The sequence below is a fragment of the Temnothorax longispinosus genome, unplaced genomic scaffold (genome assembly GCF_030848805.1).
Source record: "Temnothorax longispinosus isolate EJ_2023e unplaced genomic scaffold, Tlon_JGU_v1 HiC_scaffold_24, whole genome shotgun sequence".
Taxonomy (NCBI): Eukaryota; Metazoa; Arthropoda; class Insecta; order Hymenoptera; family Formicidae; genus Temnothorax; species Temnothorax longispinosus.
Window position 1 is genome coordinate 343,339 of NW_027270058.1, and position 72,089 is coordinate 415,427.

Consider the following 72,089-nt stretch of genomic DNA (forward strand, 5'->3'; position numbering starts at 1 on the left):
AAAAATTTAGAAACATTACCAGTAACAGCGAAAGAGATTTATAAAGAAACGCGTAACGATAAACACTAGCAAAAATAGTAAATGCGTTAGAACAAGAAAAAAGCCTCGTACCGTTAGGTTACCAGGATAACGAATTTTCCTTACAAGAAGGAATACGTTTTAGAAAAGAAAGAGTAGTACGTCCAAAATCCTTATCAAGTAGAGTTTTAAGAGACGTACACGCAGGGCATTTCGGCTGCATTAAAATGAAAAATTTAAGTAGAACGTTTTTGCTGGTGGTTAGGTATAGATAAGGATATTGAAATGTTAGCAAAAAATTGTAGCGCATGCAATACATTTAGTAATAATCCTAAAAGCGTTAAAATTAAACATAGTTGGGAACCGGCAACAGAACCTTTTCAACACATACATGTAGATTTTGCGGGATCCTTCCTGGGGTATAACTTTTTGGTTCTGGTTGATGCATATACCCGATGGCCCGAGGTACATATCGTGAAAAATATTAACGCAGAAACAACTATAGAAAAGTGTCGAGAAATATTTACCACGTTTGGATTGCCACAAGTATTAGTATCGGATAATGGCCGAACTTTTATTTCTAAAAAATTTCAATTTTTTTTAAAGCAAAATGGTATTTTTCATAAATGCACCGTACCATACAACCCAGCTACAAATGGGTTAGCAGAACGTTTTGTTCAAACATTGAAACAAGGCCTACGGAAATTAGGGACTACCGATAAAAATGTTAAATGGAATTTGCAAAAGATCTTATTCCACTACCGACTGTTACCACATCAGGAGTCCAAAAAATCGCCAGCAGAACTAATGTTTGGTAGAAATTTAAATAGCAGATTAAATCTGATCTTTCCTAGAACGGAACAGAAGATCGAAAGCGATATGACTATTAAACAATTTAAGATAGGAGAGAGAGTAGCTGTACGGAAGTACATAGATAAAAACATTAAATGGCGTTTCGAGACAGTACGTGAAAAGTTAGGTAGATTACATTATAGAGTGCAGTTGCAAAATAATAAAATTTGGAAATGACACGTGAATCAAATGCGAGCGGTAGGTTGGGCAACGGCCGACAACACTCCACGGCAAATGTTGGATTATGGAAGTCAGGATGTACATTTAGATTCTAAGAATCTGAACGAATCTCGTGAATCACCGCACGTGTTATCAGAGAGAAAGAGACTGTCGAAAGCACCTTCTGAACAACAAGATGCTCAGGATACGCTTTCGGATGTCGAGGAGGAGGAGACGCCAGATCAAACCGTCCACCCCCAGCTATCATCTGTGTCTAAAACACCACCTGCGTTAGCGGCGAACCATGCACAACCAGCGCGACAGCGAAAACCACCGGACCGTTTCGGCACGTATTTATCGCATAAATATTTACGGGGAGAAGAGATGTTATGTATCGGCGTAAGTAGCGCGCGTTAACTATCCCGAATAGCGCGCGTCTTCTAAGAGACGTGCGTCCGCAAGGCTACCGACACAGGTAGATCCGCGTCTCTCCGATAGGGGAACCGAACGTGTGTGCGGAGCCCACGGGGATCGGAGTCTTGCTCCAACCGGCGATCTCGCAAGTTACTCAGACAGTTATTGTATTACGGAAATACATATAAATATATGTATCGAACCCGAGTGGTACATTAAAAGTCATCCTTGAAATATACAACCAATCTACTTTAAGTGTTTTCTGTATTTTATTTTCACCTATCTTATTTTTTGTATTTAAATGTAATATATAAAAAATCTGTTGTAACAGAGTAAGCATAGATAGAGAAAAAAATGATAGAGACTTTGGACTCTTCGAAGGTAACTACGTCATCTCAGAATGCATCAAAAAGGTACAGAATACTTCTTTCGAACTAAGTATAGATTGTATTTTCAATAGGAAATATTTTAATATATTTTATTTTAATGTGCTTAGGAAGAAAAAATTTGCTGCAAGGTACACAGATGCTCGAACAAGAAAAGTAAAAAAATAGCCATTAGAAATCCTACAAGGTGAAGAAAAATTAAAAAAAACTCGTAACGTAACTTTATAAAAGTGTGCAAAATGTATTATTTTATATGTAGTTTTTGTATAGAGGTTGACAAAATATATTTTGTAAAACTGTACATATGTCTTATATTATATGTAGTTTTTGCATAGAGGTTGACAAAATATACGACCTACAAGCTACGTAGTACGTGAACATTGATTATTATTGCTAAAATTATACGCAGGACACGTTAAGTAACTGTAACGTCTCGAAATACCGAAACGTGGGCCCGTTGGTGCCATAAAGTGCGGCAGAGCACTTCGATAGTGCCAAAAACGCCGGCAGTAACAAGCATTATAAAAATAATTATTTATTTATTAGAACTGAATGATTTAACTAAAAATATAGGTGAATCTTACTCAGAAAGCTTTACGGCACGTGTTAAAATAGTTTGTTTGGGATTTAACAATATATCGCGTTCGTAAATAATAGAAAATCAGGGCCACTGCTATAAAGATGCCTATAACTAAGCCGTTTACCTTATATCATATTTAAAAAAATATATGGCAAGATATCGCGACAAAAAAGAGAGCTTAACGTATGATAGGTACGCGCAAGGTCCCTCTATTACACGTGAATGTAACGTCGCCGAAGTTACTATACCGCCCCGTTTACGCGAAAGACGTCGCGTACATTTATATAGAACGAACGCTTGCTTCGAACGAATATTTGAACTGTTTGTTTTCGTCATCCAAAAAAAAAAAAACGATCGCGACGAGCGTCTTCCAGGAATCGGGCACCGACGGACAATATGGCGGCGGTCGCGCGCACTGGCACGGAAACGCACGCAAGCTTCTCGACAACACGACGTCGACCGGGCGCGTGCCGTCGCGAGCACACGTACTCGTGTTGAACAATGCGGAAACTTTATGTACTTACAGGAGAAGCGAGATACGCAGGTCCGTGGTCTCCGCGGGACTTCGATGTAAGACTGTCTCGAACTTGACGACCAGCCTCGCGCGAGACGCGCGCATCCGGAGCGTCCATTGTCCGATATGAAACACAACGACGAGAAAACGCAAACTTCGCAAGCGTCGCAAATACCCGACCGAACGACGCGTAACTCACTGTTTTCGCGCAAAACGGAAAAATCCACGCCACTGCGCGACGTCACAGCCGTCGCGCGTACGATCCTGCGGGGAACTCGTCCCCACCCCTCCTTGCCCCTCGCGCGAACACTGGCCTCGCGCACGGGTCGTGCGTCCAGGGTGTCCACTGTCCGGCGCGAAACACGGCGACGAGAAAACGCAAACTCCGCAAGCGTCGCATACACCTAGCTAGACGACGCGTAACCCACCGATTTTCGCACGAAGTTGCCACGTCGGCTCGTCTGCGTGCGAGATCGTCGAACGTACTCGCGAACACCGTGTTCCCCCCGTACCTTTATTTACGAAAAACGACGCGTTACCACCGCACACCACGTTCTTACACACCGCACGTTCGCTCACGACCGACAACCGACGACTGCTCGTACGCGCGAAACTACTCGAAGATCGGAAAACGTTACGCTACCGCGCGACGTCACGGCCCGCGCACGCGGCATCCTGCGAAGAACTGTTTCCCACCCCACCCCACCCCTTACCGTCCTACGCATGGTTGGCCGCGAGGCGGCGTGCGCGACAGCCCCGGTGCGCGTACGCGCCACGAAACTGACGGCAGACACGTAGCGCGCAGCCTCGCGGCCCGCGACTTATATTGAGCGTACTCGCGTCGATTCTTAAGGCCATGGCACATAAAAATACATAAGCAGTAGACGTAAGCAGTAAACAAATTGACCAATCACAGTTGAGAATTAGGCAGCTATATTAAAACGTAGAACTTACGACGAAAAATTCCACAAGGATAAATTCTTATGTTTTACGTTTTAAGATAATTCTAAAGCCGTGCGTCTAGTTAACTTTTTTCGGTTTTTTTCTTAACACTACGCTTTTATGTAGTTTTATAGAATGGCAAACGTCTTGTCTAGACGTAAAGTACGCCGCAAAATCTAGGTCATGGTGGTCGACGTTATATGTAGTGGTTGTTACGTATAACAAAAAATATTAATTTTTGTTCGTTTTCGATATAACGTCGACCACCATGACCTAACGTGTGCGGCGTACTTTACGTGTAGACAAGACGTTTGCCGTTCTATGAAGCCATTTAAAAGCGTAGTGCTAAGAAAAAAACTGAAAAAAACCAGCTAGATATACAGCTTTAGACGTACCTTAACAATCCGTAACCGTGACGATCGTATACGTGACGAAAATATTTAAACGCCGCGTACGGTGTTTAAACGTTCTTTACACAAAAGATCGTAAAAATATACGTGACAAACTTATGTTTCCAACGTCGTTCGACAACGACGTTATATACATTTCGTTAAGTTTTACACTGTTATATATATTTATGCAGTGGCGGATTGATAGGGAAGCCTACGAAGCTTAAGCTTCGGGCCTCCAACAAAAGGGGGGCCCCCAGAGGACCCCCAAACGAGCGCACTATCTTCCGGCTTTCAACCCGTAACTTTTCACGAGTTCACGCTAGAGAAAAACATACCCTAGAGACACGGGGTGCGTTCCAAACGTTACTGCTAGCGCCGAAACGCTATAGTATACGTGACGTGAACTGTAGCGTTTCAGTACTGGCAGTGAATATCGGAACGCCGATCTAAAAATGTTGCTAGCTAGTAACCCTAAAAAGTGAAGTCTCGAGTCCTCGTGAATATCAGATCGTTGTGTGTCAGATATCAGACGTCTCCATAACCTTGAGACCGCAGAATGTCGCAGCGCGCGCAGCGGTAGAAAGGGTGTCACGGGTCGTGCTGCGCCGTCTCTCCGAGGACGCGATGCGGCAATTCGCACCGCCGGCCGAGCAAAGCGGCGAGTCGGCACGTAAGGAGGCCGAGAAATGGGCGGTAGAGGTGGACCCGTCCGACGCGATCGTGGATCCGCTACCGGTGATACAAGCGCCGGTAGAAGGGGGTCAGGCCGCGGGGCTTCCGATCCCGATGGATCTGGAAGCGGTGCAGGTCATCGTCGCCATGCTGGAGTCGGAGCAGGCCGCCCGGCCTGACGAGCAGGCGATAGGTGCAGTAGAAGGAGGAACGGACGCGGAGCCGCCAGCAGAGGCCGCGAACCGGGACGACGCGTCCAGTGTCAGCTTCCGAAGCCCGGAGAGCAACGACGAGGACGAGAACGAGGACGAGGGACAAAAGGTCCCTACATAGATTTAAGTAGCGTTACCAGCGTTCCGAGGATGGGGACGCACTTAGACGAACGTCCGTTAAGTTATTTTGTTTTGGTGACCCGCAGGGTCGAGATTTTGTCTGCGACAACACGACCCCATCCGGCGCCATAGTATATAGTTTAAGACAAGTTGCGCAATTGTTTAGTTTCGTTAGTACCGGCTCAAGCCATATTTAGTTAATTTTTTGTTTTTACCGTTGAGCGCGCGAACGGTTGAGAGCGCGTAAAACCGCATGGCGAGGCTTGAGCCACACACACTTTCCAGGAAAGGAGAGGCGCCCGAATGGGCGTTCTCCCATATCAAGACGAAGGACCAGCGGAGGTCAACAACCGACCACGGCGTACCGACAGACTGTCGGAAATACTCAGGGCGCAGCGGCGCTGAAAACCGGCTCCGGGGAGCCAAGATGGCGGACCGTCCGAAAGTTCGTTTAATTAAAGATTCTCGCGTTAATGAACGGTCCCTGATCGAATCGGGAAGCCCGGGAAGCAACCGTAGCTAGAAAAGATCGCATTTCGACCGCGAGAGGAGAAAATGGCGGACCGGCCGTAATCTCCGAGAAAACGATCGGGGCATGATATCGCGCGGTGCCTGATGAAACTACGAGGCACGGGAAGGCCACATAGCCGAAAATCGGGGCGATCCGATAACGGATACACGAGTTAGGGAACCGTCCGCGAGGTTCCACTGGGTGCGTCATCTCCGGGAACTGAGTAGCCCTGACGAGAGGGGAGGGCCAGATTAGGCTCCATACCGCGCGCCGTCGAACTCCGACGACCGGGAGACAAGTTAGCGTACCGTCCGCGAACTCGCACCAGGTGCGTTATCTCCGAGAACTGAGTTGCTCTGACGAACGGAGAAGGCCAAGATAAGCGCCGTACCGCGTGCCGTCGAAATCCGAAGATCGGGTCGCGAGATAGAGTACCGTCCGGTAGATCGCGACGCGGACGTCATCGCCGAGGAAAGACCTCGGAAAGCGGGATACCAGGTCCCAAAAACACGTCAGGATAGGTCGGCGACGTCGGCAGACGTGGTGCTCGTCACCCAGACGTCTTCCCCGGGGAAGTCGCCCGGAATCATAAAAGGCGTGCAAATTAAGCATAGGCGCACAGGTCGGCGTCAACGGCGGACGCATATTCGAAAGAGTGGAAAACCACTACCCTGGCGTCAGGACGGCAGGGCATCGCGAGCGCAACGCCCATGGAAATTTCCATGTAGACCCGCGTAAACACCGGAGTGGAAAATTACCGAGACAAACATGCGCAGTTAGGAAGCTTCTCGAAGGAGAAAGTCGTAGGGAGCGCCGGAGTGGGGGCTAAATAGCCGATGGTAGGGAGGCCGAGCGAGACGGGCCACTCGAGGCAGTCTCTCGGGGATAGTTCACGGAGCAACACGTAATTTCGCATACACTCTCGTTGTCGCGCTAAGTCCCGCGATCGTAATCCGAGTGCGCAAATCGTAATCTCGTAACTTCCATAACAACCGGGAACGCCCGCGAAACGCGTTAATTATCGCTTTTACATAAGCGAACGGCGAATTAGTGCCGAAAAATCTTGTGCGTCGTAACGAAAAAGGCCGTGTCAGCCCGAACGTGCGATCGTCCGACAGGATTGTGTAACTTCGATATTTGTGAACAACTGTGAATGAAAATCAGTCAAATTGAATAAATTATACAATCTTTTGTCAAAAAATTCTTGAAAATTATTCGATTGGACTTACCTTCTGTACCATACCTGATCCATTGGCGTCGATCACTCGAAGTCCCTCGTTGATCCTGGAAGACGGTGGCAGCGGCGATCCTGGACGGCGACGGCGATGACCCTCATGTGGCAGGAACCTGAAAAGAGAATAATTAGTTTGATTGAAAATTCGATAAATACTTACCTTCTCGGTATATCAGAGGTCAAACCGAGTGGCGACCGTTGAATTCAAGGACACCCCGCGTTGATTCGTGTCTCCCCACGTACCGTCCGGTTACAACCTAACCTAAGATTGGCAAAAGTACGTCTTAGATCTTGTTACATGGACGTCCCCTTTTGGTTACCTTCTCACACCTCAAAGTATACCTTGAAAGGTCCGTGTTCCTCTACGTACCTCACACGTTATACATGCAGAAAAAACGAAAATCTTTGCAACGTCGTGAATATTTGATGGAGTATGATGTATGTTGTAAATAAAATTTTGTACGTAAATATTATTTTGTAAGTTACGTTCATATTTTACTTTCTTTCTATCTTGTTTCTTACACGTGTTTACTTTAGTGACGTATTATTATTTTAGGGAAGATTTATTGAAAATGTCTGAACACAAACGTAAATATCTGAGCGGAAGTCATAAGAGGAACGTAAAAGAACAGAAAGAAGTAGAACTAGCAAAATGTCAAAAACTGTCAAGTTTCTTTTTATATATACCTTCTACTTCGGCTTCTCAGAATGATTTTGGAAGTCATACAAATAATGATGAACAAAACGTCGAGGAAAATTTAGAAACAGGTATAGAAAAATATAAAAAAGGAGAAGAACGTATTTAGTATGCCGATCCACGTATCCAAGAGAAGAGTACGGAAGACAAAACTAATAATAGTATACGTAGAGCACGAGAAGACTTTGTTCAGTATAGAGACTTAGCATTATGGCCTGATTCATTTAATACGGACGTTGTCACGACGTGTCTTTCAAAAGAAGCATCGTTTTTTTCAAAATAGAAAGCAAGATAACCTTTATATTACGTCAAATAAATATTATAAAGATCAAAGCAAACACGTTAGTAAGAAGTATTTCGAAAAATGTTTAAAAAATGGACAGAACGTGCGTAGATTATAGTTATGTTATTCTAATAGTAAGGGATGCGTTTCGTGTTTAATGTGTAACGTATTCTCAGTGTCACGGACTTCTCTTAGAACAACCGGTTATTCTACGTGGATTAATATACTCCGTACTCTAGACGAACATGAAGAATCCCCAGATCATAAAAAGTCACGGCTACGATGGTTAACACGAAAGGAAAACAAAATTGTTCGTGCGAAGCACACGTTGAAAAATAGATTAAAAATGAATCGGAACATTCGTACAATACCCTAACGCGTGTTGTTGCCATTATTAACGTTCTAAAAGAAAGAGGATTGTCCGTGAGAAGTCGCGATGAAAAGTGGGGATCTCCACATAACGGTAATTTTATGGGGCTTGTCGACGTGATTGCAGACGTTGATCCTTTTTAACGAGAGCACATTGTAAAATGTCAATCTCAACAAAATAAAATGCTAAGTTATCTATCAAAAACTGTTTATGAAAAGATACGTGAAATAATGGGAAAACGAGTTTTACGACAGCGTGTTACGAACATTACGGGAAAAGACACAAAATATTACTCAGTCCGTGCTGATTCAACGCCGGATTTAGCACATACAGACTACGTTGCACGACGTGTACGATACTGTACAAAAAGGAAAATTTACGAAAGATTTTTATCGTTTTTATCTATTTATAGTCACGCGGGTTTTTCTTTCGTCAACACTTTAAAAAGTTTTTTAGAAAAAATAGAACTTACCCGTGAGAACTGTCGTGGCCAGTCTTATGATAACGCTGCAAATATGAGCGGAAAATATAACGGATTGCAAGCACATTTAAAAAAGGCAACGAAGTTTGCTGCGTATGTACCTTGTGCGGCCCATTCTTTAAATTTAGTTGGGACAGAGGCAGTAAATATTGTACCTTCTCGCACAAGTTCGTTTGGTCGTGTTCAGCACGTATATGTATTTTTCTCGGCATCTACGCCGAGGTGGGATATGTTAAACCAACATACAACGTTACCCCTTTCCATAAAAAATCTTAGTCAGACAAGATGATCTAGTCCGTATGAAGCTATACATGCCTTAAGACGGAGTTACGACAAAATTTTAGATACTTTAAAAAGTATTTTTCAAAATAATTTAGAAAAGAGAGATTGTCAAATGGAAGCCAAAAATTTATATAACAAACTTTTGAGACTAGAAGTTGCTGTCGTAACAGTACTTTGGGAAGAACGTCTTGAGAGATTTAATAAAACCAGTAAAAAATTACAAACTCCTGGTTTAGATTTATGTGAAGGTTATGCTCTTATTTCATCTCTTGAATCATTTGTAAAAGCCATCAGACAGGATTGTAATAAAAAATTAATCGAGTATGACGTAAAAACAACGGAAATGAGTTCAAACATTGAAAAAAATTATAGCGACCTGAATCAAAGACGTAAAACAAAAAAATACTCAGACGGTACAAAAGGTAAAGATACATTCACAGGGAGAGATAACGTCCGTGTTGAGGTAGTTAATATGTTGTTGGATTCCGTAATGCCAGAACTAAATAAAAGAAAAGAAATATACGAAAAGTTGGAGAAAAAATTTAAATTTTAATAGATATAGGAACGACAACTCGTTCAAATATTGACGATTCAAGTATTAACTTCCGTACAGCATATTATAATATTGACATAAACCAAAATTTAAAAAGTGACGGCATACAGTTTAAAGAATACATCAACGTATCTAAAAATTTATCTGAAGAAAAATTTTTAGGATATCCAAATATATTAAATTTAATTTATGAAAAAAGTCTTATAGATATTTTTCCAAATCTCTATACACGTTTGAAAATTTATTTGACACTGCCGATAACGAGTTGTGAAGCAGAAAGAGGCTTTTCTAACGTATCTTTTATAAAGAATAACGACAGATCTCTAAAATGAGAGATGAAAGACTAACGTACTTATCACGTCTTTCAATAGAGACGGACCATACAAGAACACGAACTTCTGAAGAAGCCTTAAAAGAATACGCGAACGCCAACAGTAGAAAAAAATTAAGAGTTTAAATACTTTTTAAACGTCATATCTTTAGTATATATAGCTAGAGACCCTCTAGTAAGAGTTTGGACACACGCCCCAAACATGGCGTTTTTTGTACAAAGCCACGCAGTGAACACCAGGTTCCAGGTTCCAGGTTTGTGTGTCCAGACTCTGACTTGAGGAGGTCTCTATATATAGTCACGTATTTTAAAAAATGTACGTTGTTTTTGTTTAACCGTTAAATGTTTATAGTATTGATAAATACTATTATTATAAATGTTCTACTAATAAATGTATTCCATTCAACGTGTATATTTATTAATATTTTAATTTTTTATGAGCTGTTATCTATAGAAGAGAAAATTATGATAATGTCAAAATAACGAGAAAACGATCGACGCATAATAGAAAAGTTAGTTTTTTCGTTATATTTTAATGTTATTATAATTTTCTCTTGATTCTGACCGAATAAAGGGCCCCGAAATAAAATGAGCTTCGGGCCCGAAAAGTCACCATCCGCCTCTGTATTTATGTTACGAGTTTTTATACTTTAACGACGTAACGCGTAGCATTTTACGTAAAAATGTTAACGATCTATGGATCGTTCTTAAAAAATATATTTTTAATGTGTTTCAGCTGCAAGTCCCAAAAAAATAAAATGTAAATGGTCTTAAACAAAAAAAAACACGAGAACTGCGCTTATTTATATTATGTTCGACGTTTAAGTTCAGATAAAGGTAAAGGTACGCAAACGACAAGCCCCAAAAACTCTTATTTTTGTTGCAAAAAAAAATAAAAATAGAGTACAAAACATTTCGACGGCAAATAAAAAATACAACAGTCTAACGATATCTAATAGAATACGTTAGTCAGAGATGAAGAAGACAAACTCCTTCGATACCGGCTGCGTCGCAGGGCCGGTAGCGTCGAACGGTACGGTTACGACGTCGCGCGTCGGACGTCGTACGTTAACGAAAGCGCGTTACGTATACACTGAAAAAGAACGACTTAAATCCAAGAAAATATTTTTTATATAGTATCACGGGCTTCGTTACTTACGATACGCACCGCGTACGTTAGATTTAAATATTTTTACTTACGTTAAGTAAAGATATCTACGTCTAACAAACGCGGTGTGTATCGTAAATAACAAAGCCCATGATATTATGTAAAAAATATTTTCTTGACGCTAAGTATTTTTTTTCAGTGTATAAAAAAAAGATAACGATGCATGTTCCGTAAGAAACGCGTACGTAACGTGAACGTTACGTTACGTTTGCCGTTACGTTCTCGACACGGTGCGTACGTAACTTTTTCGCGTAAGAATGGTCGCGAACGTATAAAAAGCAAGGAAAGACGTATATCAAAGACGACAAAGAATATATTAACCGCGTTTTACGCGTACGCATCGAACGTCGATCTCGCGCGCGACGATCTGACATTAACGAGCGTACGGTACACGAAACAAGCGAACGTAAAAAATCACGTGAGAACGAACGCACGAACGAACGCACGAATGGAAAAAAAAATAGTACACGCCGACGTGCGACGGGCGAACCACGAACCGAACCGCAAACGACGGCACGAACCGTCGTTGACCATACTTCAACGATAAAGTGAAATATACAGACGAACGGACGTGAGATCCAAAAGAAATAAACAATGTTCCAAAGCACGATCGTCACAAACGTAAATAACACACGCACGATACAGTTTTTATCATCGTCTTGTGCCGAACCGTTGACTTTCGAACGTTTCACATATTTCATGTATCGTCATCGACGTATCTTGTATTTTTTTTTATTCCAAAGTGTTCGTAAAAATATACAACGTACGATGAAACGTATCAACTTTAAGATATTCCCATATAAAAATGTATTCTGTCCCGCGACAAAGTATTCACTGAATCTCACATCCGTTTTATTTGTTTTATTTCATGATACAAAGCCACAACGAATACTAGATGGATAGACTATAAGAGCGTAGGATAAACGCGGCATGTTATATATAACATGTATATATATACGTTGTATCGAAAAAATATTCGTTTATTTCTTGCAAACGTTTATTTTACGTCTTTTTCTCTTTCTGTGTCTATATTTTACGACGTATTTTTAAAACAAATATAAAAGTGTACGTATGTTACGAACGTTCGTTAAATGATATTAATATCAAGACAACGGATAACTAATATAAATACTAATATAAAATACATATTTAAACACGTTCACGAACGCGCCTATTTTCAGGCGACTGGTATACTTGATGGTCGACGCGTACGAATCTGTGCACGAAAAACATTAGACATATCAACGAACGGATGCGTCGACCGAACGAGTTCTCGTATAAACTCGTTGCGTGTTAACGCGAGAGCCGTCTCCCATAAGTACACGAAGTTACGAAATGCGAGAAGGTTCGAAGCGTACGTCGTTTATAACTTAGTCTGCGTTAGTCTATCCATTTTAAGGCAACGAATCTGTGACAAGTCGCCGTTATCTGCCGTATATATATTACAAAAAAATAATACATAAATATACACGCTACGATCGTCACAGCGTCGTTACCCTCGTATGAAAAATTTATTCGCACTCACCAACCAGCGGCGCACGGGGCGGAGTTAATCAACTATGTAGCTCCGATGATTCTGTAACACAAAAATGAAAGATTCAACGTAAAGAGATGCTCAAAATGATTACGGTTTCAAAAAATAAATTTTGCACACGTTTATATCGTTTTTTACGTAGGTTTACTAATATACGTTACTTCTTTCCCAAGAAAAAGCTTCACAAGAAAAACCTTTATAAGAATAAACTTTTATAAAATTTTAGACAAACGTTCGGTTTCTTAAGTTATTTTTTATTTATCGGAGATAACGAGGCCCGACGAAATAAAAAAGAATTCATACGTTTTAAACAAAGAATGAACACTTACCCCAAGGTTGCTCCGTTAGTGCCCGATGCCTTTACCAGACCTCCTCCTCCTCTCAGACCGTCACAGATTGTCCAATATTTCGCGATCGAATACGAAGTAACTGTAATAATATTATACGATGGCGATCATGTATTACGTACGTATTAGTTACGTATTTAGTATTAAATAACCACGCGTAGATTTTTATTAATATAGACGATATACATATGACGTTCATTAAAGTAACGTTGCGAGTTTTTAATACTTTTAATACATCATAGAGAAACTTTAAAACTGTCACGACGTAGTAACGTTCCACGCCAGTTTCATACACACGAGATCAACGGGGTTTTATACGTATAACGTCGTTTCTACGGAGTTTACGCGTCAGAACTCGTGACAGACGGGTATCTAGACTGGAGAACTCTATGAAATCTTACTCCTTCGTGCGCATGTATTCAAAATACGATGAACGTGTGACAGAAATATTACTCCAATATTACAAGCTGAACCACGAAGAAATGAACTTCTACGTTTATCTGCTTCAGAAATAATTTTACACTAAATCACAGCGGTACGGAGCACGGGCGCGATAGAGCCGCGTTCACACGGTACGGCGCGGTACGACAAAATGGCCGCGAGCGAAATCGATATCAGGATCAAACTCCCGGCGTTGATTTTATGAGAAATGATCGACAACTCTCACACTCGGTGATCGCAACGCTCGAGATACGAGGCACTCGCGAAAACTGGCGTCGCGTCGTGGGACGGTTTCGCCGTCGACACGGGTCTTTCACCAAGGATCACGCTACCGCACGCGGTGATCACGTGATCCGTCTGTGTGCGTCGTCCCCGCCGTTGTATGGATGACGAAAACTCGGAAAAAGAGATGTTTCGCGCAACGCGCACGCAAGCGGGTGCAGATCACGACGAACGTTGGGCGCACGATGCAACCCTTTGCACGGATGCATTGAGCGCACTCAACTTTCCGAACGTCGCGCGCGGACCACGCAACCAGGTACGCGCACGACGAAAACCGGCTCACTCTCCGTTCACATGAACGGAAAAGCTATCTGAGATGTTTCACGCGGCGACCACTCGAACGGATACGGCTCGCGATGAAACTCATACGGACTTCGCGCACGTACTTTCGGCACTCCCGATAATATACGTGCCACGAACGGCCGGCTCGACTTTCTTTTTAGCACGATAGAAATGGAAGAGAGCGTGGTCCACGGATCGCGATCGATCATCCCTCGTCCCGATAGGAAACCCTCGGCGGGAGTTGTTGCCTCACGATTCACAAAGGACGACGCACGTCGATCCACAAAGTTAGGTGACGACGCACATCGATCCGCGATGTAACGCGTTGCGCGGTATACGCGAATTAGGAAACGTGTGCGCGTTTTACCTCTTTGCATGTCGGAACAGTAACGCGACAATCGGGTGATCTCGAATGACGTCGGGTCAAGCCCGAGGGTTGTTTGTGCTCGCGCCAGGGGCGTTAGCTGTCGCGACAACGTCCCACCGTAACAACTTTACCTTAAGATAATAAAATAAACGTACTACTCGTGAGAAATATTTCTTTTGTTTCAAGAAATATAAATATTCCCCATAGATAACACGTTCTTATTTTGATGTACGTTTCATTTCTTTTCATAACATATACGTTTTATTTAAAAAGATACGTCTTTCAATCCAAAAAATATTTACTAGCAACAAGAAAGTTTTTTATATAAAAAAGTAACATCCTGCTAGAGACTATTGAAATACGTTTTTTCTTTAAAGTACGGAACGTTTACTTAAAACAAGTACATTTTTTTCCGTGTATCATATGTATCATTTGTAACGTAAACGCGGAAAGACAAAAAAAATATATTGACGGCGTTCTCACAGAATGAGATCCGTACGAGAAAATGGAAATCATTTTATATTCTTAACATTCAAACGTACATATATTTGATTTTGTAATATTGTTTTTGTACACTTGAGAAAAAATGTACTGTAAATATATTTCGTACTTTATATTAAAAATACATGTACAAACAATATATATATGGAGAGGTAAAAACTATAATGGTGTAAGTCAACGTTTTTAAAATATTTTCTCGTGTACCGAGATGTACGTTATATATTGTACAGCATGCATCTCGGTACACCGAAAAATATTTTAAAAATTTTAACTTACACCACTGTGTAGTTTTTATTCCTCCATATGTAAATATGTATATTTTATATTATAAATATCACGAGTACATATAGGTATCGATATAGTAAGTTTGTACGTTTTATTCGTCACTTTCGATCAAATGAAAATATCACGAACACCGAGAACATATGTTCATATACATATACGGCACGTGAACATATGTTCATATACAAAGTATGTCCTTACAAAGACACTCTGTTCTGTTTCGCCAATTTAAACGAAAGTTTATCGCATATGGCGTGATCCATTTCAAATATCCTAAAAAACGTAAACGTACGTTTTGCTCAAAATATCTGAACATATCGTCGATGCAAAACATTTCTACTCCGTCTGCGCGCGCTACTGTGTTACTTATTTAACTGTAACCAGTTCGTCCACCATATGGCAACGTCGACGGATTGCAAAGCACGTAAAAATAAAAAACGATGAAGCGTAGAAGCGCGGATCGACGGTACGTTTTTTTCTTCATCTTTTTATTTTATCTGAATAAACGTTTAACAAAATGTATTTTACAGCTATCTTTGGTACGTTCTGTGCACGAAACCAAAGTACTCCAAAAAATTTGAAAAAGCACTAAATTTTGCACTTACGGGGGGACAAAGTCTTCCAGTCGACCAACCGTCCACGCGACCTCTTTAAAGAAGGTAAAGAGGGTCTGGAGGGTGTCGGGCCGACGAATGCGAAAGTTTACATCGCGTCACTAACCACTACATGGGTAAGATGACGCGCTTTAAAAATATTTTACCGTTTTAAGCGCGTCACTACGTTCCACCGTTCCACCGTACAAAAATAAAATTTATTTTGTATGACAACGATCGAGTGTATATACGTTGTACGAGATTTATGAACTTATGTGTGATTTCAAGAGGCTTACGGACTGCCCAGCAACGTATGCTTATGCAATATTTGAAATGTCAAATGCATGGGAGAAGAAGCGCTCTACAGCGATAAAAAAATACAAAAAGAGCAAAGAAAAGATGCTGGATAATATTTTCAGATATCTTTGGTTCGTACTACGCATCAAAATAAAGTATTCAAAAAAATTTAGTCAAGCCGTGACGTTTGCACGTACAGACTCATCACCAACGTATGCCTCGGCACGCGTCGAAACGTTTAACTCATGGGAGGAACGACATTCAGCAGCACGCAAAGAGCATAAAAACTTGCACGGCACAATCTTTTGGAAAGTTCTTAGGGCGTACGGCTCAACGCAACGGCTACAACCAGCATAACACAGCTTCAACAACAACCGAACGTTTTATTTACGTAGCAACGTTGTACGTACACACACAAAAAATACTACGTACGTAAAACGTACAATTTAAGCAAAAGTGACAAACTCCGTGTTAAAAAACGTAGTACGTTGTCAGAAAAAAATGTCTACGTCGGTGAACGTTAATATTTAAATTTTAGATCTCTCTCCTCCGCGTAACGAACTATAAGCAAAAAAAACCGTACGTTTAACGGTTTCGGTTTTTTTACTAAGAAACCGAAACTGAAACTGGAACACCTACGTACAGTTTTATTAAAGCATATACGCGGAACCGAACTGAACGTCGAGTCTCTGCGTGACATATTATGCGAAGCATCAACACTCAACGCGTAAGTTTTGTCACGGTAGTTGACAAAGAAAACTTCGTTCCCGCTACACAAAGTTAGTAACGTTTGTCGTTGACCGTGGCATAGGCCTACAGGGGAATATTCGTGATGGATCTCGACGATGTAACGCGAAATGCAAATATTCACGATGGAGAACAGTACGGCACTTGTTGTAAACTATTTAATGTTTATTTTGACATATGTGTCTAACGTGTTTATGTGTACATGAGAAACGACGCTATATCGACGAACAAAGCTAAATAATCTCTAACGTGGTTTTTCCCAACACGTACGGGATTCGCTCGAATGTAACGTTCGTAACGTGACCTGCGGAAGTTGTTAGCACGCACGCTCGTTACCGTACGCCCGTAAGTAAATATAAAAACGTGCCTATATTAACGTTGGGAGCCGTTTCCACTCTTGTTTATATTATTCTTGACATTTCCAAAGAAGTAAAAAGAAAATATGCTGACGTGACAACACGTTATACTAGAACGCCGGCATCAACTTTTAGAATTCTTGTTTTTGTCGCAAAAGAAAAAAAAATATTACGTAGTTTAATATTTATATCATAACGAATACGGAATATATATAACCGTATATAATATATAATGTTAGAAAAAGAGTTTATATTCCTATAAAAAAAAATATTAAAAAATTTCTTAGAAATCCCAATGTAGGTATTTGATGAAATACTACACGCAGACAAAACGTTTACCAAATACGTCCTTAACCACTATACTTTAAGATGACGTATGTAAAGAAACTGTTTAAAAATACGTAACGAAAATAGTACGGCTTTTAATATTACTTCGAACGCACGTAAAGCAGCGTTCAAGAAATACGCACGTTATATTCTCAATATTTAAACGTACCGACGTTTGATTTTGTAATATTGTTTTTGTACACTTGAGAAAAAATGTACTGTAAATATATTTCGTACTTTATATTAGAAATATATGTACAAACAGTACATATATGAAAGAGTAAAAACCACAATGGTGTAAGGCAACGTTTTTAAAATATTTTTTCACGTGTGTACAACGGTACGTTATCGTGTACTGCGTGTATCTATGAAAATCTTGCGTCATCTGTTGTCTGCCGCAAACGCGCGACGGAAATCTTGCAAGAGCCGCGACTCGATGCCCTTGCGACAAAGATCTTATCCACGAGATAAACAACGCGCGCGAACGCGACGCAACACGAGTGCGCGGAAGCGAACTCACCTGGTGAGAAGGAAGATCACCCTTGAAGATAGCAGTTGACCGCTCTTGGCAACTCATATGGAATCGTACTTTTCCCGCGTGAGTAGATGGGTACGTGTTAAAAAACGTCTCGGCGTCCTTGACACGCACACCGTTTTAATACGTTCATGAGCGGCACAACCGCGCATAACGCGGTGGAAAAACTACACACACAGAATATTTGCCGTTTTGCCAAAATCCGTACGTGCGTTCCTCGTCGTGCAAACGACTTGTCGTGTAGTCAGTTGAACTAAGTTGCAAACTACAGGTGTTCCACAGTCAAGCGTTCTATAACAGAAAAACAACCGTATATAGTGACACACGCACGACGCGTACAACGACGTAAAAAAAATATAAATATCAGCAACGACGCAACGTAGTAGAGACGAAACGAGCGTACTCAACGAGCGTACTCCGAAAAATAACGTGCACGAAAACGTTAACACTCGTTACGTTAAAACGTACATCAACTGACCAAAACCCATAGTCGAACGTACGACGGTCTCGCGGCGTACGCCGAAAAAGTGCTGTGTGACGCTAACAAAACAAGTTGACTCACAGTTTTTCACGGTTCACATCGAAAAGACGTTATATCGTGCCAGTCATAGTTGATTTAACGTACTTTACGTATTATCAATGATATTGTAAATACGTTAAATGTTCTATACTAACCCGTATGAGCTAACGTCTCTCGAGAATCCGAAGTCTCGTAAATAAAAGTACAGCATAATCACAACGAACAAGCCGCCGGCCGTCCCGGCACGACTCCATTTTGATCATCAACTCTCGTCAGAGGACTTCACGCCGACTTGCACTCGCAACGTGATATTTAGAGCCGGTCTACACATAGTCGTATGTCGGAACGTAACCACAGGTCCACGGAAGAAACGTTGTTTCTGAAAAGCTTTTTTTCGTGTTGAAGAAAAATGTTTTTTTTTTCATAAGCTAGGGTAAACCAGCCAGTGAATGAACGGGGTCCAGTAAATGAACAAAATCACTTATATTTTAAATATAAAAACACGTATGGGTCAAAGATAAAATGATTTTGTGATGAAAATTAAGAGAAAACGTAACAGGTGGCGTTAAGATCACGATCACAGTTATAAACAAAGTATCGACTTAAGGAGAAATATTTTTATACTTATGACGTGCAAGCTACGAAAAGGTTACGTTTGGAGAGGTTGCGATTTTACGTTTGATTAACGGTTATACGTACGTTTCAAAGGTAAATATTGCATCATATAAGTAAAACGAAAATCAATATTTTATTTTGTCAAACATTTTTCTGTACCGTCGTAAAAATACGCTAAATATAATGATGTCTCGTCACTGATGTGATTTTCTAACCTTTTCCCAGTGAATGAACATGTGGGCTCTATTTTGATACATAGGTAGTATCTAAATAGTACGGGAAAACGTGACCTGACATATTTAATTTTCGACATTGTTAATTAAAAAAAAAACGTCTCTATTATACTTATGATTCAATAACTACAGAAGATCCTGCTGTAAATATGTTGATCAAATTATTCCAAGAAATAAAAAAAAAAGTAACTAGTAAATCTACGTCAAAGAAAAAGAACGTTCGTACGTCTGAGACTGAAAAGAAATAAAGTTACTTTAATCTCCGATTCGAGATAAAACTCGTGTCAAGAGTCAACAAGCCAAAAAAGCTTTATGTAAGGTTAGATTAGATTAGCTTTATAATACATAGGTTTATATGCTTTATAATCGTATTCCAGTGCAAAAAAAACATTCTGCGATTGTTAAAATATAATATTTAACTTTAATTATTAAGATCTATATATATTAATAGGTATGTATCTACATAAAATACATATGTTCCGTCACTGGTAAGCAGCCGTTCATTTACTGGCACGTCTGTTCATTTACTGGTATATCGGTCCTTTTGTTACTTTTCCATTTATTTTCTAAATATTTTATTTTGAAAGCACCTTTAATATTTTTTTTAATAATCAATATAATATATTGAATCAACTACGTCGATGCTGAAAGTGATACGGATAATACGTTTATTTCATGTCTCTAATGACGAGAAGACACCGCTTCGTTGTTCATTCACTAGCTGATTTACCCTACGTATCGTGTCATCTTCCGGTGACACGTATATTCATGAACAAAGCGTGTACGCGTGTTAAACGTTAATATTATTAACGTCTGAAAGAATTTTTTTATACACTTCTAAAATAATTTTTTTATACACTTTAAGATACGTGCAACTACCGCAGTCGAACCAAACGTCGATATTTTTTCTATAAAAAAAATAAAAAATGTTATCCTTTCGTTCAGGCTCACAAAGTACGCGTACCCTTTAAGTGTCTTACGTCACGTCGTAAAAGCACAAAGTCCTTCATACGATACTATCACTGTCGTAAAACGCATGGTTACGACGATATATTCTTTGAAGCGCGAACGCATATATATCATATTTGAAAAAATATATGGTAAAAGATATCACGACAAAAAAAAGACGTTAACGTATGATAGGTACGCGACATGTTCCTCCCGTACGTGGACGTGACGTCGCTGAAGTTCGTATACCGTCCCGTTTACGCGAAAGACGTCGCGTACGTTTATATAGAACGAACGTTCGCTTCGAACAAATATTTCAACTGTTTGTTTTCGTCACCCAAAAAAAACGACCGCGACGAACGTCTTCTAGGAAACGGGCACCGACAGGCAACATGGCGGCGGTCGCGCGCGCTCGCACGGAAACGCACGCAAGATTCTCGACGGCACGACGTCGACCGAGCGCGTGCCGTCGCAAGCACACGTACTCGCGTTGAACAACGCAGAAACGTTATGTACTTACAGGAGAGACGAGGCACGCACGTCCGTAGTCTTCGCGGGACTTCGATGTAAAACTGTCTCGAACTTGACGGCCAGCCTCGCGCGCGACGCGCGCGTCCGGGACATCCATCGTCCGATACGAAAGACGACGACGAGAAAACGCAAGCTTTGCAAGCGCCGCGAATACCCGACCGAACGACGCGCAACTCACTGTTTTCGCACAAAATGGAAAAATCCACGCCACCGCGCGACGTTACGGCCGTCGCGCCGAATATCCTGCGGAGAACTCATCCCCACCCCTCTTTACCCCTCGCGCGAACACTGGCCTCGCGCGCGAGTCGTGCGTCCAGGGCGTTCACTGTCCGGCGCGAAACACGGCGACGAGAAAACGCAGACTTCACAAACATCGCGTACACCCAGCTGGACAGCTGTTCCCCCCCTACTTTCATTTACGAAAGACGACGCGTTACCACCGCACACCACGTTCTTACACACCGCACGTTCGCTCGCGATCGACAACCGACGACTATTCGTACACGCGAAACTACTCGAAGGTCAGAAAACGTCGCGCGGCAGCGATGGCGTTACGGCCCGCGCGCCCGGTATCCTGCAAAGAACTGTTCCCCACCCCACCCCTCCCCTTACCGTCTTACGCGCGGCCGACCGCAGAGCGCGCGGCGCGACAACCCCGGTGCGCGTACGCACCACGAAACTGATGGCAGGCACGTAGCGCGCAGCCTCGTAACCCGCGGCATAGTATAAATATTACTAGTAGCGTCACTTCGATTTATAAGATTTTTAATTGTATGGATTTGCCAAATATAAATGACCAACTTTTCAAGAAACATGAAAGAATAATCGGACCAATTGTTGAATTTGTAGCTAAGGAAAGTTGTTCAGAAGCAGCAATAGCAGAACGCACGCTCACATTAGAAAATATTATAGAATTGAAAAAGTTATTGTAAGTTTAATGTATATGCTCATTGAAATTATAAGAAAGTAAAATGGGATTACAGTACAATCACATAATCATTAGCAAATGATTACTGTTTGAAAGTATTTGAGTTCACATTCTTTTACAAATTAAATTCTATTAAAATTTTAATTGTGTATTAGGTTATTGCTTTACCTTGCATTTAATTATTACAGAAATAAACTCAACACTAAATTCACTAATAGCGACGTCGGTTGGACACACCAGTGCGCACTCAGTGCACATTAAAGCTTGTGACGTGACATTTGTCACGTCCACCGCCCAGGCGATAGCTCGGCCGAGGGGAAGGTCAGGGATGGCGCCTCGACTCGGGTCGAGGAAGGGCTACCCGCGTTAACTAACCTTTTTTGAGAAACATTCCGTAGGGATGACAGGTGGTGCCGGAGCGTGGGATCACGACGAGATGTAACGACGATAGTCGCGAGGAGGGAGAAACGGGCGCTCGGAGGACGCACGACGGAGTGGTCGGCCGACGGGCGGGCCACCGGGACCTGCCGCTGGAAAAGCGCCGGGAATGCCTCGCACAGCGTAACACGGCCCCGCCGCAGCATGAACACGGGTGCGCCACCGCGACTGCAGCGCGGGTGGACGACCCCCGACACACTCACCCGACGGCGCCCCAAGGGCCGAGCGGCGCCGCCACGGCCTGGCCAGCCGGGCGAAAAACCGCGAGGGGCCCGCGCGCAACCAGCAGCCAAGTCAAACGGGCCGCGGGAAAATGGCGGAAATCGTCTGCAACGTCGCGAACAGGGCGACACACACAACCAATCGGCGGGGCGGAAGAACCGCGAGCTTGAGGGCGCAAGTGCGGGGGTCCGGCGTGGTCCCGCCGAACCGACCGCTCCTCACTGTCGATCTAGCCGCGGACGAGGAGCCACCCCTGGAGGAGCGCCCCGACGCCGCCGAGCAACAGCGAGCAGCCAAATTGTAAGATCTCCACTCCGGTGCCGCCTATTCATTGAGGGCTCGATCTCGGTCGCGACACGGTGCCGGAAAGGCATATATCGAGTAGATTACCGGGTGAATCGGCCTGATTACGTGTCGTACTTAGCTACCGGCTCCCGCCGTTGTGGATGCCAGAAAGATTATCGCGGCTGTTTGTCGGGATCGCGGGCACGTGGCCGGCCGAGATCGTAGCCAGAAACAGTAAAAGCCCTACTCGAAAGCTTGCGTGTGATCGGCAGTCAATTCGCGTATAGCGGCGTGTGCGTCTTGTGAATCGTGGACGGAGGTGTGCCGCGGGCGGCACGCTCCGGTGTATATTGTGTTTAGTGTTGCGTATTACGGTATATTGTCGCGTGTCGCGTACGGAAGTCCCGTGTGCGTGTCGGGAGGGACCGCGCCGGGCTCCTTTTGCGTATGATTGTCGCGTTATTGTCGCGTTTTGCGTACGGAAGTCCCGTGTGCGTGTCGGAAGGGACCGCGCCGGGCACCTTGGGGTGCGTTGAGGTGCACCGCGAGCCTCGCGGATATTTTGCGCCGTGTGTGCGGGCAACTATCGTCGCGTTTGCTCACATAGGAATCTCGCGAGCGCGCCATCTCGGGCGTTGCATACATTGTGTCGTGCGGGTGAGAATTGTTATGTCGAGTGTATGAGAATCGTTTGCGTCGGGCGTGTGAGAATCGCCGAGCGTTCGGGATCCGGAAATCAAGACGTGGGCAGATTGACGTTATCGCGGGGTCGCGCTTAGGATAGAAAGCTTCGCTCGCGAAGGGAGCCTCGCGAGCGTGAACATCACGCACTTCGCGCGTGCGGTAACGGCCGCCCCGAGTACCGCGGTAATATCGGCCATTTGAGCGAGATCCGGCCTTGGTTTCCCGAAACGATTTGCTCGTTTGTGTTTATTGAATGAAATATATCTATTTACTATTGTTTATTGCCGGGCTTTATTTCTGTGTTGCTTGCGTTACGCTCCTTCTCCACCTTCATCCCTTTCACGCGGAGCTACGCCCTGAGCTTGTGGCGAGATTAGGGAGGAGAACGTTATCGAGACGTGGTGCGCGTCTATAATCGCACCTGGCGCCCAATCAAATGGTATCGCCCAAGATCTAAGATACGGGAATTTCGGTAAGAGAAGTGACTTCGTTATCCCCTTCGAGCTATCGTCCGGTGGTCCGCGGATTAATTTGCAGCCGCGCCCCCTCGGCCAGCGAGACCGAGGGAAATCGGTTTGCAAGCTGTTGTTTAATTTCTAATATTTGAAGTAAAATGCAAATATTTCGATAAAATGCCTAATACATATTTTAGCAAATAGTACACGAAAGAATATTAAGGATTTCGTGACTTAATCCATTTATAGTAAACACACTTTACGTGAATTTGTGTACGATGGCGTTAATGTGCACTGACAATGAGTGCGCACTGGTGTATCCACGCAAATTTGCTATAAATATTGTTCTGATTTATGTTAATAATTTTATGATCATAGACAACGTAATTAATAAAAATTTTTAGTATCTATTTTTATAAGAGTAATTTTATATGGTAAAGTCAAGCGTTTATCGTGTTTAATCTAATCAATTGCAAATTATATATAATTTATACATCTCTAAAATGATTTATAAATAAATAAGTTACAATTAAGTTATCGGTAATCAAATAATTAACTATTTTTAAAATTATTTTTATACGATTAATTGAATAGTGCTTAACTTCTATACTTGTATAAATTATTAATAAACTGAATATTAAATAGAAAAAACCTATAAATATTTGTGTAATCAATAATTTTTATATATTACATATTTTTTACTTCTACATATTTTATAGCCTATGTACTTCTGTACGTATCTATACAAGAATGAATAAATTTATTACTTTTAAAATTCGAACATTGCACATATATTGCAATTATATATTTTATTACAGACCTGAAAAACTGCAAAACGGTTTTTTAATTTTGAACATAGAACCATCGGAAAGTAATCCAGAAGGAAAAATTGTTAGAATTTTCGCCTCATATGACATGGGATGGAGTCAACGAAGCAACGGATATTCATATGATAGCTTAAATGGATACTGTGCACGTATAGGATTAAAAACAGGAAAAATTCTTGATTTTTGCACTAGAAACAGAAAATGCAGAATTTGCGATTTAGGACTTGTTAATGGAAAAATAAAAGAACATGATTGTAGGTTCAATTGTTATAGTAGTTCGAAAGCTATGGAAGCTAATGGTGCAGTACAATTAGTTACAAATAGCAATATTCTAAAAGCCGCTAATATTGAAGTTGGTGTTTTTATAGGAGATAATGATAGTTGCTGTATAGCTTCTATTCAAAATGCAATAAATTACGAAATAGTCAAGCAATCTGATATGAATCACACTACAAAAGATGTGGGTAATACTTTGCATGAAATCCATAACAGTAAAGTTTCAGATCCTGATCGTGAGTTATCTAATGATACTATAAAACACCTTCAGCGATGTTTCACATACGCAGTCAAACAGAATCAAGGTAATATATCGAAAGTTCAAGCTGCTTTAAAGAACATCCCATATCATTTTTGGTTATCACGAAAATTGTAGCCAATGGTGTCAAAATAATGCTGATAAAGAAAATTATACTGGTATTAGAGTGAAAAATGCGACTCTTTTCGAGGTCTTGAAAAATACATTTACAAAACTGGCAAATAATGCAGAAAAATTTGCTGCAACAGCTAGCAGCCAAGCAAATAAAAGTCTGAATAATTCAATGTGTAGTAAGGCACCAAAACGGATTTCATACAGCACCTCTGAATCCGCTGACTATCGATTTGCTTGCACTGTTGCTGAAAAAAATTATGGCACAGACTACCTGCGGCGTTCAATGGATGCGATTAATTTTCCCTGGAATAGTCAACTGAATAAATATGTTGAACGCTCAACCGAAATATCATTAAGAAAAAAAGAAAATGCAAGTAAGCCAGAGTTTAAAAAAAGACGATTAGAATTGAAATCTAAAAGGTCCCAGTTACGGCATAGAAAAGAGCAAATAGAAGGTGATACGTACAAGAGTAATATGGGATTGTTTAACGAAACATAGGTATAGAAAATTGCATAAAGAAGGTGACTGGTGACAACTTTAATTACAATACGCATGATATTGTTGTAGTCTTCTTTGATTTAGAGACCGGAGGCTTCGACTTATCTCGTGAAATTTTACAAATATGTATAAAATGCGAAGAGCTACAATTCGATTCGTTTATTACTCCTACAAAAGCACGTGACAATCAAGCAACAAAAATTAATGGTTTGAGTAGAGTCAATAAACAATTATTCCATAATGGAGAAGAAGTTGTTACTTTCCCTCGGCGAATGGTATTTCTTAAATTATTGGAATATTTTAAAAATATAGAAAAAAAATGTATCCTGGTAGCTCATACGTGTTCATTTGATTCTATTCGTTTTATTTTAGCAATTAAAGAGTTGTCTCTCTTATATGAATATAAAAATTATATTCTAGGATTTTCTGATACGTTATCTCTGTTTCGAAAAAAATATCCTAATAGAAAAAATGGTTATAAATTAACCACTCTAGCAACAGAACTTCTTTCATTGTCAAGTGATGATGCACATGATGCACGATTCGATGTTAAATTATTAGAAAAATTGTCTGTAACTTTTTTGGATATAGCTGAAATAATAGAGTCAAAAAAATCACGTGAAAAAGTTTTGATAAGGATAGAAAAAAATGCAAATACAAAGAAAATATTATCTTCGGGTAAGCCTATGAATAATGTTATAAGTGCTAGTATGCAAAAAAGATTAGCCGAATTTGGCATAAGTTATGATATACTTGTTAATAAATATCGTAGTGAAGGCAAAGATAAAACAATACATTTTTTAAGAAATGAGATTAATGGAAAACCTCAACTTATCAAATCTAATAAGATTTTGAACAATATTTTGGAATACTTAAGTTTTTTCTCTTTTGCAAGTGATTCTGATGTGATTTTGATGTGATTTTGCATGTGATTCTGATAAAAATTAAATTTATCTATTTATAAGTTATACGTAATCAAAAGTTATAATTAATATATAAGTTATGATACGAAAAATGTTACCAAAGATGTTGCAGAACAAGTATTACTTAACTTTTTATGATTCAATCTGTAATAAATAAAACAAAAAATGTCATATAAAAAAGTAGTATTTATTTTGATACATAAGTTATACTGCGATAAACATAACCAAAAATGTTTCATACACGATGATGTCAAAATGACGGCAAAATGATTTTTTTGTCATTTCATCATTATTTTACTATCATTTTACCATCATTTTACCATCGTCAAATGCCTCGCCGTATAACCTTTACTATACTCATTTGCGCTGTTGCCAAGTTGCCATTATTTGCTTGCGTTCATTTGTAGCAGACGAAAAATCAAGCAATTTATGCTTTAATAATTAATTTTTTTACGAAATGTGCGGTAACCTTCCCTTTTTTTTCTATCATTTATTTGTAAATTATTAAGTTACATGTGTATATTTTTTTTCCTTATCATTTGCATTTTTTTTTTGCACTTATTTCATTCTAAAGGTATGCTGTTTGGCGCTCACCAAACTGTAGATAGATGCATGTATCATACTCATTAGTTTAGTCTTGTTACTCGTTGTACATAGTAGTCTTCGCGTACCTAGTATTAAGTATTTCGGTGACTCGCGCGAAACGTCGGCGGATCGCGATCAACGCGGAATCGATAATTGCGCGACTCACCAATCGGTGCTGCCCTCGCTCACCCCACGAGGGCACCCGCCTGAAGAACAAGTACTCGCTCGCGACACTGTTCCAGCGCCGCGAGCTCTCGGCACTCATCGTTACGACGTCTCGGAGCACAGAGAGATTTTCGGAGCAGAGAGACTGGCGCTAATATACGGAGTCGCGAGATCATCAGCTCGCTCCCTGATAGTGCGATCGCCTATTTTCTCGGCCTGCTTGTTTGCTGTCTTTACCTGCTTCCTCCTGCTTGCTTGCTGCCTGCCTTGACTTACTGCTGCCTGCCTTGCATTTGCCTTGCTTGCTGCCCTGCTTGCGTTGCTGCACGAGCCCGATCGCGACCGAGACGAAGCATCCAGGAGTCGACGGCACAACGAACGGTGAGTCGCATTTGCTTAACTTAACTCGCTTTGGGGAGACTTACACCCCTGGTCCTTCGAGCTTCGCTTTATCGCAAATCCGGGTACGGCTCTACCGCCCCCCGAGCATATGCAATATGTCATTTCCCATAAAAACCATAAGAACCTATGTTAAAAATGCAGCCAGTTTCATGCAATTTTAATATGTTGTTCTGGAATGCAAAATAGAATTATGTGAATTTTTTGGAAATTTTTCACCGTCCCGTTTTGAAATAAATCTACTTCTAAAATTGTACTTTTTAGGTTTTTGGAGTAGATTTTTTTCAAAACGGGATGGTGAAAAATTCTCAAAAAATTCACATAATTCTATTTTGCATTGCAGAACAACATATTAAAATTTCATGAAATTCTCTGCATTTTGTTGTAGCCATCGAACCACCTTAAGTCAAAAACATTTTAAAATTCCCAGTAAACACACGGCAACATGTAACGTGTACAGACTAGTTGTACGTTCCTATTCAATAATATAAATGCAATATAACACACGTGTTATATTGCATATAACACGTTACTGTACATTACATGTATTGTGTTTAGTAGATCGTTACATCTTTAAAATATCTAAAAAATATTAAGTATTATTTTTGTAATACTGTTTATAAGATAAATGATTTTCGCACAGAAACCCGTACAGAGACACGTCAAGCAAACACATTAAATACTAATATGCCAGAAAATCAACCAGAACGTCCATCTATTATGATGGATACTACGTATAGCTGTTCGACAGAAGAAACAACCATTTCGAAAGAGGTTTCGACACAAGAAACAATCACATCGGAAGAGGTTTTGATAGGAGAATCAACTATTTGGGAAGAGGTTTCGACACAAGAAACAACCATTTCGGAAGAGGTTTTGACAGAAGAATCGAGGAATTTTTGTGCAAAGAGAACGAAACCATCACCATTAGTACGTCGTATTCCAGACACGCAGCTTAGTCCACCATTAGAAAAATCTCCATCAGCGTTAACTCAAACATCACATATATTATCTGCAAATAGTCCACGTAAAGAAAAATTGTGAACAAAATTGAAAAAATTACAAAGAATAAAATCAATACTAGAAGCAAAATTAAAGCGTAAGAATAAGTTAGAGGATGTTACGGAAACAGATTTTCTAAAACTTTGCAATAAATTTTTACCTAAAAATATACAATTTTTTATTACAGAGCAAATTAACGTACAGAACGGTCATAAAAAAGGGTATAGATATACAAAAGAATTTAAGAGATATGCCTTATCATTATTTTTTATTTCGCCAAGTGCATATAGATTTTTGAAAAAAACTTTTAATTTACCATCTATCAGATGTTTATAAAGGTTTGTCGAAAACTGGCCAGAAGAACCTGGAATAAGTGACACAATCTTTAATGCAATTAAGATTAGGACAGCTACAATAGAGGAAAACAATAAAATGTGCATTTTATGTCTTGACGAAATGCCGATAAAATCCAATCTATTTTACAGTATAAAAAAGGATAAAATTATAGGTTTTCATGACACAGGTAGCAACAAGTCGTTTAATGTAGCACAAAATGCTTTAGTTATTATGGCAAGAGGCCTTAAAATGAATTGGAAACAACCTTTAGGATTTTTCTTAACGCATTCTACTCGCCCTGCAGTAGATATCAAAACTTTAATTGAGTGTGCCATTAAAAAATTACATGCACGTGACATACAAGTTGTTGCTATTGTTACTGATCAAGGATCAAATTTTTGTCAGTTAACTAAATTACTTAATATAACAATATAGAAAAGCCTTATTTCATAGTAAATAGTATGAAAATTTTCTATTTCTTTGATATGCCTCATTTGATGAAAGCTGTGAGAAATAATATGATAACACACAATTTTATATATGATGATCAATATGTTTCATGGCAACATATAAAACATTTTTATGAACAGGACAAAATAAGAAATTTAAGATTAGCTCCTAAGCTAACTAAAGAACATATATACCCTAATAATTGGCAGAAAATGCGAGTTAAATATGCTATGCAAATACTAAGTGCTACTCTTGTTGCTGCTTTGAAAACTTATATTTCGTTTGGAGCGCTTGGAGAAGAAGCCATGGGAACAGCTAATTTTATTTCAGATTTTGACAAACTTTTTGACATCTTCACGTCATAGAAATTATTTAATGCAAAAGAATTTAACAAACCATTTAAAGGAGAACAATATCAAATAGATTTTTTATATAAAATGTTAGATAGTACAAAAAATATAAAAGTTACTGCATTTGATGGAAAAAATAAAACTAAACAAGTAAAGTTTGTGTCAAATTTACAACTAACTGTAAATGCATTGCTTCAATTATGGGAATTCCTAAAAAAAACGCCAGATTTGAATATGTACTAACTAGGCGACGTAATCAAGATTGTTTGGAAAATTATTTTGGAACTATAAGAAAACGAGGCGGCACGTCATATAATCCTACACCACAACACGTTATAAATGCCTTTAAAAAAACATTTTCATTGAAGTTTTTAATAGTATCCGAAAATGCAAACTGTGCTAACGATTTCTCAAAATTTTTAGCTTTGATGAATTCTACTCATATCGATAGGTATGAAAGCAATCAAACAATTTTGCAGACAGAATCAGCATTTCAATCAATAAAAATATTAGAATCAGATTATCGTACACGTGACTATCTAACTGAAAATTCATTACAATATTTGTGTGGTTATATTATAAAAAAGTTACGAGCCTATCATATTTGTTCTATTTGCGAAACAATTTCTTTACAAAATCCATTAGCGTCTAATGCAACAGTATTTATCGAAAAAAAACATATGATAAGAGTACAGTTCATGGCAGTCTACTAGTACCAAGCGAAGAGTTTAGCACGTATATATTAACATTGCATAAACATTTTATATTACATTTTAAACAGTATGCCCTACAAAATATAGGACATAAGCTTTTCGACAATATGATACAAATAGCAGTACCATTCAAAGTATGTGCAGACGTTCCTTTAAAATATTTAATAAAACTAGTTATTCGAATCTGTATTTATTATACATTAAAAAGTATAAACCGTAATTTAAAACAATCCAAAGAAAAAAATCGAAAAATAACTATTTTGTCACACATTTAACAGTACGTTGATAAATAAATATAAAGTTTAAAAATAATTTAATATTTCTGAACGATTTATATGATTTCCCAAAACGAATTACTAATAAGCCCTATACTTCTTTACTCCAAACCTTTAACACATTTTTCAAATCAACCTCTCATAAAATCGACGTATACAAGCCGTGTTCTAATATACACTGCCAGTATTGAATATTTATAATATATGTAATAGTGAACTATGACTACTAGATTTTCAGTACTGGCTGTGTACAACATGGCCATGGAAGGCCCGAATCGAATCTGAGACTCGCCGATTATAAGTCGACCATCCTCACACGGAGTCACTCAAATAATAATTTAACATTTTTGTCATATTTATATTTGTATATAAATATTTATACTTATTAGAAGAGAAAAATATACGTAACTATGTATTCACCAATATACACAGATTTTCAGTAGTATGTATCGATTTAAACAGCGCGGGATAATGCCACTATTTTAGGCTGAGAATGTGGCGGCTAGTCTCAAGGTCATGAAATTTGTATACACGAAGATCAAAGGTACCGCCGCTACTGTCGCTACTAGTAATGTTTATACTATGACAGTGAGCTATCTCTTCTCGCCGCGCGCGTAAGTTAGTCGATCTTCTTCAATAATATCTTTTATACGTACGTATATGTAATGTCATATATGTAGTTACTAAGCATGCGGCGAAAAGAAACAGTCTAATGTTACACGGTTGCTCGTGATAAAATCGTAAAATGGTAAAGGACTTTTTATTGTGCATATCATATCGTATATACATAATATCACACGATATTATGTATATCATTTTCACGATATTTTATATGACACATTTAAAACATTTGATATATAGATAACCTAATCATATCCCTTATTTTAAAGACCAGTTCTTTATTTCAAGTACCTGTTTTTTAGATCTTTTATTTAACGTTGTCGTTTAATGCACTAACGTGAAAATATCACTTTTTTCTATAGCATACGGTCGTTTTGCGAGGAAAACGTAGAAGACAGGGGGCTTTCCGACGACGTACAAAAATTTACAGGTTGATTACGTTTATTTAATAATCTCACGTTTATAGTTTTATAATCTCAAAGAGAACAGATAATCAAAATGACGTCAACGTGGCCGTATTTTGACTTTTCTGTTCTCCTTGGAATCTTTTCGTGCAACTGCTATAATATAATTTATACGTATGTTGCATTTTATATTTAGATGAGAGTATAGATGAGGAAGCCGTTCTATATATGCCAGAAAATATGGTGAAAGACGTGATACCCATTATTGGAAAAAGATTTACGTTTCTTGAAAACAGAAAAAAATTACTTTTAAAAAAAAAGAACGTTAGTAAGAACGTTATATTTTTTGTAGCCTATTTCTCGTGGACGTAATACGTCTTGTAAATATAGATTAGCAAATGAGACGTCGTAAGTTTCTAGACGTGATATTTACCTACTAACGTTGATACGTTTTATTTGCTAATCTATATTCGCAAAACGTACTTATACGTAAATACGTAACTATCACGTAAGCTACGTAAGTTATCAGTTACGTTATGAATATCATTGTTGCAGGATATTTCAACAGATTTGAATACAACAGATTCAACGTTAGAAGTCACAAGTACAGACATCGAAGAAACTGTCAGTACAGATAGTTTTTCTTCTAAAGAGTCGTGTGAGCACGCGTGGAAAAGTATGTATTTTTATACAAACTTTATATTTTTTATATTCTAAAATTTTATCGCGTTTTTGAAATAGACAAGTAAAAATAGAATGAGGAAAATATTAATCCTAAAATCTAAACATTTACGTTTAATATTTTAATATTTTTTACGTTTAATATTTTTTTGTTCTTAATATTTAATATTTTTGTCTAGATTTTAAAAGACGTGCTTTCCGAATCCAGTTGTGGTAAAAAAATATTAAGGCAAATACGATTGACTGGATCAAACCGTAATAAGCGAACCCATTTACGTATGGACAAACTTCTTTGCAAATCTACGAAGTATGTATACCATTTTATAAAAATGTATATGTAAACGTGTACGTGTATATTTTATCTACGTATTTCTATTTCAATGTAGACGAAGTTCAGCAGACGTTCAGAAATAGGCTGAAGAACGAGCCCATGTTTTTAAACATGACGTGGCATCAACATATTATGTTCCAAGTACGGCAAAACAAAAACGTCTGGCTAGCAAAAACGTGTGGAACAAATACACAAACCTAAAAAGGTATATAAAGAAACAAGCACTCGAAAATATAGAAGAAGAGAAGACTCCAGAAAATCCTGATGATCCTGATTATGAAGAAACATTGCTTACCGTGCGAGCACGTCAGCCAGACGATCCTAATCTTTTAAAATTGTGGAAAGAAACATTTAACGGAAGAAAGAAAGGGACTTTGCGTACTGAATATTATAATGACGATCCCGTTTTAAAAACTTCCCGTACTATTTCACTGTACGTACGTTCTTCCATATAAAATTTGTGTGTGTGTGTGTGTGTGTGTGTGTGTGTGTGTGTGTGTGTGTGTGTGTGTGTGTGTGTGTGTGTGTGTGTGTGCGTGCGTGCGCGAGCACAAAAATGCAGTATAAATATAATCATAACGTTTCCCAATGTAATATGTCACGCCGTACGTGTTACAGATACGTCGTGATTGTGGCCGTGCAACCGGACGTGATACGCTGATTTTTCAAAAAAAAATGGCCCGAACGTTGTCCATATGTACGACAACGAGCGGAAAAAAAACAAGCATGCCCAGCATTATATGACGTGAAACATGGTATGTACCGTACATGTAAAACATACACACTCAAATATTACGTATTTTACGTTATATAATACATGATAGAAAGGCTTTAAGAACCGAACGCGGATGTTGCAGCGTGTATTCCGATGAAACGTACACGCCGCAACATCCGCGTTCGGCTCTTAAAATCTTTATATCATATATATTATATTTAATATTGAGAGCCTGATAGAACGGTCTTAATATATTACGTTATAAAGTACGTTCAGATATACCAGTCGAAGTACCAAGTCTTTTTATTTTACCCTACATACGTACGACATGTCATGTGAAGACAGGCAACAAAAAAAAATGGAAACCTTCAAAAGTAGAAGTGGCTGAAAGTTTTATCTGTCGACGTCTTGTAAGTATACGTTCGTCTAACATGTTTGAAAAAATACCTTATAATATTCGCGTTTCAACGGTCCGTGTTATATATTTTGTTATATTTGTTGTAGAATATAGCACACGTAGAATCTATACTAACACAACGGAAAGAGAAACTTCAAGCTATGAGTTTGACTCTTCAGCCAACAGTGGTTGCAGTGGATTCGTTAAGATAAATCTCGCATCTTTTTACGCTCTTGTAAACAACGTAAAGTACACGGTGACAAGTTTGCAGAATGCAGTAAATCTATGTTTTCAAACCTTCTTTGCACTGGACGCAAAGTATCCAGTAGACTGCGAAAGAGTATGATATTTTTTACAACACGCGGTATATTGTATTACCAGTGAAAAATATTGTCGAAATTTTATTTCTTTAGATACCATTTGGCATGATATAGACGACGTACGATCTTCTTCAAACGAAGTTCGAACTTCAAAATACGTTTATGTTTTTATTAAAAGACATACTTTAAAGCTGACGTCAACATATAGTAAATATATATATATATATATATATATATATATATATATTCGTAAAAATGCTTAACGGCAATATTTGTCTTAAAACAGTATCTAAAAAAAAATTTAACGTGCATCTTACGTTTGCACATCAAACAAGTCTTACTTCTATACGTTATACTTGTCCATATGAAGGTTGTAGACGTTCTTCGTCAGATTTGAAAACATTAAGTAAACATCAAAGAGTTTCGAAACATTTGACGAAGTTTCAACAAATACTAAGAACGTGCCACGATTAACGGTAAATATTGAGAAGTTCGCGGTACCAAATATACGTACACAAACGTCGGAGATCAGTATTTCTGACAGTTGCACCGCAGCGTGCACGGCGACAGTTGTATTAGAACATTCGAAACGTGAAAGTGCACGAACGGAACTTCATATGTTCGCACTGGCACGGCGTTCTTCTTTCCACGCTAATGCTACATTAAGTCGAATACAAAGTGATCGACGTACGCATATATCTTATTCATTTTTAAACACAAGCTACTTTAATACGTTAAAACAAATATCTGCTATGGACGCACCAACGTCAAAATATTTAGTAGAATATTTAGAAATATTTCAAAATGTATTCAAAGATCTTGATAGTAAATATAAACGTACGAAAATATTAACAAATATTGGATATTATCGTGCACCAACTCCAATATTCTTCGGAACTATAAAAACAAGAGCGAAAGATGCCGTAAAAACTGAAAATGTTTATGAACACGTAATATCGTTACAAAAAGTATTTAAAGTCTTTTTTGAAGTAGGTGATACATTTAATAGAATGTGTAAGTATATTACATCCGTGAATGAAAATAGTAACACGGGACGTACCAATATCATATAAACTACTTTTGGAAATCGAAACGTGTAAACGAGGAATCTATAACTTTCCCCTTCGTCTTGTATAAAGATGCTTTTGAAACAGCTAATCCCCTAGGCTCGCACGCAGATATACCGAGTGTCTCAGACCACCCGTCGCACCCGATTTATTCGTAAACGCAACATTTTAGAGAAAAATGTTTTAGACTAAAGTTGTATGGTTTCAAGGGGTACATAAGATGGTGTCCGTAGTTTCAATTTAAATAGTTGCTCGAAGGTCACGTAAAAGTCACCTTCAATTTTTTAACGAGAACCACCTACTTTTTATTGCATATTCTTGTAGCTTATCTCGAGAGCTTTCTAAAACACTATAAGAAAGTATTTTTTCATTAAAAACTTTTGGACGTATAAAGCTTGAAAGTTCTTGTATTTTGACATAAAATACAAAATATCTTGTAAAACATTAAGTTTTCGGTAATGTTACCTTAATACTTTTATACACAGACGAATGAGACGACGCACGTGGTATAAAAAAAGCATAGTTCCTTTAAGAAAAATATGTACGTTACAACACGCCGCTGCATACTTTTTCTTAAAAGCAACTATGTCTTTTGAAAATTTAAAATTCGTTTGTCAAAATACTAGAACTTTCAAGCCTTATACGTCCAAAAGTTCTTAATGAAAAAATACTTTCTTACAGTGTTTTGGAAAGCCCTCGAGACAAGCTACAAGAATATGCAATAAAAAGTAGGTGGTTCTCGTTAAAAAATTGAAGGTGACTTTTACGTGACCTTCAAGCAACTATTTAAAGTAAAACTACGGACACCATCTTATGTACCCCTTGAAACCATACAACTTTGGTCTGAAATATTTTTCTCTAAAATGTTGCGTTTACGAATAAATCGGGTGCGACGGGTGATCTGAGACACTCGGTATATTACGAATATATATTCGTGAAAATATGTTACTTTGAAACTGGTAAAACATATAACTCTTTCTCTCTTAAAGAAAGAAAAGAAAAGAACGACGAAAACATCTGCACGGGTATGAAAAATATCTTACAAAAATACCGTAAAACGTCGCAACGGCCACAACGACAATATCTTGATAAAAGACGTACTTGTACTCACCTCTCGCGTTCTTCTTTTCCCAATCATACCGTCGGACTACTTCCCGGACTTTACCAAAGCGAATAAACGGGACGCTTAAGTCAGTCTCCGTCACGTTACTTGGCAAGCCACCAAAAAAGACTTTCGGGAAATCACCGCTGCATTTTGACTTTTATAAAGTGCGCAGGTTGCACGGTTTTGGATCACGCTGTAAAACAAAACATCAACAAATATTATGGCTCCATATAAAAATATTCAACTTCGAGTTAACACATTGATTAAAAACGTGAACGTTTTGAGTGGAAAAATACAAGATCGTCGAAAATTAACGTTCAAGAATCATAAACCACGAGGTACGACCTTTCGTTTAGGCTCACAAAGTACACGTACCCTTTAAGTGTCTTACGTCACGTCGTAAAAGCACAAAGTCCTTCATACGATACTTTCACTGTCGTAAAACACATGGTTACGACGATATATTCTTTGAAGCGCGAACGCATATATATCATATTTGAAAAAATATATGGCAAAAGATATCACGACAAAACAGAGACGTTAACGTATGATAGGTACGCGACATGTCCTTCCCGTACGTGGACGTGACGTCGCCGAAGTTCGTACACCGTCCCGTTTATGCAAAAGACGTCGCGTACGTTTATATAGAACGAACACTCGCTTCGAACAAATATTTGAACTATTTGTTTTCGTCACCCAAAAAAAACGACCGCGACGAGCGTCTTCCAGGAAACGGGCACCAACGGGTAACATGGCGGCGGTCGCGCGCGCTCGCACGGAAACGCACGCAAGATTCTCGACGGCACGACGTCGACCGAGCGCGTGCCGTCGCAAGCACACGTACTCGCGTTGAACAACGCAGAAACGTTATGTACTTACAGGAGAGGCGAGGCACGCACGTCCGTAGTCTCCGCGGGACTTCGATGTAAAACTGTCTCGAACTTAACGGCCAGCCTCGCGCGCGACGCGTGCGTCCGGGGCGTCCATCGTCCGATACGACGACGACGAAAAAACGCAAGCTTCGCAAACGTCGCGAATACCCGACCGAACGACGCGTAACTCACTGTTTTCGCGCAAAATGGAAAAATCCACGCCACCGCGCGACGTTACGGCCGTCGCGCCGAGTATCCTGCGGAGAACTCATCCCCACCCCTCTTTGCCCTTCGCGCGAACACTGGCCTCGCGCGCGAGTCGTGCGTCCAGGGCGTTCACTGTCCGGCGCGAAACACGGCGACGAGAAAACGCAGACTTCACAAACGTCGCGTACACCCAGCTGGACAACGCGTACGCCGCCGATTTTCGCACGAAGTTGCCACGTCGCGGCGTCGGCTCGTCTGCGTGCGAGATCATCGACGGTACTCGCGAACACCGTGTTCCCCCCGTACCTTTATTTACGAAAAACGACGCGTTACCACCGCACACCACGTTTTACACACCGCACGTTCGCTCGCGACCGACAACCGACGACTATTCGTACACGCGAAACTACTCGAAGGTCAGAAAACGTCACGCTGCCGTGCGACGTTACGGCCCGCACGCCCGGTATCCTGCACAGAACTGTTCCCCACCCTACCCCACCCCTTACCGTCTTACGCGCGGCCGGCCGCAGAGCGCGCGGCGCGACAACTCCGGTGCGCGTACGCGCCACGAAACTGATGGCAGGCACGTAGCGCGCAGCCTTGCGGCCCGCGGCTTACATCGAGCATGCTTGCATCAATCCTTGTCGATCCTTAAGGACGTTCTCTCGTTCTTCTACTAGAGAAACGCGCGTTTCTTAGGATTTTCTTGAAACTGTAACGCGACGTTACGTTAGGTGTGCTTTCGGCGTGGCCGAACGTTCAATACCTTTTCCGATATAAAAAACGCAAGATACTGAGCCTCAAAATTTCACGTTTTACTACGGACGAGGTTTTCCAGACTAAACGGTAAGAGCGACGAAGTTGACCAAGAGAACCAAACGTGCTCCTCTCGTTGAGTTCTCGAAGGAAAAAATGCCAAAACTAAAAAAACGTACGTTTAAATTTTTACCGGAAGAGGTACTGAACGTTCGACCACGCTGAAAGCACACCTAACGTACGGTCGCGTTACAGTTTTAAGAAAATCCTAAAAAACGCGTGTTTTTCTAGTATAAGGACAAAAGAACGTCCTTAACGTGTCCTAGAACGCAAGCAAGTAAAGAAGATCCCCAGTTTCGTTCTTACCCCGACGCGATGCTTACGCAAAGTAGCTTACACAACGTACGTTCGGCAGACGCACGCACCGGCACCGGCGTACGACGTATACGCTACGCAAAACTCGGCGTAGGTGTATGAGCAAAAAGTGCTACGATACTAACTTCGCGTTACAAGCACGATCGTAACATGGTTGTAAAGTACTCTTCACGTAAATGGAGGAGGGAAAGAACCGATACTCCAATACGTATACTGATTTGACGGCCACGCGTGTTATTAAAAAAAAAAAAAAAAAAAAAGAAAGAAGAGAAAAATCATGTACTTTTTAATACCTAACTAGACACTATAGACGCGCGCTTCGCGCGCGCTATTTAGCTTTAAGATTATGCTATTACTATTACATTATTAACTCCTTGATACGCACAACTGTCAAAATATACAATGACAGCTGCAAATGAAGCAAGCGCAGCAAGAGAACCACGCGGCATCGCGGAAAAGCGACAACAATAAACTTCACATCTCCTTTTTAGAAAAGGATATTATGTACAATGAAAAAATAAAAATAAAAAACCCATAAAATACCCATAAAAAAAATACCCATAAAATAAAATAAAATACCCATAACTTAATAAAATACCCATGAAATTTAAGCCGAGCTTAAATTCTGGCGGAGCGCCAATTGAACACCTGGAATTGGTTGATACCGATGTTGAGTTAAGCTCTACCTTCTTTTTCCAGAGATAGGGTTTTCCATTACCGCAAAATTATCCGCGCGGACTTAAATTCTATAACGACACCCCTCAACTTTTTCGCTTTCCTTTATCGCCGCGCTGCCGTTCGTTTCGTCGCGCCACGCCGCGCGCCGCGGAGAAATAAATTCGGAGAGATACGCGCCGACGTGTCGAGAAGTTCGCTCCTCGAGTTTGCATAAGTACGTACTTGTCGATAATCGAACGCACGTACGTCAGCGCAGAACGCAAGCACGTCGCATACATCATTCGCGATGTGGTATACCCGATTTAATCATGCACCGGTATACCCGAAGTACGAGCACGAAAAGAAGTTTGCCGACCGGATCGTTTGAAGAGCAAACTTTTATATCAGGCCATATCGCACGTACAGCTCGCTACGAAAAACTTTCGCGATCGCTTAAACGTCAGGCCGGGAATTTATCTACCACGGTGCGCGGCGACGTGATTTAAAGGTCGAGTGTCAATACCGCGATTTTTGACGCTCAAGCCGCGCGATTGCAGCCGCGCGGCACTAATCGCGCGACAGCAGTCGCGCATACTGTTGTCAAAAGCGCGATGAGAGTCGCGCGATTTCACAGAGAAAAATAATTATTCTACAGCTAAGAAAAGGAATATTTATTTCTTTTAAGTAAGTTTTCTTATAACGAAGAATATTTTCTTATTAATAGTTTTCAAATATCTTGACACAAGTCTTTGAAAAGCCAGAATCTTGTTTTGAGTGAATGTAATACTTACAACGACTTTTTATGGTAGATTTCCGGATACATATAACCTTATCAAATACTTAATCTGCAAATCTACAATAAAGTCATTATAGAATGATTATTTTTCTGTGTGCAGTCTTTTATGAAACATGGAGGAAAAACTTTAATAATTCTTCATACTATTAAAGAAGAAGAAGAGGAAGAAATTACATTATTATTATTTTGTGAAAGCTATAGGAGTGCTCCAAATGATTTGCTTATTGCGAGAGAGACAGAAGAATTTCAAAAAATTTTATAATTTTTATCTTGTGGGTCATATAACCATTTATAGTTGTTCACCAATTCACACAGCATAAAATCATTCATGTTGTGGAACGTTAATTTAATTAAAAAGTAGAACTTGCCAAAATATTAGCGACTAAACTGCTCCAAATACAATTAAGTGAACTGAGCCGCGCGGCTAGACTGCTCCAGGAGCAGTTGAGTCGCGCGATTCTGAATCGCGTCGCCACAATCGCTAGAGTCGAACGACTAAAAACGCGGGATTGGCAATAGTTCCATTGTATTACATGCAAAGCAGACATTAATCAAAGACGCGCGGCTGCAATCGCGCGGCTTGAGCGTCAAAAATCGCGGTATTGACACTCGACCTTTAATCGTCCCGAGGGCGGCGCGTCTTCGCGTATCTCCTTACGCGTTTTTTCCGTCGATGCGCCCGCGCCGTCATCAATGTCGTTTTGATCGTCATCTTGATCGTCATCACAATCGAAGTCACGAATTTTCTCTTTAATCCTTGCTAGCGAGAAGCTGCCTCTTTAAATTTCGCCTACATTAAGACGAAGGTAAACGAAGGGACCGGGGCGGTCGTATTTCTCTCCCTTCTTTCCTTTTTCTTCCTCCAACGCGCCCGTTATATTCCCCTCGGAGGTGATTTCGAAGGAGAAACACACGGGACGAAGCCCGATGGCGAGAAGGTGGGTAAAGAGAACGGGTCGTTTATCATTTCTAGCCCTGACCCTTAACGTAACGGTTGAACAAATGATCCTAAAGAGTAACGACTATACACACCTGCTTGCTCGAGAAGGATTCAGAAAGCATTGTACTTTCCTTTCATGGTAACGTACGTACTCATCATTCGAGGAAAGAGAGAGAAATAGGTAAATTCGGAAACACGCATTTAAGTACAACCGATAAAACAAATCCGAACTTACGTTGATAAAATTTTCCTCCGTGTAATCGCGCACCGTTTTATTAACCGAATATCGCCGTCGTCGATAAATAACATCGCGAGTCTGGCTTACGTTCTTGTGTTCGAATTTCTCTTGTTATAGTTAACCACCATCATCCGATTCTGTTATTCTCTCTGTACGATCTTTCTATATAAAATTAACACAGAAATGTAGAAACGATCGCAGAATCTCTTACATCAAATCGATAACTATTGGTTTCATGAAGCGATAACCAATAAATTTTACGACTTACCTCATATAATCGGATCAATAAGCTTATACGACACGCGAAAAGCAATTTAAACCACTTATATGTTTACAAAGTACTATTGTGTTTTTTCGCAGTCAGAAAAAAATATAAGAGCGTTATAAATTTTTGCGATGAAACAATGAAAACTTTGTCTTTTCAAAGTCAAATAATAATAAAACATAATTAAGTATATATCTTCGTTAGACTCTTCATCGTTATCTCTATAAATGAATTTATATATATATATATATATATATATCTGCTATATGATTATGAGAAAAATATATTTTCTTTGTAAGGAGTTGAAAGTCTTTATACCCCATACTTATCGTTAACGCATTATCAAGCTAGTATTATTCTTTCATACAAAGAATACGTCTCTTTTATATAAAACTAGTGCAAAAATTCTTATCTAAAGTTAGGCATGAATTATCGTTTCTTAATCATGTACCTTACCTTACCTAATAGCTTATATTAGCTGATATTAATTCTAAGGCTATTATTAACAAGACAATTTCACGATAAATATCTGGAACTAATATCAGAGTGAAACTAGCGCGTAGGAAAATCAGTAAGCTGATTAGCAGAATCGAGAACTTGTGGGTATCGCCATTTAAATGAATACCGAACTTTCGTGGCACCAAACCATCCGCAAATATTTCCATTTCCTGGGACATCCTCGGCTTAAGCTGTACTGGTATTTACATTCACTTACCGTCTCACCCGAGACTTTCACGCGATGTCTTTTGCGGGGATTGTATTTGTTCGCTTGTTTTCCAAGCGTAACTTCCTGCTGATATTCGCTATTAACATTTCTCAAAGAACACCCGCGCCGGGAAGGACTGACTAATTGGTAGTTTTTAACGCATTGTATTTGAAAAATATGCTTTTTCATCGTACCCTGAATACGCGAAGCGTGCGGGAGAATGCAAAACAGCGTTACTTTGCCTTCCATCCAAGTTATACAGTCGCGTGTCTGTGTGTTGAAATATACGACGGTGATGTAACGGGGTTTATTTTTCTAAGTCAAAGCACAATAGATTCCGCGGTGCGATTTACGAGTTCACCGCTTACATTCTTCAAGATTTCGTTTAACCATTGTAAATAAAATTGCTCGACGACTGGAGGTTTTTTTCTCGTTAAAGCACCGCGCGGTGGGGTGTCAGCTTTTCTCTCTCTCTCTCTCTCTCTCTCTCTCTCTCTCTCTCTCTCTCTCTCTCTCTCTCTTTTTCCCTCTCCTTCTTCTTTCTTTTTTTCGTCAGTCTTCCGGTCATAAATTGTTTCCCAACCTCGCGTTACGATTGTAAAACGTCTTTATCATCACGTCTACTTATGTACGTTGCCCGTCTTCAAATTGTTTTTTGTTTATATCGATATTTAAAGAACACTGCTGATAACATTTCTAATTAACGCGACCATGCCTTTTTAATTTTTCTTATTTTCGTGACACATTTTTTTCACAATTCAAGTTATGTACTATTTTTTTGACTTTTTTCATATCCTTTCTAATACTTTGTGACGTTGCGGCTCGCCGCACCGTCGCGGCGCCCCGCCGCCGTCACAAGACGCGGAATTTCGCGCCCAGGGACGGACCAGGGAGGCAACGACGAGATCTCCAGGGGTCGTATTTAATCGCGTTTCCGCATTTTGTTTACTTTTTTGTTTCTTTTTGCAATGTAATACGCGCGGCACCTCACCCACACCACGGCAAACCTTCGAGGGAGTATTTGGCGAAGGAAATCAAGGACGATCGATAACCCAGGAGGGGTGGCAAACGCGGAAGCAGCAGAGATCGCGGGCTGGCGAGAGCAACGCGGCAGGCGGGCGGCACGTACGGCAGCGACGGACGAGGCCGCCGATAGCGGGGCCCCAAGCGCTTGGGTAAACACCCGGCTTCAGCAAATGATCTCCACAAAACATCGACCTACGGGGTGGCTGGCCACCGCCCCAGGGTCAAACCGGAGGCACACCGGCACGAGCAAAGTTCCGTCCGCCGCTAAGGACAAGATTTGAGGAGTTGTACGCCGCCGAGGGACCGTTACCCGCCCCCGAAGGATCTCGTATCGACAGCACTGCGCCGGGACACCGCGGGCTTGCAGGCTCGCGCCCGATTGGCTCGCGCGCCCCTCAGGAAGGGGTACCGTATCGATTCCGCAATCGAGCGAGTTTAGCGTTTCACTCTCTGGTCGTCCGTCGGCACGATACGTTTTGTAAGATACGCGATAGCCACCCCGAGTCGGGTATTTCGATAATTGTCTGGCGGATCGAGGATCGTGGAGGAAGGTGACGGCGAGGAGCCCAGGAGGAGGCATATCACCGGTGAGGTTGCCCGTAAATCGCGTTATGTAAAGCCACGACACCGCCCTCCGGTGCACGCTCTCGCTCGGGATAACGTATGTTAAGATTGAGTGCAATTTCGCGATCGATAACGAGAGCGAAGGGCCTCGGGATGGTATCGTGGCCGCGGAACCGTGGTACAAGCGTTATGGCGAATCCCTGGAGATCGTGATAGGCGTTAATGAGTTCGATATCGCGAGTATATTGCGTTGTCCTCGCGACCTTGGTGTACGGCCGCATACGGGCCGGTATTTCGTCAATTGCGTTACCGTTTCTTCGCGTCGGGAAATTCTTTTGTTCGAGCGTCGGTGTTAGCGTATCGATTTGTGTTCGGATCTCGTTATTACGGGTGATAATTGTGCTCTCGCGTTGAGAAACTTGCGTCCGGTAGTAATCGCGTTACGTCCTATGGCGTCCCGGCTCGTGATAATCTCGAATTTTGCGTTGGAATGTCGATAGCATTGTTAATCGCGGTCGAATGTCGTTCCCGCCGATTGATTAATTATGTTAGACTTGTATTCGCGTTAAGAAATTACCGGCGTTCACACGCTTCGTGCGTTTAGATGTTACTTGCGTAGTTCTTCCTGGCGTTCCGTGGTTATTAGACGCGTACTTCGAGTTAAAGGTGGTGTGGCCTTCTCCACACCTGGCGCCCAACATTATTGGCGATATCGCGACTTGCTTGGTTAATGACTCGGCGCCTTTCCGTTGCGCCCGAGCCGAATATCTCGCGTTAAGTTAAGATATTATTGCGACAGAGTTTTCGTACGGTTTTCGACTCGATTATTAATTGTGTGAGAATAGAGCCTTCAGCGTGTTTATTAGAGACTCAATTTCTTGATTTGTTTATTGAATTTATTTTCTCGACAACCAGTACTCAATAAATGTTATTTTCTTTGTTATCTGAGTGAGTATGAAATTATCGTATCACCCCGCCGAAAATCGCGCTGCCCTTCATTAACCCCGCCCGTGATTAGGTCAAGCTAGCCGATTCCACGCACCTCCACACTTCGTTTTGCGTCTCGTTTAGGTTTTCGCGATTTCGTGGATGCGAAGGTACGCGTCTGGCGCCCAACATTTGGAACATTTCGTGGAGTATCGGAGGTGCGAGGAAATCACTGGAGAGGCCAACCATCCCGCTCTCCTAAGTCCTTTTGATCCGGCACACGTCCCGGAGCGGTCCGGGAGTGTAAAAAGTCGTGACACTACATACCCAATGTCCGTTTCTATCTCTAAGTTTTGGATCTCCACAATTGAACGGAACTGACGAACTGTGCAATATTTGTATATGTTTTCTATTTTCTGGTATACGTTGAATAAATTGAGGCAATTGGATTCGCCATGTTCCGACAGGTTCATAATCTGAACAACTTTGCAAAAGTGTATGGAAATGATCCATATGAGCGTCCATAATCCATTTGCCTCAAATAATTATATTTTTTTCTTTACATTTTAAAATTACTTTCTTTTTTAAATTCTGTTTGGATCGCTTTATAATAGCGCGATTGTTTAAATCCTGCTGCTCTGCACGAGATTTTGTAGCATAATTAGTTTCAGAATGTGTCTTTGCACTTTTAGCAATTGCTTCAGTTTCTGTCGCTTTTATTATCGCTAATGGAAGTACTCTTTGAGAAATAGCACATTGTGAATCTTGAGCACAATTATTTGGTAAATTCTGTTTGCATCGTTGCTGTTTTGTAACGCGATTTTCTAAATTCTGTTCCTCTGCACGACGTTTTATAGCATAATTACTTTTAAAATGTCTTTTTTATACGTTCAGCAGTCGCTTTAGCCTCTCTAGCTCTTATCACTGCTAATGGAAGTACCTTTTGAGGATTAGCACATTGCAAATCCTGAGGAAAATGTTGAATAACATTATTTTCCAAAATTTGTATTAAATGTGAACGCATAAACTTATGTTCATACTTTACTTTGTCAGGTTTAATATTGAATAACAATGAAGTAGCAAAAGCTATAGCAAAAACACCACAATCGCTACTGTTCGGTTGACGTTGCACAGTAGGAAATTTGACGGGATGTTTTTTAAAGTCATGTGCTGGAAATAATTTTTCCAAGAATCGCTCATGATTTTTACACAATGTTTTATTATGTAAGGAATCATATACAAATATATTTTTTGTATCATAATAACAACACACCCAATGTGACGAGCTACACAATATTTGAATGTGTTTTTTATCTTGTGATACAGGTTGAATCATATCAGGCAATTGTATTCCGACAGGTCTATAATCTGAACAACTTTGTAAAAGTCTATGGAAATGATCCATATGTATGTCCGTCAGCCGTTGACCCTGGACAATTATATTTCTGTCTGTAGGCATTAAAGTAATGTATTTTTTTGTGTGTAAAGACATGTTACTTGTTGAAAATAAGATGTTTTTCTATGACTGCTAATGCAGCTGTTTTACAACTATAGCCGTATAAACAGCCAAAATTTAGCGCTAATAGCAGCCAATGTTTGCCAGCGCTTGTGGCAGCCGTTATACAGCGCCAAAGAGCAGCCGGATTATATATATTTTCCAGAAGACCTGCAAAAGAAAATATATATTTACATAATACAATTTAATTTAATAGCCCAATATTTATAGTCAAATCTTATTTCAAGACTATCTTAAGTAATGTCTTAAAATGCTTTGTGATTGACTTGAAATATCTTAAAATTGTACTTAAAACGATCATAAAAATAAGATCCGACTACGAATACTAAGCATAAAATGAATAAAGAATGCGAGTACTAGCATCTAGCATGACAGAAGTAAAATATATTAAAGGAATTAGTTGCTGGGTCGGCTAAAATAACTCTAAAATTATGTACTTTTAAAATCTTCAAATTTGTTTTAAATACTTTTAAGTACAGAAAATGGAGGACAGTTTCCGAACGAACGGTGAGGATAGAAAATCTGAAACTTTATATTTTCACAAATTATCCCGAGTGTACAAGTAATAGTAATTGATTCTACTAATAAAACTTTATATTTTTGCAGTACAAATTATCCCCGCAAGTACAAACGCAAGTACAAATAGTGATTGATTCTGCTCGTAAAAAACCCAGGTCTATATTTTTTAAACTTTTTTTGTTTATAACTTTTTAATAAACAATGACTGCCAGCTAAAACCTTTTGAAGGTTACTCAGAAGGATGACCTTGACAACATATGTCAAGGTCAAGGTCATCGGTAAGGTTTGACTTAATATTTATCTATAATAGCTTTAATAGTCTTTTTTTAAACATTTAAATTTATATTGCACTAATTATTGCACAAAATAAATTATTTTATCCATGCACATATATCCACTTATTTACTTAAATTAATTTTATCCTACCGGTCTTAATCTATTTGTCATCGGACAAATTTGAGCTTAGAAAACTTCCAACAGTTGCAAAATAAACGTTCTGCTGAACGTGGCTATTAAAAGAACGTTTATATGTTTGTTTTATTTTGAAGAAATTCCTGAACTGGTGCACATCAATAAGAGAGATCGGGGCTCATTGGCAGTTTAACAATTTCGGCATTTAATTTTTTAAACAACTAATTATCATAATTAAACGGTACTAATTAAATTAATAAAAACGTAATAGAAATACAAAACGCGTAGCAGATGTACTTCTTGATAAAGATTGTATATCTTTTAAAGTTATTTTGTAATAATCGAATAACAAAATGCTGTTGCAGAAAATTGTTAACTATTTTAGATGTAGTTTTCTTCGACATAAAAATATTAAGGAGGTTGGTTAGTCAAATCAATTTGATAAGAATTAGTTCAAATTTATGGAAAATATTCATTTATGGAAATCTGTCGTCCATGCCAAAGTTGAAGATAATTGTCTGCATGGTTGTCGAGTAATTAATTATGTTACATAACCTGTGACGTAACTCTCGAAAGCATATTAAATTATCGGAAAAGAAACGTTTCTTCGAACGTTTTTCGAATGGACAGTTTTACTCATGAAAAATGTTTCTAGAAATCGGTTATAAAATGTTTCGGAAAAATGCTTGTAAAACATTTTTGAAACGTGTATGTGCTACCTGGGAAAGGTATTTTATTCTAGAACTCAGTAAATTTATGATTTGCATACTTAAAAATTATGGGGAAGCAATGTGCAAGTCTACTTGCCCACTTAAAAACTATGAGAAATCAATGTGCAGGTTTCTACTTGCACACTTAAGGTGTCAATTCATAAGACATTGAAAATAAGCGTCATCAATAAGGTGAATGTAGTGGTATCGCTTTGACGCTAGCATCCAAGAAATAAAATTGAATTTGTTTAATGTTCAGCGTCGTCGCTGAATCATCGTTAATCGTCCCAGCATAATCAAACATAGACTTCGAAATAAGTAAAATATTAACCCTAATCCATCCAACCATACCCTTTCGTGTCCCACGCGATTTCTAGCGATCGTTTGTTCCAAAAAACAAACGAGCGTGGGATTATCTCCTCCACGCCTAAAAAAAGTTGTTGTAGTAGGGAGCATCAGACAGAAATTTCAGAGCCGTAGCTCATTTACTCTCGAAACGGCGAACAATCAAAATCTCGTGGGACACGAAAGTGTTGTGTGAAAGGTAAGTGAGATTTTTTTTCGGTAAAAATGTATTTTTGTGTATAATTTGAGCGTATTTAAAAAATATTTCTGTCAAAAAAAAATTTGACATTCCACAGAGGACTATTATGGCTCAGAGGCAGATTGAAAAGGTGGAGAGAAACTACGAAAAAAATTAATTTTTTTACATAAGAAATATCTGTCACACTTCAAATTAGTTTTCTTATTCAGAAATTTTTTTTCTAGCATTCCTTAAGTCCTTAAAGTTCTTCTGTACCATTTAAAAATTACCAAATTTGCGGCGACAAAATTAAGTATTCTTATTTAATCAATAATTATCTCATATTTTTTTCTCATTCGCACTACTTTTAGCTTTAATTTGCGCTTTGAAGCATTAAATTTTGTAAATTTGTTCGTGAGTTATGATTTTTTAAATAAAACAAGTCGTAACGTGCGTCTTTCAACATATAATTGTTGTAAAAAAATATTTAAATAAATAATTTCCAAATCTTCTTTACATTGATTTTTAGTCGAAGGTATAAAAATACTATAATAATTTTTTGAGAATTTTTCAAAGCTGTTAACAGTACTGAAAAATGCGTGAGACACGAAAGTGCATGATTGGCGGAATGAAGTGACGGAAAAAACGTTGGATGGATTAGAGTTAATTTTTTTCGAGTAATATTTTTAAGTAATAATATCTTATAGATACATATATTATTTCTGAAGATTTTTTCTTGCTGAAAATGAGCGTTGAGTGTCAACGTGAAAAGGCACCTTAAAAAAATAGTTACCTTGTTATGGGCCTCGTTATGGGTATAAGATAACAGGAGCGGTGCTGACGCGACTCACCGTCCGCTAGATGTAATCTGTTAACAATTCACTCACTCACAGAAAAGATATTGTCTCAGAGATATCGCAATATATCGACAATATAACCTTCACTCACATATATGATGAGATTGTAAGCTATTTGCGAAATAGCTTATGAGCCACGAACAACGACGAAATACTATTAATAACAACAGAGATAATTCTTCTCTGCTATTAATCCCACAATGTATTTGTCAACAAAGCGTAGGAACCGGTAACGCGTACGCGGAACGCGACAACCACGAATAATGTAATCAACGACGACGTGATAGGCGACGTGATCGACAGCAACGTGATCGATGGTGACATGATCGGCGGCGACGTTATCGGCGTGTATAGATAGAGCCTTTAGGGCTGCATTCAAAAACTATATTCGAGTGCACACCGCATCGCTTTATCTTGTTACTAAAAATTGAACAAGGACAGGGACCGTATTCTCGAGCCTGCCCTAATGATTTTCGTGTGCGACTTTCTATTTGAAAAACATTGAATTTCGCATGCGAGTTTCATGAAAACGATTCGAGAATAAGGCTCCAGAACGACGCTGGTGTGTATTTGAATGACCTAGTTTACACTGATCTCTTGATACGCGTATCAAACCAATAATCAAACTTATTTACTATTTAATACGCGTATCAAGTGATCAGTATAAACTAGGCCAGAGTGAAGTTTCCGAATATAGTCTTAAAGGCTCTCTACTCTATAAGGGTATTCCACGCTTTTAAACACTTTACCCGCCATCGTCGCCGATTTCATTCCAGACTTTGTATAACAAACAGTGGCAAATACTGGCCGTATTGTCTTCTGAAAAGAGCCAACCTAATAGAAGAAGAAGAAGAAGAAGAAGCCGTATTGTCCTCGGTTAGAGGACCGTTTCATACTGAGAGAAATCGCGAAAGTACAAATGGTAAGTACTGTCTTTTCAATAAATATATTTCACATAATTTCACATAATTACAATGTTGCTATTTTATTTTATTTTAGATGGATCTAGATGATGACAACGAATTCGCCGATTTCGGGCTAGAATTAACGGGATCAGCCACCGATATCGCTGCCCCGTCGCGTCGCCGCCGGTTCCGTCGTCGCCGCCCGTCCCGTCGCCGCCGGACCTGTCGCCGCCGGTTCCGTCGTCGCCGCCCGTCCTGTCGCCGACCGTCCCGTCGCCAGACCTGTCGCCGCCGGTTCCGTCGCCGACCGTCTCGTCGTCGCCCCGTCCCGTCGTCGCCGGACCTGTCGCCGCTGATCCCGTCGTCGCCGATCGTTTCGATGCCGAAGATGATAGACAAGGTAATATTAATATTATATATATATTTAACAGAAAGTAATGACATATTCATGATATATTCCGCCAATAAGTTGATTGCGATTGCGAAAAATATTACCCCAGCCAGAGTTTGAACCTGGAACCTCCCGCTATCCGTGCAGGCGTCGTCTCAATTCGACCACTGAGGCATGTGGTAACATTTATCGCAATAACAATGCATCTTAATCAAACCATCTTAATCGAAACAAACCATCTTAATCGAAATTAATAAATATCTTCTCGTTATATATAAAAAATTTAATTCATATTATATGTATTTAATTCATAAAATTTCTTATACAATTTTATTATTTTACAGTTTGGAGACCAAGAGGCAGAGCCGCGGGGATACGACGGCAAGAAGAAAGGTTCATGGCCTTCTTATATAAATTGTCATCACCCAATTACCATTGGGGTAGACGAGGCAGAGGCAGACGTTGAGAGCAACAGGATTTAATCTTTGTCTCTATATAATCTCTATATAATGTCTCTATATAATGTCTCTGTATAATATCTATATATAATAATGTCTCTATATAATTAATAAAAAATTTGTATCTCTTATAATCTTTGTCTCTATATATCTCTATATAATGTCTCTATATAATCTTTATATATAATAATGTCTCTATATAATCTATATATATATATATATATATATATATATATATATATATATAATTATCAAATCCTCTTGATTCAAAACGATCTTGATTACTTTTATTATTTTGTATGTAGCTGTTTTGAGACAAATTAGTTGTTTCGACGCTCTCAGGTTGTACAGGTAATTTATCCTCGAGAAAGTCGAATAGGGATATTTTTCCGCTGTTTGGTTTACTGTCCTCGGTTTTCTTTTCCCGTTTGCCACGCGACTCTCGTGGTTCGCGAGTGGCGTTACTGCAATAAAATTATAATTCAATTAATAATTACGATAAGTGTATGAAAAAGAAAAATAATAATAAATTCTCTTACTTATATCTGCTGTCGGTCTTTTGCAGGCTTCTCAGTGCTTTATCCACGATATTTCTATATAAAACAAATTATTAGAAGAGACATTGTGTAAAAAGCGACACAAGGCAGTAAGTAACGCAATCTAATCTAATACATTTATATACCTTAAAGCCGATATATGTTCAACTTCTAAGGCTTGAAAATTATTCTTTCCATCTGTCAACGATAATTTTAACATCCGCGGAACTGATCTCGATTCTTCGTTTCCTTTGAGCGTAGCTACATTACGTATCTTTTGTATTTGCAACACAATGTTGCCCTGACCAATATCTCCATTCCCGCTGCCAATCTCTCTCAAGTCGAGCTGTAAATAATATGTAAATAATATAATATAAATTTGTTCTCATAATAATAAGTAACAGTAATATATAAATATAAATAACAGTAATAAATTTAAAAAAAATTATTAAAATAGTGTTTTTTATATTAACGAAGTATATCTTACAATTAGAATCTCCCGGGTCTCTTTCGTCCAGTAAATTTGGAGTCATCTCTAACTTCTTTTCTTTGCCGGCGCCGCGGCGCCGCCTTTCTTTCTTCTCTAAAATCCAGTCCCTACTTTTCTTCAATGATTTACCCTTGGCTTTCTTTATGTATTCCCTAAATGGCAATCCTTGACCTATATCTCCCAAAATTAAGTCACCATCTAATTCTCTTTCAACAGCTACGTCTAAAAATAATGTGTTAATATGATTATATATCAAGATATATATATATATATATATATATATATATGCATATGTTACATATGCTGTAAAAAAATATTCTTAAAATATAACTGTATCGCACCATAATTAAAATATACCAAGCATAGCTGAAGAGATGTCCACACCTATCCATACGTGTCCCTGATCTTCCAATACACTGCCACTGAGCCCTGACCCACAACCAATATCCAAAAGCAAGCAGCTCTGATCTTCAAGTAGCACAAGAAGTTCTATAGCACGTTCACACATCTGTACTTGGATTTCTGTTATACGAGAGCTGCAAAAACATGGATTTTATTATGAAGATATAGTAAATATCTAGGTAATTCGTATCTTAATGGGGACAAAAAAATGATTTGAAAATATTCTTTATCAATTTTTTACAGACTGCGGAGAGAGTATTACAAGATACATGTAGTGCAACAATAAAAGTGAAGTTTTATGGAAATGCACCTATTGAATCCTACAAATACAATATCCTAAGAAGCTTTGCGAGCAAGGAAGTTATGGTGCTAAAATATTTTATTTCTTAGCCAAACATATGGATGGAGATATCAACAATAACGTAAAATACCAGTGGTTAGATCATGAAGAATTAGAAAAAGTATTACCTACTGGAGTACAACAGAGTATTTCACAATTTATGTTTACGTAAAGAATACCAGTTTTAAATGGCAATCCTTGACCTATATCTCCCAAAATTAAGTCACCATCTAATTCTCTTTCATCAACAGCTACGTCTAAAAATAAAATAATGTATTAATATGATATTATGGCTACGGTCAACGTGACACTACAAATGCTTCGAAGCATTCCTCTTCTCTTTTCTTTCAATGAAGAAAGAAAGAGAAGAAGAACGCTCCAGAGCATTTGTATCACGTTGACCGTAGCCTATATATCAAGATATATATATATCAACAACCTGTTCAGCGTTCTCTGGATAGAATTGTAACACTGCTCTTGCGCTTCTTGACAGACATGCATACAACGTTGATAAAAAACGATATAAACGTTTTGTAGGATTGTGCAAAGTTTTGCTTGCATAGCACAACCACAAGCGCAGAAATACTGACAGCCCCATCAAACGTACCAGCTTTAAATGGCAATCCTTGACCTATATCTCCCAAAATTAAGTCACCATCTAATTCTTTTTCATCAACAGCTACGTCTAAAAATAAAATAATGTATTAATATGATATTATGACTACGGTCAACGTGACACTACAAATGCTTCGAAGCATTCCTCTTCTCTTTTCTTTCAATGAAGAAAGAAGGAGAAGAAGAACGCTCCAGAGCATTTGTATCACGTTGACCGTAGCCTATATATCAAGATATATATATATCTTTCAGCAACGTGCACAACTTCATTTGAGGTTATAATTGGGTACAACATTCATCGCACGATACTTTTATAATTGCAAATCGGAAACGTACCTCGAGTTCAGCTCTTCTGCGATCAACGAAGTCGGGATCGAACGTGTCAGTCGTCACTTTCTGCCAAGCGTAGAGAACCTTCTTTTCCGGCAGCGATGGTAACACGATGGGTGCGATCAGCCGATACTCCGCTAGCCTAGCAATCGTGAGCAGTCGCTCGTTTTCTCTCCTTTTAATCCATTGGGTCAAAGGAGAGGAAACGAGCGAAAACGAGCGACTGCTCACGATTGCTAGGCTAGCGGAGTATCGGCTGAACGCACCCAATGTAGGGATACGAAATCTCCAGATAAGCACGAAGCAATTCAATTCAGTATATCGCCGGCACGATTACGGTGTTACTGCCGTTTCGCGTACGCGCGTATGCGCGCGTTGTCGTACCTTGGGTGCGTTCGGGGAGACGCTATTAGCGCTACCTAGCGCTACTGGCTGTTCGCGGAGCCCTATGATAGCGCTACCAAACGCTGTTGTGACGTCATTACTGGTAGTGTTATACGTCATAACTGCTCACTACCAACGCTCTTCCTTCCGAGGTAGTGCACCGGTAGCGTTAGCGTTTGGAAGCGTTTGCGAACTCCGCGAACAGCAACGGTAGCGTTCGCCATTTGTATTATTATGACAAAAGTCAGGTAGAAATCATCAGGTAGAGATCAGGCCAGGAAAAGTGAACAAGAAGATTGCTATGGAATTTACAGAGATACAGATATTCGACCCAGAATCACAAGAACTATATAAGTTAAAATTAAGCCACGATGATGCCGTAAAAGCAGAAAACGGTAAGTTGAAGGTTATGTTCAATATTTTTATTATAATTGAAAAAATTTAGTTATACTTATTTATTTTATATCCTCTTATATGGTGCATAGATTAAATTATACAATAACCGTATAACGGGTTTATGTAAATTTTTGTAATCTTTTTACATGAAAAATATATATTGATAATTGTGAGAAAGAAAAAGGTGACTAAAATTTAACTTAAACTTTTAGTTTTTTAATAACTATTTTATTTACTTGTAATATGTACTTAATCTTGTAATAATTTTTTATATTCTTCTTTGTGTGGGAGTTACTGTGATAATTCTTTTACTTTGAATGTCTTTTCTATTTCTCCTTTTTCTTCTTTCTTGCTTAAATCTATTTCTTTTTGTCATTTTCTTTAATGTTATTATTTGCATGTAGATATGGCTTTTGCTTCAGCACTGTTAAATTATGCACGTCAAAATATTTCGACTGGTGAGTGTTTAATAAAAATTTTAACAGTTTTTATGTATGGCAATGGAGTAATTTATTTTCATTTAATACGCATATTAAGCGAACAATGTAATACATTAACTTCACTGTTATTGTAAAGTTTTTTCTTTTCTAGTAACTCCAAAAGTGCTGACATTGCCCAAAAATGATACAGCATGCTGCTCTTCAGCTGAAAATGAAAATCTTGGTTTGTAATTTTATCATTTTTTCTTTACAACATAATGTTTTACATATTCAAACAAGTAATTTTTGCAGCTGTTACAATGGATATTTCAGCTATGGATAGTTCAGCAGCTATAAATATTGAAGAGGAGGATAATTCAATTAATAATACGGAAGAAGAATTAGGAGAAGGTAAACTTTGAATTTTTTTTTTTAATTATAAAGTCTTATTATATCCATACAAATGATACAAGAATTCAATAAAAAATGTGTAGCCAATCAATTTACAGTTTCTATACAAATTTATAATTTTATTACGTTATTTCTATCGAGAGGTTGAACAAGTTCTAGTATCATGAAACATAATGCAGCGTCTACAATGGCAGTAAGTTGTAAGGTCGTAAGGAAATCAACCAATTAATAGTTAAGCTTTAATAAGAAAACTTAACTGTAATTAGTCGATTTGCTTACGACCTTATAACTTACTGCCATTGTAGACGCTGCATCAGACTTAATATTTTATGAATCTAGCACAACATATGACAAGATTTTTATTTATAGGTTTTAGATGGTCTCATGAAGGAATATTGCTCTTAATTGAAGAATATAGGCAACGAGAGCAAGAAATGAAATCAGGAAAAATTACCCAAAAAAAGGCATAGGAGCAAATTGCTCAAGAATTAAATAATAAGGGTTACAAGGTTACAGGAAAGCAATGTACAACAAGAGTTAACACAATGAAGAGGACATACAAATCTATAAAGGACCATAATAACAAATCGGGCAATGACAAAAGATCTTGGAAATATTTTGAAGTAAGTATATAATATACACTACTATAAAAACAGGGAATATTTTATATTTTGCTAAAAATTAAGTTATTTTCAAAGTCCACTTAATAAAAATCATCGAATTTTTTCCTTTTTTCCTAAAATACAGAAGAATAAAGAAATTTAGAAAAACGATTGATAGTGCGTATAGTTGAAATTTTACATTTTTAAATGCTTTATTAATTTATTTATGATTTAATAGCAATAATTTTTTTTCAAGTTACAGAGGTTTGAAAATAACTTAATTATTAGCATATAACAAATATTTACTATGTTCTTTAATAATATTATTTAATATAAGACGTAAAGTATGTATATAAAGTAATACATTATGATTATTTATTTTAATACAAGTTTATAATATTAATTTTATAAATTGTTTAGCTGATGGACAATCTGCTAGGAAAAAAACCGTCAATGAGGCCTTTATCAACAATTTCCTCTACTGGACAAGTATCTTTAAAATCTGATAATGATGAAACAAGTACCAGCTCCTTGTCGACCTTTTCTGAAACTTCTGGCAATGAAAGTTCAGATGTAAATATTAAAGTATCTCGTAAGTCAGCACATAATTTACAAATTGTAAATTGAATTAGTTTTTGCTACTATTTGTATTGAAGTTCTAGTAAAAGATAGTGTTATCGATAAAATCTAAATAATATGTATATTTGCAGGTAAACGTAAAACAAGTGACATTGCACAAGCAATTATAGAAAGCCGAAAAATTGCTGAGGAAGAAAAAGCGAAGAGACATAGAGAAAGAATGGAAGTGAAAGATAAATTGATAGGAAAACTTGACGAAATTTTAAAAAAATTATAAAACATTAATTGATTTATTTTATTTTATTACATTTATTTTATTTTTTGTATAAGAAAAAGTATTTTTTTATGTAACAAGTTACAAAGAAGTATATATATATATATATAAGTATATTATAAGAGTTAAGAAGCATTTATTTTAAAAAAGACATCTATTTACTACATGTAAAGATATTTTTTTATGTTTTTATAATAAAAGGAAATAGTAAAAATAATGTACAAGATTGGGTTAAATAATTATCAAAACACACACGCACACCTTAATCAGTCACACATGTCTCATTCTTAATCTTTCACATATCAAATCTCTTTTAGCAACACCCGCAATAGAAACGGCAGAAACATTTTCAACATTGTCTGCTATATCAATAAGTTCTACGTCATTTGTTTCAAAATTAAGTTCATCACCTCTCATTAAACAAATGTTATGTAATACGCAACAAGAAAGAATATGCATAGGAATTAAATCTGTTCGATCTATGGCAAGTGTAGTTAAAAGGCAACGAAATCTTCCTTTTAAAAGGCCAAACGCTCTCTCAATGACAATTCTTGCTGAAGAATGGCAGAAGTTATAATTTCGCTGTCGTTCTGTTAAATGGCCATTGTCACGGTATGGTACCAATAAATTTTCATGTAATTTATAAGCCGAGTCACCAACCAAATGGCTATCTTGTGGGAATTTCGTAACATCTCCCAAATAATGTTGAACTTCTGATTGACGAAATACCCGTTGATCGTGGACAGATCCAACATGTCCAGCATAACAATGAATAAATTGGCATTTATGGTCACAAATAGCCTAAATAAGAAGAAAAATATAAACATATGTAAACTCAAAACTTTCCATTTTTGTCCCCTCGTTCGCAATTGATGTAATTATGTGGGGAGGTTTTGATTGCTTAAACTCACAATGCGTGTCGCGACGCGTGACGCGCTCACTGAGAACGTATCCTTAGATATTAAGACAGTCTTGAAATAAAAACGGACTACGAAATAAAATTTGAAGTAAAACAATAAACACACCTGAAGTTGGATGGAATGGTGACCTTTGCGATTTATATAACATTCGGGATTGTTTTTTGGGGCTGGAATGTTTATATGTGTTCCGTCTATAGCTCCAATAATTTTAGAAAATCCACTTGCATTTTCAAATCCTGCCCACACTTCGTTTACTCGGTCACCTGTAGGCCACTTAATAACAACAGGCGCAAGCTCATTGAGTGCCTTTACCACTCTCCTTGTTATATATAAAGCAGTGCTTCTTCCAACATTAAATCGTTCACAAATTGACCTAAGCATAAAGAAATAAAAAGCTATATAAGATTTTAAAACTTAAATCATTAAATATATTAAATATTTAACAATAATTCTATTACCTAAAAGAATCTGGAGTAGCTAGTCTCCATAATGCCAACAGAAATTGTGTGCGCGGATCAATCATAGGTGTTCCAGGTATTACCCTTTTTAATCTTTGCTCGATACAAGATAAGATATAATCAAAAGTTTCAGGTAACATCCTAAATGGCAAAGACATGAAATATGAAAGACGTAAAATGTAATTTTTTAAAACAAAAATTATTAATATTAATAAACCATACCTGAAATGGGCTTTGAATTCTTCTTTAGTTAAATTTGGTATTATATGTGACACGTAATTTAAAATTCTTGGAACACGTCTTCTTACATTTCTACAATCTCTTATTATTTTAATTCTTCATCATCGCTTTCTGATGATGAATCAGAAGAAGAATCTATTATTTCACGTATTATAACAACGGCAGTCGTTAAAATTTCGCGATTGTTATAATGCGTGATGATTTGCTCCTCTTGCTCCATAGCTTGCTCCATGATTTCAATTTTTAGGTTAATATTTGAAGTTAGGTTAGATCAAACGCGACGCTATTGCTGTTCATAGAGCTTGCATTTGCAAACGCTATCTTTGCTCTGCGAACGCAATTTGTAGTGTTAGCGTTGGTAGCGTGATAGCGAGCTCCCCGAACGCACCCCTTACCTCGCGACGCGTAATAAAGAGTCACACGGTCGGTCTCGCTCCGCGCGTACTACCACTACTACCGTGTCTCTCGATCGATCGAGATAGGTTAACTGATCAGATGATGAACTGACTGACAGAGGATAGCGCTCTAAACGAACGCACTGTCTGCACTGCACTGCACTGCGATACTAACGCCGTTAGCCGCCAGTGCCGAAAAAGTGAAAGTAACGTTTCTGATTATGACGTCATCATATAAAACGTCGGCGTTAGAAGTAGAAGAAGAAGAAGAAGAAGTATCTTAATAAAAAATTTTCACATTTGGACTTTGCGTCGCAATATCTCCGCTCGTAGGGCACGGAGCGGAATATTATAAGAGAAACCCCCCCCCCCCCTAATTGGACCCCAAGCTATCGATCAAGCCTACTTAGAACTTGATCCGTTCACTCGTTATCGAGATCTCAACATCTCGAGTACTCGCAACCCGTCGCGTCGCGTAAAAGAGTCACGGTCGGTCTCGCTCCGCGTGTACTTGGCGCGAGACACACTACCGTGTCTCTTGATTTGTAATATACACAGAGGGTAGAAAATGTTTTGTGCCGCTTTCATGATATCTTGAAAATATTGCTTTCTTTTGAGACTCCTTTCTATAATTTTTAAATACGTTAGGTACTTACAAAATTCAGAATTGAAAGAGTATCGGAAAAGAATTACCATATCTACGTAAACAGTCTTCTTTCTTAAATGTAAATAATTGAAATTATTTTCTGCAACATGAAGAAAAGTCAGTTTTGTTGTTCTTATTAATAAGATTTAATATTAAACAAAGTTACAGAAGTACTTTTGAATAATTTACGATTTATGTTGAACTTACTAATAGGACAATGCTGCTCTATAATTTTAGAATATTGAATTAGAATATTGAAATTAGAATATTGAAATTCATACTGATGTTTTTGAACTAGTCACAAAAGATAAGATTTGAATCAACTTCACTTTCTAAACATCTATATGTCTATAAAACGGAACAAGTAATAAAGAAATGCATTTCACAGTCGGCATTACTTGTTTTGTAATAGTAAATCTGGTATAAATATGTATATGGGGCATTCCACGCTAATTCGCAAAGGGTCAAACTTCGACCTTTTTATTTTTGATGGCCGCTCGTTTTTTAACAGGTCTTTACGAGTATTAGACCCCAGTTAAATCGTTTCTATAATAAATGTAGCGTTTCTGAAATAGAGCCTGCGCAAAATGAGGACTGCAAAATTTTCAATGAATTTTTTCGCCTATTAGACAACGTCTAAGAAAAAAATTCATTGAACATAAAATACGCTATTTAGATCATAGTTTAAAAAAAAAATTATTCCAAATTTTTATAATAATGATTTTAAACTAATAAAGTAAAAAAACACAAAAATTTGAATATCTCAAAAACCCCATTTTCTATTTTTTTGAAATTTATAGGGAATATTCTAGGGAGTATTAGAAGAATTTTAAGACTAGTTGGAAGTTGCGCAGAATTTTTGGGATTTTTTTATAAATTTTTTTGTAAGGCAGTAGTAATATTTGACTCATAAAAGTGTAGTTAAAAACGCGTTTCAGACAATTCTGAATCAATTTAGATATACTTTTTTACTAAAACATGATGAAGATCTCGGCATAGCACACGACAATTGCGATGAATAGTGTGGGAAAGGCGAAAAAAATAAATTTATGAGGAAGTTTAATTCAATAAGTACATTTGTTTAAGAACATATTATTTATAATTTTATTATTTTGTGCTCAGTATAATCATTCGAAAAGGAGTAATCTTTAACAATTAATTTATAATTTTTGGTATGACTTGGTATGACGCAGTGGACACGTTGACTCTGAGGTATTCTTTTTGTTTGATCGTACCGACCTGTCAAAAATTCGACGGCAATTTCATAATTTTTTTGTCCCAATACTTGAAATCGCTGCCGAATTTTTGACAGGTCGGTACGATCAAACAAAAAGAATACCTCAGACTCAACGTGTCCACTGCGTCATACCAAGTCATACAAAAAATTATAAATTAATTGTTAAAGATTACTCATTTTCGAATAATTATACTGAGCACAAAATAATAAAATTATAAATAATATGTTCTTAAACAAATGTACTTATTGAATTAAACTTCCTCATAAATTTATTTTTTTCGCCTTTCCCACACTATTCATCGCAATTGTCGTGTGCTATGCCGAGATCTTCATCATGCTTTAGTAAAAAAGTATATCTAAATTAATTCAGAATTGTCTGAAACGCGTTTTTAACTACACTTTTGTGAGTCAAATATTACTACTGCCTCACAAAAAAATTTATAAAAAAATCCCAAAATTCTGCGCAACTTCCAACTAGTCTTAAAATTCTTCTAATACTCCCTAGAATATTTCCTATAAATTTCAAAAAAATAGAAAATGGGGTTTTTGAGATATTCAAATTTTTGTGTTTTTTTACTTTATTAGTTTAAAATCATTATTATAAAAATTTGGGATAATTTTTTTTTAAAACTATGATCTAAATAGCGTATTTTATGTTCAATGAATTTTTTTCTTAGACGTTGTCTAATAGGCGAAAAAATTCATTGAAAATTTTGCAGTTTTCATTTTGCGCAGGCTCTATTTCGGAAACGCTACATTTATTATAGAAACGATTTAACAGGGGTCTAATACTCATAAAGACCTGTTAAAAAACGAGCGGCCATCAAAAATAAAAAGGTCAAAGTTTGACTCCTTGCGAATTGGCGTGGAATGCCCCATATATATAAATTATATTTTACTGTCACAAATTTTTATATTCTTTTGAATCAAGCAAAATTATATTAATTATATAATAATAGATCATTTTAAAATAAATATTACGTATAATTAAGTACAACGTCTACATGTTCGCATGCACTCTGATATATTTTTCTTCTCCTCAGATTAGGCAAATTTCACTCTATACGCGGCTAAGCGCGAGCATTCGAAGCAGCATCGATTCGCGCTCGTTAATAAAATCCGTCGGTTCGGGGCATCGATCTGCCGGCGACCGCGAAGACAACGCGGAATCGAGCGTGATAAATAAAGGAGGGTGGATCGGCGGCGCGGCGCTCGGATAGATACGTCCCTTAATAGCAAAGATCGAAAACCTTGTCGAGTTGACTCGCGGGATAGCGCGCAGACCTACTTCCACGTAACGTCGATTCCTTTTATTGATTCTATTTTTGCGAGAAGTCGAGAGAGAGACAGAGGGAGAGAGAGAGAGAGAAAGAACGCTTACCCTCGCCACGATCGCCGGTCGTGTCGCGATTAGTGCTTTACCGATTCGGTTTTATCGAAAAAATGATAACACCCAAAATTGGGACATTATCCAAATTGCCCAGATATCACACTTCAAAACGTTAATAACGTAAAATATTAATTTTGAAAATGGGACGGGTAGGTATTTTTACACGATATTACCTATAACATTTGAAGCTAAACATTGTTATTAATTAATTGAAATCAATATTCGGTAATTCAGTTCTAAGTGAAATACTAGTCAAATGGTTGATACGATAATAATTCTTCTGGCAATTACGTGAGCGTATGTCAATTTTTCCAATGGGATGTATCATCTTAGGAAACAATAATAAGTATCACGAAAGATATTAGACTATCGAGTAACAAATGAGAAAGGCAGAAAAAGAATGTCGATAAACGTGAATATGAGTAAATAATTAAGACTTCGAACAAAAGAGACAATCTTACCGAAAGATAGAATTGTTAAATTTTTAATGAAAGAATCACTTGGTATTCATGAAAGTCTATAAGAAGATCGACGTACTCGTTTCGGAAATAGAAGACATCCATTGATTTAAAAAGTGTTTTGAAAAGAAAATGCAGGAAAACGGTAAAATAATTGGTCGCAGGAACGATCGCTAATGGACAGAGAAAGAGAAAGAAGAAGAAAGAGAGGAAGAAAGAGAGAGAAATCGTAATTAGATTCGCCCTGGTGAACGGCCGACGACGGCGCGCGTTGCTGGAAATAGAAAGTAACGACCGAACAATCGAAGGCTAATCGATAGTGTGTAGAGCTGGACGGACAAACGGCGCGAGGGGTATACAGACACCTCGCTACATTAGACTTTAATTCGGCTGCAGTAGTGCATGACCCGGTATGGTCAGACGCGGCTCCTCGTCTGGCACCATCTCCGTGACGCGACCGAAGGCTTGGGTTATCATTGGCGGATAATTTAGCGGATAAATTGGTCGTCTTTTTCTCGTAAAAAGCGAGCAAAAAGCTTGATAAAATCACGATAATATCTATGTAATATCGAGGTACTACTGCATTATAATTAATATATTAAGATTACATCATGTAAGTATACCTATAATCAAGTCATCTAATATTTTTTTTGCATTTTTTTATTTTCCTATTTTTAGGAAAATAGTAATCTAATAATAAATTAATTATCTAATGAGTTAGCTCAGTTTTCAAAATCTTATTATAATTTTATTATAATTGATTAATGATGTAAATTTAAAGAGATCGAAAAACTCGTGTAGTTTTTTTTAAAAGAGCAAATAAATATCAAATGTCACTTTTTATTGTATAATATGTAAGTAATAATAATTCGACAGTTGATATTAATGTGAATCGTTTACATAGCAACCCATTAAGGTAGTGCAATATCAAGGCAAGAACGTTCTACTTGCCAACGTTTGGTTAAGGGTTGAACATGCAGGGGTAGGAAATATTACCGACGGTTGTAGATCGATTTAAACGTACCTATCGACGAGTCCTGTTTTATCAGAGTACAGTTCATGTTGGTTGCTGCTCTTATCAACGTTATCTATAGTCGACTTTTGTCGGTATAACATCGTGGGGTAAAAGGGGTTGAAACAATGTCGGTAAAATAGTTTACCCGCGGATATAGCGATAGCATAAAAACTAGAAATAAATTTCAAGTGATAAGAGATATGTTGTACCCATGAGTCAGTTATATCGTTAAGATTTCTTGGCATATTCGTGTTACCTCTTAACCCAGAAACAGTCACCTCATTTCCTTTTCGTAAACGGTCACTTGAGGTGACTTTTACATTCCAATTAAAAATCATTGTTATTAATTACATATTGCATATTTTTCATCGTTTTATACGCGGAGAAAAATGATGTATCAACAGCATTAGTCTAATTGGAAATAATCTTGTTAATTCAATACGTCACGTTTTTGTTTTAATAAAGTAAGTATTTCTTTTAATAAAATAAGTACTGTTTCACTAATACTGTTATTGAATTAACAAGATTATTTTCACGTAGTCTAATGTTGATAAAACATAATTTTTTTCTGTGTAATTTATTAGTATTTAAAAGACAGTGTGTATATAGATTTACTCAGTATTTTCTGAAAAAAGTAAGGAGAAACCAAAAAAAATTAAAAAATAAAAGAAAACACTAAAAATACTGTGACGTTTCATTTTCTCGACACGTTTCATCGAGCTTCATTTTTTCGACACTGGAGTGTAAAAAGCACCTCAGGTGACTGTTCTATGGTTAAAAAGGAAATAATAAAACCCGATTGCTAATAGCATTACGTGTCACCTACATAAATTTTGAAGCCCTCTGTGTATTTTATTTATTATTTTCACACAAAAGCTATTAATGGTGGACTAATAATGGGAAACTAGATGTCTTAATATCGAAAAATACATTTATTGCAGGATTCTAATTTACAATTCTAATGAGCAATCATCATAATTTAAACAAAGGTCTTGAGAGCTTTTTTAAAAATATTTAACTTTATGTAGACGATAATATTCTATTTTTAATCTATTATAACTATATGTAGATTCTTCCTCAAAATAATTATATACGACAAATAAAAAAAGACTAAATTGCGAATAAATCATATCGCCCGCATTTATCGTTTCTATATTAATTACCATCAAATACGATGCATCAATAAAAAAGATCTTGGTTGTTTAGCCAAAAAAAATCATTTTTCTCCTTTTTATGTCGTAAGATTTCCAAGCTGGATATCTACATGGTTGTAACTGCTCGGAATCAGCTAAGGAATCAAATAAGAAAAACATAGAGAGAAAGGATGATCACTCACATAATATCGCCAAGCTTGAGCCGCGTCTGTATAAGGGCGCAGCTCTTGTGATCGCTGGTGGTAACAGCCCTCCGTCTCCTAGCGGCATATCGGGGCACCGTATCCAAATGCGTCGCGCCGCCATCAGCTGCGTTTCCAGCAGCACCGCCGATCCCGGATGTAGCACCATAGCCGATGAGGCCCACACTTCCACGCACCAGCGGATTGCTGCCACGCCGACGTGAAGCCACGTGCCGACCTGCCACGTCACCCAACATCCTAGAAAATGTATAAATGTACTATATAATTAAATAGAAGTTACTTCATATAATTGCGAGATAAAAAAACCCCCAAGGATCGCGGAGTTTTATCCCCACGATCGCAGTTTGAATTTCAAACGTAAAAAATTGTACGTACTAACTTGAAGACTAATATAATGTTAATATAGTTCTTGATTATTATGCTATACGCCTAGCTCGTAGTGCTAGCACAGGTTTGTTTTTAATTTTTAATACTGACTCTTCCAAAAAGTTCTAAAGTTCTTGACGCTTTTCTTTAAAATTTTGTAAATAAGTTCAAACAATTAAAAAATAAGAAATCAGATATTAATAATTTATAAAATTTCTCTTCGGGATAAAATATATAATCAAGAAAGTACTCTAAAAGATATTCCTTTATCTTTTACGCTTAATCGTCATATAGCTGTTTTATTTCGATCAGACTTGAGTTCTGTTAAAAAAACCAATCAAAAAGTATCAGAATTATAAGTCAATCCTGATTAAAATAAAAATGTTGTAACTATAATATTCTAATATTCGTACAATGAAAACGTGAAGCTGACACGTATCTTCGGATCTCTATTTTTTTACACTCAATCTCTTGAAAAAAAAAGAGAACGCGTTACAGTTTATTCTGTATATAAGTGATGTGTCGGAAACAATATCGCAGCAAAAATAAAATAGAAAAGAGTGACGAGCACCTAGCGTTTCTGACTAAAAATTATTTTATCTGATGTATTCAGTTTTAAAATTAGGGTCGCCGGTCATAAATCAACATGATACACTTAAAATCCGATGGCACGCATGAATCACGTAACGATAAACTGTCCGGGCCGGAGTCGCCGCTCTCGGTTAAAAGAAAAATTTGCGAAGGTATAAACTAACGAGGCGTGGAAGAAATCTCCAACGAAGCGTTCTTTCGTTAATTAGGTTACGTTGACTGGCCTAATCTTAGCGCATCGGTGGCGGCCGGCAGTCACGCGATCGAGCACTTGCGCCCGTCTATTTTCTGGCACGCGTGCCACAGCCATTAATAGCTTTTTTTCCCTTAACGTATCGGTGATGCCTGGACTAATCTTCGTCGGATCAATGGGAAAAAGTCGGTCGTATCGAATATAAAGAAAAGAAAAAATGAAACCCATCGATGCCACGGTACGAGTCTTAAGTTCGATACGGATTTACACGCCATTCATTCGTGTTACACATCAAGCAACGTTAAAGGAATCATCTCTCGGCAACGTGCGTAAAATATTCTATTAATTATCCGCGGCCGCGTCCCGTATATCTATTGGCTCCCTCGTGGCTTTTCAAATGTCACGAACGTGGATTCTCCTTTCCATTTCCACCTTTTCTCTTCATTTCCTGAAAGCGTCCGTCGCGCGCGCTGAAATGATGGAAAATAAAGCGCCACCGCTATATCTAGATATTGCGAAATCTGATTAATCATCGTCGTACACGCCGAGTTCACTACCCTCGGCGAACCGGAAATGCAAGTTCGTGAATATCTGCCGTATGAATAAAAACGCACCAGAAAAGTCATCAAAGAATTCGTAATACTTCCGTGGCACGTAGTACCTCGGTGCAATGTAAAAAGTCTGCAAAAGAAAAAACCTCGGAGAGATGCTACTTTCCCGCGGGTAATATTTCGACATGCATTTTAATAAATGCGAAAGACGTTCTCTTTACATATATATTATAGTTTGTTCTTCATAAATATTCTAATAAATAAAGTTTGCGGAATTTTATATCGATATCAACCCGACACTTTAGGGAACGATTAAACGACGCTCGATAAAATCAGCCTTAATGAAAATACGGAGTTGTGGATGAGCGTCGTAAATATTTCAAAGTAAAATCATTTCGGTTGCGGAAAGTACGGTAAATCATCCGCGTTACACATGATAGTTGTTTCCTTGAACTATCAACGTCGAGGACTTTATTACGGCGGAGTTTCACCAAGTTTCTCCACTATGCGTATATTATGCTAAACAGGCGCACGTACACTAAATAAGTACATATCCATGGATCAAGAGCATATTGGGGGTATACAGTTTACACGTTGCGTGTTTTCCAAATAACGGTGCAGCTCAAAGCGCTTAGACTACGAAATTATGATTTCGTGAAATGCCACGGAATCTTGCGACGAGATGGATATCGAGATTAAGACCAAAATATTTTAGTAAGGCGTGCGTCAAATTAAAATTGCACGAAAATGTCGCTTCAAATTAAACGAAAAATGAGAGATTTCGACAATAAAGAGAGTTGTGTGATTTCGGCGATTACCACAACACGTCTTATATACCGAAGAAAAATCGATTTATCGGAAAATCCACGTCTCGAGAATATTTTATATTTTACACCAGCGGGTCCGCGTAATACTCTCTCCCCTATGTGAAATGCATTCACGGCGATTAAAGCAATTTTCCGTCGATGTCGATTCCTCGCGGATTGAATCGTGACGCGAGATATTCGTCGACAATTCGCGGGCGTTAACACGCGTCAGTTCTCGCACGGTTATTTGAGCGCACGAATTATTATCCGGTCCGGGCTTTATCGAATGAACAAAACAGAATTACAATCCATTACGGGCGCATGCACACCCACGCACGCTACACGCATCTCAATACGTTCGCAACGCGAACGTTCACGCGAATGGACATTACTGTTGCGATATTCTCATTCGTGCTGGAAAATAATCAATTAAAAGTTTTTACCCTGGCTCTCTTTCTCTCTTTCTCTCTCTTGAACTAATCTCATCAGGCTTATGTCATCGTTTCACCGAATCGCCTTCGTCTACACATCAGCCATTCATTCGCTTATTCCCTGCATAAATGCATAATGAAATAAAAGTCGATATGAAGTCAAGAACAGGTTTGTTGTGTTGTTCTCCCATTCTCTCTTGTTATTATATAATGCATCGAGAATAACGTGCGTAGACAATAATGTCATCGTAACTCAATAAAAATTTATGAAACAGTTTATACATTGATATGCAAAAGTGACAGATGATGTATCATTAATACAATTTTTCGCGAATTTAAATCTAGTTGCAATTTTCCATTCACGAGAGATACATTTCGCATGCAATTTTATTTTATTCTTCTTAGTTATTTATATAAACTATCGCTATTAAACTATAATTATTCATCTGTTAAAAGTTTATTTACGTAAACTATTACGTAAACTACTCTGCATTTTATATCAATTATATTATAGTCATTTTGTCTATAATTCTATATTATTTATACAAACTCAATAAGAAAACTAGAAAATAATGACGAGTCCTGAAATCGCGCAAACACAAGCTTATATATTATTCGTTATTTTCGTTCTCCTCCCTCACGACCGCTTTCATGGCGTATAAATGAGAAATCGAAGGCGAAGCGCGCACAGGAGCGTATATCGACGCGTTTTACATAAACAAGTTTAGGGAAAATACGTAGGTCGCGTATGGGTGCAGGTTGCAGTAGCTAGTCTTCCCGCACGCCGCGCCGAAGCCGGTGGTCGAAATTTTAGGGTAGCAACCTGTTGCTAGGCACCCCGGGGAACTCTTATCCCACCCTCGCTGTGTTACCCGGCAACCTTTGCCCTGCTCTCTCTCGTTTCCTCCCTCCTCTAACCCTTTCAACTCCCAGTCTCTCTCTGCCCATATTTCTCTCTAACTCTCTCCCTTCACATATATTTGTGCATACTCTCTCTTTGTACGGCTCTTTCTCTCGTTCTCTCTTTCTAGTCTAACAAAATGAATATCGCTCGAAAATCTCTCTCGTCGATTCTCGCACGAACCATCCGCGGAGGATCCTGTTTTTATTCCATCCATTGTACTTTTCATCTCTCCACGTCCTTTGTCCAGACCACCTCTTCTTTCATAAGTATTCCTGTCGTAGCCTTTTTCGTTTATCTCATCTAAATTCAAATTTGCCGAACCTCTATAATTCCCTCGTTTTCCAAAGTGCTTTTTGCCCTTCTACTTCTATTGTAGACAGCAGAACAACACATGCTTCTATTCGCGCGTATATACAACAAATTCTCTTTCATCTTATACCTTGTCCGGTTGATAAAAATGTCTGCGCCTTAATCCAGATAAATTCCGAAACAATTTGAAAATAAAGATCATATTTTTATTGCAAATATAAAGTTATCCACCTTTAGAAATTCACGTATTTCCATATTTACGATAATATTAGACAGATTATTAATATTCTGATACAATAATTATTTTGAATTATTAAGCGTAAGATTTTCATCTGAATATCAAAAAAAGATTGCAAATGCGATAATTCTACGATAATTCTACGATAATTCTAAATAAAAATAATTGTTACTTCGCATTTGCACTTTTGGCACGAGAGTAATAATAATCTCATTTAGCAAAAGATTCCAAAACATTTGCAATCATCTCCGAACATTTTTCGTTCGCTGATTCCTTTCTACTCGGTACAGAGTACCACATCGACATAGAAAATCTAATAAAGAATCGAAGGGATCGGCCGACTTCTCGTAAAATTAGTTTCACCCCCGAGCCGTTTCCTGTGCCGAGGGGTAAAAACGGGAAAAAGAAAGAGGGTGAATCGATGGCATCAGGGAATCGTTTCGAGAGTGTCGTGCGTGGAATAAAAAGAAAAAGCAAATTTATAAGATCACTGTTAGGGTGGAAACTTTCAACCCGTTTTATATATATTTAAAAGAGCGAATAGTTCCATACATAATTAAGGTTCAGATTAATTATTTTAGATTAATTATTCCATATTAATTATTTTAGGTAAATTGCGAATTTTCTTCTCTAATAACAATCTTACTGATCGATAAACGTTGAGTGCACGTTAAAAAAAAATACAGCAGGCTTTGCGTACCACGCGTATAACGAAAATGCTCTTAAGGTACATTTTCTTTGTTACTTTATGAGATAAATCTTATTACGTGACGTTACGCGATCGACAACAAGAATGTTATTATAAATTTCCGAATATGAAATTTTAAGACAGATGCCTTAGTGCTTAAATAGACGATAAAACACGTTACGCCCTTATAGAAATTTAATACTGTAAGTGATTATTTGGCTAGTACGTACGTACTTATTTTGAGTATTAAAATCATTAAAAACAGTACTTTTAATACTCGAAATAAGTACGTACGTACTAGCCAAATAATTACTTACAGTATTAAATTTCTGTAAGGGCGTAATTTCGTAAAAATTGATTTGACCATCTTCGCATATATTCGAACGAATAAAAACCGAAGAGAATAAATTTTCGATTTACGTTAAATACATTTGTTGATTTGTTCCGCGAGTCTATTCTATATACTCGAATTCCCTAAAACATATCTATAATAGAACCATAATTAAATCTGAATTCTATTGAAATAAAATTTACGTGAGATTAAATGCAATACGAGTTTTCCTTGCTCGTCTGTAACTTGATTTGTGAAAAGCCTTCGTCATTTCATGCGAATCGACGACGTGCCAAGGCTCGCACTCGATGAAACAGTGCATCGTAACCTTTTTATCCGCTCACGCATCGCGTTACAATTACATTACGCTTCTCCTGGAATCCATCCTTGCAAACTGACAAACGAATGTTAAAAAGTTGCCCGAATAATTCCAATTTTAATCACTAGAGCTATAGCGAGTCGCGCCGCGTCCGATAGTCGGCCGGCTATAATGGCAAAGTTCAACTAATGTCACAGCGATGTCACAAACCGAAACTCGCACGAAGTGCTGCTTGAGTGGAAACTTCCGACAAGGAACTACTACGGCGCGGCGCAGTATAAAACGGTTACGCAAAATCTTGATAGATGTTAGATGACGTACTCCTAACGTACACGCACCAGACATAAAGCAGTTATGCAGAGATTACAATAAGTTAAATATATCTTATGCACGTATATGACCTTTAATTGATCTATAAATCACAAATTATAAAAATTAAAAATTAAAAGAATATGCATAATATATAAACTAAACAAAGTTAAGGCGTTCATATTATATAAATATATTTTTTGAGTCCTAAAATACTAGTATTGTCTTTAGTAGAAATTATTTAAAATTATAGATCTTAAACAATAACCATTAAAATTATACTTGTATTGTTTCTACTTTTCAAATGAAGATGTTGAGAGATGATAATAAAAACACGTAACAAGTTCACGTGCAGCTTGTACTAACCCTTATCATCTTCATTTTTATAATATAATTATAATTACATTAATTACGAGCGTGCCAACCCTGCATTTAAATATAAAATATTTAATTATGTTATTGTTAAACTTCACAATAAGCGTGTATGATAAATCGTCATTAATAATTTTCTGAATTAAACACGGAGAAAATTTTATGTTAAATTTTACTATGCTGCCGCACCAACTGCGGACCATCAAGACGCCCCAAGTTTAAATGCTATAGTCTTGTGTAAACGTACTATGTCCATAGCATTTAATGCTACAATCATAGCATTCAATGCTATAATAATGCTATGATCGTATCACTAAATGCTATGGACATAGTACGTTTACACAAGAGTATAGCATTTAAACTTGGGCGTCTTGATGGTCCGCAGTTGATGCGGCAGCATAGTAAAATTTAACATAAAATTTTCTCCGTGAAG

General features: G+C 38.2%; 4 protein-coding genes and 2 long non-coding RNA genes across 16 annotated transcripts in view; 2 read left to right on the forward strand and 4 right to left on the reverse strand.

Moving 5' to 3' along the window:
- Positions 1-7,023: 7,023 nt before the first annotated feature.
- On the reverse strand, positions 7,024-38,236 carry LOC139824008 (uncharacterized). Of its 2 annotated transcripts, XR_011734971.1 has the most exons (6): positions 37,615-38,236; positions 36,742-36,928; positions 18,048-18,353; positions 13,035-13,134; positions 12,697-12,747; positions 7,024-7,119 (listed from the first exon to the last, which is right to left on the reverse strand). It is a non-coding gene; the product is annotated as an uncharacterized lncRNA (long non-coding RNA). The 2 variants fall into 2 exon arrangements; XR_011734970.1 differs by lacking the exons at positions 36,742-36,928; positions 37,615-38,236 and adding an exon at positions 18,738-18,980.
- LOC139823986 (uncharacterized) lies at positions 33,262-34,765 on the forward strand. Its single transcript, XR_011734960.1, has 5 exons — positions 33,262-33,564; positions 33,750-33,886; positions 34,114-34,256; positions 34,351-34,583; positions 34,657-34,765. It is a non-coding gene; the product is annotated as an uncharacterized lncRNA (long non-coding RNA).
- A 13,390-nt stretch (positions 38,237-51,626) lies between the features above and the next one.
- LOC139823999 (uncharacterized) lies at positions 51,627-54,461 on the reverse strand. 8 transcript variants are annotated; one of them, XM_071796491.1, is made up of 9 exons: positions 54,074-54,460; positions 53,730-53,753; positions 53,562-53,607; positions 53,251-53,379; positions 52,738-52,916; positions 52,378-52,602; positions 52,037-52,236; positions 51,894-51,947; positions 51,629-51,818 (listed from the first exon to the last, which is right to left on the reverse strand). In XM_071796491.1, exons 5-7 carry the CDS (start codon positions 52,886-52,888, stop codon positions 52,157-52,159), a joined length of 456 nt encoding a protein of 151 aa, XP_071652592.1. In that variant the 5' UTR covers positions 52,889-52,916; positions 53,251-53,379; positions 53,562-53,607; positions 53,730-53,753; positions 54,074-54,460; the 3' UTR covers positions 51,629-51,818; positions 51,894-51,947; positions 52,037-52,156. The 8 variants fall into 8 exon arrangements, with proteins under 8 accessions (XP_071652589.1, XP_071652592.1, XP_071652591.1 ...); XM_071796490.1 differs by having other exon boundaries at positions 53,730-53,759; XM_071796486.1 differs by having other exon boundaries at positions 53,730-53,807.
- A 98-nt stretch (positions 54,462-54,559) lies between these two features.
- Positions 54,560-57,260, forward strand: LOC139824000 (uncharacterized). 3 transcript variants are annotated; one of them, XM_071796494.1, is made up of 7 exons: positions 54,560-54,846; positions 55,252-55,305; positions 55,439-55,510; positions 55,579-55,677; positions 56,047-56,300; positions 56,700-56,871; positions 56,990-57,260. In XM_071796494.1, exons 1-5 carry the CDS (start codon positions 54,753-54,755, stop codon positions 56,145-56,147), a joined length of 420 nt encoding a protein of 139 aa, XP_071652595.1. In that variant the 5' UTR covers positions 54,560-54,752; the 3' UTR covers positions 56,148-56,300; positions 56,700-56,871; positions 56,990-57,260. The 3 variants fall into 2 exon arrangements, with proteins under 3 accessions (XP_071652595.1, XP_071652596.1, XP_071652597.1); XM_071796495.1 differs by lacking the exon at positions 55,252-55,305.
- Positions 57,261-57,329: 69 nt separating this feature from the next.
- LOC139824009 (uncharacterized) lies at positions 57,330-59,102 on the reverse strand. Its single transcript, XM_071796503.1, has 4 exons — positions 58,733-59,102; positions 58,511-58,651; positions 58,158-58,425; positions 57,330-57,933 (listed from the first exon to the last, which is right to left on the reverse strand). The coding sequence occupies exons 2-4, from the start codon at positions 58,648-58,650 to the stop codon at positions 57,403-57,405; spliced, it is 939 nt and encodes a 312-aa protein (XP_071652604.1). The 5' UTR covers position 58,651; positions 58,733-59,102; the 3' UTR covers positions 57,330-57,402.
- Positions 59,103-65,223: 6,121 nt separating this feature from the next.
- Positions 65,224-72,089, reverse strand: part of LOC139823997 (uncharacterized) — an 11,148-nt gene continuing 4,282 nt past the window's right edge. The window contains exon 2 of the mRNA XM_071796484.1: positions 65,224-65,485. Within this exon, the coding sequence (XP_071652585.1) occupies positions 65,224-65,485 (262 nt within the window). The remainder of the gene's footprint in view (positions 65,486-72,089) is intronic.

Bases quoted from the DNA above. Each gene is read 5' to 3' on its own strand.
- LOC139823999 (XM_071796488.1), bottom strand. From the start codon at position 52,888: ATGTGTGAACGTGCTATAGAACTTCTTGTGCTACTTGAAGATCAGAGC. The intron at 52,603-52,737 runs GTATATTTTAAT...CATTATTTTTAG, and splicing joins CATCTCTTCAGCTATGCTTG to ACGTAGCTGTTGAAAGAGAA. The intron at 52,237-52,377 runs GTAAGATATACT...TATTATTTACAG, and splicing joins AGACCCGGGAGATTCTAATT to CTCGACTTGAGAGAGATTGG.
- LOC139824000 (XM_071796494.1), top strand. From the start codon at position 54,753: ATGGAATTTACAGAGATACAGATATTCGACCCAGAATCACAAGAACTA. The intron at 54,847-55,251 runs GTAAGTTGAAGG...ATTTGCATGTAG, and splicing joins TGCCGTAAAAGCAGAAAACG to ATATGGCTTTTGCTTCAGCA. The intron at 55,678-56,046 runs GTAAACTTTGAA...TTTTATTTATAG, and splicing joins GGAAGAAGAATTAGGAGAAG to GTTTTAGATGGTCTCATGAA.
- LOC139824009 (XM_071796503.1), bottom strand. From the start codon at position 58,650: ATGTTACCTGAAACTTTTGATTATATCTTATCTTGTATCGAGCAAAGA. The intron at 58,426-58,510 runs GTAATAGAATTA...CTTTATGCTTAG, and splicing joins GCTACTCCAGATTCTTTTAG to GTCAATTTGTGAACGATTTA. The intron at 57,934-58,157 runs GTGTGTTTATTG...CTTCTTATTTAG, and splicing joins ACCATTCCATCCAACTTCAG to GCTATTTGTGACCATAAATG.